The sequence below is a fragment of the Nicotiana tabacum genome, chromosome 19 (genome assembly GCF_000715075.1).
Source record: "Nicotiana tabacum cultivar K326 chromosome 19, ASM71507v2, whole genome shotgun sequence".
NCBI lineage: Eukaryota > Viridiplantae > Streptophyta > Magnoliopsida > Solanales > Solanaceae > Nicotiana > Nicotiana tabacum.
In genome coordinates, this window is record NC_134098.1 from 77,079,824 (window position 1) to 77,151,471 (window position 71,648).

General features: G+C 37.1%; 7 protein-coding genes across 10 annotated transcripts; all 7 read left to right on the forward strand.

Moving 5' to 3' along the window:
* The first annotated feature begins 15,672 nt into the window (after positions 1-15,672).
* LOC142173556 (uncharacterized) lies at positions 15,673-16,083 on the forward strand. The gene has a single exon (XM_075239169.1). The coding sequence runs from the start codon at positions 15,673-15,675 to the stop codon at positions 16,081-16,083; it is 411 nt and encodes a 136-aa protein (XP_075095270.1).
* A 561-nt stretch (positions 16,084-16,644) lies between these two features.
* Positions 16,645-20,258, forward strand: LOC107773341 (uncharacterized). The gene is made up of 6 exons (XM_075238028.1): positions 16,645-17,044; positions 17,501-17,736; positions 17,815-18,073; positions 19,367-19,546; positions 19,624-19,779; positions 19,874-20,258. The coding sequence occupies exons 1-6, from the start codon at positions 17,015-17,017 to the stop codon at positions 20,045-20,047; spliced, it is 1,035 nt and encodes a 344-aa protein (XP_075094129.1). The 5' UTR covers positions 16,645-17,014; the 3' UTR covers positions 20,048-20,258.
* Positions 20,259-23,837: 3,579 nt separating this feature from the next.
* On the forward strand, positions 23,838-29,383 carry LOC107786744 (polyadenylate-binding protein RBP47-like). The gene is given in 8 exon segments (NM_001325422.1): positions 23,838-24,018; positions 24,020-24,057; positions 24,060-24,209; positions 25,829-26,306; positions 26,930-27,012; positions 27,125-27,255; positions 28,587-28,683; positions 29,001-29,383. Coding segments are annotated over 8 exon segments (1,290 nt in total). The 5' UTR covers positions 23,838-23,876; the 3' UTR covers positions 29,172-29,383.
* Positions 29,384-31,023: 1,640 nt separating this feature from the next.
* On the forward strand, positions 31,024-41,772 carry LOC107786745 (serine carboxypeptidase 1). 4 transcript variants are annotated; one of them, XM_016608257.2, is made up of 11 exons: positions 31,024-31,149; positions 31,332-31,442; positions 31,940-32,047; positions 33,035-33,142; positions 39,006-39,101; positions 39,509-39,601; positions 39,936-40,024; positions 40,283-40,644; positions 41,073-41,159; positions 41,264-41,372; positions 41,495-41,772. In XM_016608257.2, the coding sequence occupies exons 2-11, from the start codon at positions 31,403-31,405 to the stop codon at positions 41,624-41,626; spliced, it is 1,224 nt and encodes a 407-aa protein (XP_016463743.2). In that variant the 5' UTR covers positions 31,024-31,149; positions 31,332-31,402; the 3' UTR covers positions 41,627-41,772. The 4 variants fall into 4 exon arrangements, with proteins under 4 accessions (XP_016463743.2, XP_016463744.2, XP_016463742.2 ...); XM_016608258.2 differs by lacking the exon at positions 31,024-31,149 and having other exon boundaries at positions 31,216-31,442; XM_016608256.2 differs by lacking the exons at positions 31,024-31,149; positions 31,332-31,442 and having other exon boundaries at positions 31,450-32,047.
* Positions 41,773-42,693: 921 nt separating this feature from the next.
* Positions 42,694-47,127, forward strand: LOC107786746 (serine carboxypeptidase 1-like). Its single transcript, XM_016608260.2, has 8 exons — positions 42,694-43,344; positions 43,534-43,641; positions 43,750-44,021; positions 44,127-44,372; positions 46,095-46,207; positions 46,298-46,393; positions 46,501-46,606; positions 46,706-47,127. Exons 1-8 carry the CDS (start codon positions 42,963-42,965, stop codon positions 46,850-46,852), a joined length of 1,470 nt encoding a protein of 489 aa, XP_016463746.1. The 5' UTR covers positions 42,694-42,962; the 3' UTR covers positions 46,853-47,127.
* A 10,984-nt stretch (positions 47,128-58,111) lies between these two features.
* On the forward strand, positions 58,112-59,080 carry LOC142173557 (uncharacterized). Its single transcript, XM_075239170.1, has 2 exons — positions 58,112-58,118; positions 58,707-59,080. The coding sequence occupies exons 1-2, from the start codon at positions 58,112-58,114 to the stop codon at positions 59,078-59,080; spliced, it is 381 nt and encodes a 126-aa protein (XP_075095271.1).
* Positions 59,081-63,915: 4,835 nt separating this feature from the next.
* LOC107786742 (serine carboxypeptidase 1-like) lies at positions 63,916-66,844 on the forward strand. The gene is made up of 8 exons (XM_016608254.2): positions 63,916-64,320; positions 64,800-64,907; positions 65,010-65,281; positions 65,371-65,613; positions 65,808-65,920; positions 66,028-66,123; positions 66,233-66,338; positions 66,532-66,844. The coding sequence occupies exons 1-8, from the start codon at positions 63,936-63,938 to the stop codon at positions 66,691-66,693; spliced, it is 1,485 nt and encodes a 494-aa protein (XP_016463740.2). The 5' UTR covers positions 63,916-63,935; the 3' UTR covers positions 66,694-66,844.
* Positions 66,845-71,648: the final 4,804 nt, after the last annotated feature.

Consider the following 71,648-nt stretch of genomic DNA (forward strand, 5'->3'; position numbering starts at 1 on the left):
GACGTTGACGATGTCGGGGTTGCCAAAGGTTGAATGGAGAGGTTCTCTAGATTATGTTCCTAGTAGGGTAATTTCTTATTTGAAGGTCCAAGGTATGGTTGGGAAGGGATGTTTGTCATACTTGGCCTTTGTGAGAGATGTTGATGTCAGTACTCCTCATATTGATTCAGTACCGGTAGCGTGAGACTTTCCGGATGTATTTCCTGCAGACCTGCTGTCACGACCCAAATCGCAGGGCCACGACGGGCACCCGGTGCCTTACACAATCGAGTACCAATGTAACATATCTTTCTTATCATATCATCATGGGTAAATGGGCCAGAAGGGCGGTCATGAGATAACGTGAATAAAACATAAGGGAATACTAGACATAGGACGACCCAACATGATATAAAAACTTATGCATGTGACATACGGGCCTATAAGGCCGACATGATCATTTGTATACTCAAAACATAGGCCGATAAGGCCATACAAGTATCCATATACATGTCATCTATCTACAAGCCTCTAAAAGTACATAAATGTCATAATGGTCGGGACAGGGCCCCGCTATACCAATCAATACATATTCAAATCATACTGACCAAATAGGTAACTCCAAAGCAAGTGGAGTGCACAAACACCTTCCACTGAACTGATAGCCTACTAGGAGAACTCTCAACCTATCTATCGGACCTTCGGGCATGAAACGCAACGTCCCCATGCAAAAAGGACGTCAGTACAAATAAGGTACCGAGTATGTAAGGCATGAAAGTAGTATATAAAAAACATGAACGGAAACATGGAGTAAAGAAATCAACCTGTAATTCTGAATAACTCTGTAAATCATAAAAAAAATTATAATGTCATGCATGTACGTATAAATGTCATACCATGCATAGGTATATGCATACACAACATCATCAAACCTCTGAGGGCATCCCATCATATCATCTCGGCCACTGTGGGTGAAATCATCAACGTATACCAACTTTATATTTTCTATCCAAATATCATATATAGTCACATTATGACTTTAAACCTATTTAAACCATGATTAACAAGTCTCATATGCGTTATACGTCACTTTGGGACGTACGGGGTGTAACAATCTCCCCCCTTAGAAACATTCGTCCTCAAATGTTAAACTCCTAGAGTTCTATAGAATTTTTGGCAGAGTCTCCTCTATAATGGTACTACTACCAACCTGTCAGACAGAAAACCCAACAACACAAAGCAACATAGGGCCACAATCATCAATAACACCAATGGCCTGACACGACCAATGACAATAACTAACATAAGAATCAAGTACCATATACGTACCTAAAGGTTGTGATGTCTCAGTCCGATCCTCCTCCGGAAGCGGAAACAAGTGAGGATACCTAGACTTCATGTCTTCTTCAGCTTCCCAAGTCATCTCCTCCACATTCTTGTTCCTTCAAAGTACTTTAACTGAAGCTACGTCCTTAGTTCTCAATCTCCGAACTTGTCTATCTGGTATAGAAATGGGAGTTGCCTCATATGATAACTGCTCTATGACCTGAACATCGTCAACTGGAATGACTCTAGAAGGATCTCCAATACACTTATGGAGCATAGACACGTGAAAAACTGGATGTACCGACTCCAATTTGGAAGGCAAGTTTAACTCATATGCTACCTGGCCTACTTTGCGTATGATCTCATAAGGTTCAATGTACCGAGGGCTAAGATTTCCTTTCTTACTGAATCTCATAATGCCTTTTATCGATGATACCTTTAGGAATACCAAGGAATCTACCTGAAACTCCAAGTCTCGTCGTTGATTATCTGCATAGGACTTCTGACGACTCTGAGCTGCTAATAGCCTTTCCCGTATAAGCTTAATCTTCTCAACTGCCTATTGTACCAACTCTGGTCCTACTAACTTAGTTTCCCCAACCTCGAACCATATGATAGGTGACCTACATTTTCGTCCGTAAAAAGTTTCATGTGGATACATTTGAATGCCTGAATGATAGCTATTATTATATGCGAACTCAATAAGTGGAAGATGATCATCCCAGCTACCCCTGAAGTCCATCACACAAGCCCGTAGCATATCTTCCAATGTCTGAATAGTACGCTCTGCCTGACTATCTCTCTGGGATGAAATGTTGTACTAAGACTTACTTGAGTCCCCAATCCTTTTTGGAAGGATCTCTAGAAATTAGCTGTAAACTAAGCACCTTTATCTGAGATAATAGATATAGGGACACCATGAAGTCGTATTATCTCCTTAATGTAAAGCCTTGCATAATCCTCTGCTAAATACGTAGTCCTGACAGGCAGAAAATAGGTTGATTTTGTAAGTCTATCAATACTAACCCATATAGAATCGAACTTACGCTGGGTACGAGGTAAGCCTATGATGAAATCTATATTAATCACTTCCCATTTCCAAGTCAGAATCTTTATAGCCTGCAATAATCCACCGGGTTTCTGATGCTCAATCTTAACCTGCTAACAATTAGGGCACTGAGCAACAAACTCTGCTATATCCTTCTTGATTCCGTCCCACCAGTATATTTCTCCGATATCATGATACATCTTTGTCGCTCCTGGATGAATAGAATAACGAGAATAGTGAGCTTCTCCCATAACATGCTAGCGCAACCCTACCACATTAGGAACACATAATCGACCTCAATATCTGAGGACTCCATCTCATATAATCTCAATTGGTGTATTCTCCTTTTGAGGGGATGTATCTCTGTAATGAGATAGCACAAAATCCTCATACTGACGTTCCTTCACTTCAGTTACTAAAGAGGATGTTGCCATGTCCTGAATAGTAACTCCGGTATCACCTGATCCAGTAATCAAACTCCAAGACTTGCTAGCTGATGAATCTCATGGGCTATCCCACTCTTCTCTAGATGTAAATATGACAGGCTACCCATAGATCTACGACTAAGGGTGTCGGCTACTACATTCGCCTTCCCCGGATTGTATAAAATATCAATGTCATAGTCTTTCAGTAGCTCCAATCATCTTCTTTGGCATAAATTCAATTCCTTTTGCTTGAAGATATATTGAAGGCGCTTATGATCCGTATAGATATCAACATGAATGCCATACAAATAGTTCCTTCACATCTTTAGTGCATGAATCATCGTGGCTAACTCTAAATCGTGGGTCGGGTAATTCTTCTTGTGCTTTCTTAGATTCCTTTAAACATAAGCAATTATTTTTCCTGGTCGTTCTGCCATTTGTTGCATGAATACATGACTTATCTCATTGCCCACGAATACTGGAACTTACTGTAACTCATATGATCTCAACTATCATCTTTTGATTTTTTTTCTTCCCGTTCATTAGCCACGATAGGTGCTACTTTCTTATGGATTGCATACAATGTTGTTGTGAGACTGTTGTTACAAGACCATTTCTTCTTTATATTACTATGTTTAAGTTGAAGCCTTCTTCCTTATTTCCTCAGCTAGTCTTTCTTTGTAGTACTTAAGAGAGACTCTTTGACTCATGTAAAGCTGCGAGCTTATTACATCGTATACCCGAAATAATTTTTGATGTTCTTACTCGCCTATAATTATCGTTACTTACTTACCTCTGCGCCCTTGTGCTCGTAGGGTTGCTTTTGAACTGAAATTTTTGACTGTTTTCCCAGTGGCACTTTCTTTTATTTCCATAATACTTATACGGTACCTATAATTACCCTAACTCCTATTTGAATATTTCTCAAGGGTTACGACATCATATCTGCAAGACTGAATTCACTATGTTGGGGTTCACTACGTTTATCTTGCACAATCTATTGATTTGTCTGTATCCTCTTGTCTAGCCATAACTAGGCTCTTCCTGAATCAACTACTAACTACTCGTTAGTCCATTCTCATATCTATATTCTGCGTAATCTCTCTTGGATTATATCCTTTGTCTTAACTTACCCCGCATACTGGCTCCTTATGTATCAAGTGTTCATTTGCACTTATATATCAATAACATCTAGTGATGGAACCCTTAATGCCTCTCCCCGTCGTCATACTTACATAATGTTCTGGAGTCGTATCATATCCGTAGGATCTGAATAAATGCAATCTCATTCCTTTTGCCTTTCTACCACATTCTTCCTTTACTATTCCATAGTTACCTGAACCATATAACTCCGACTTAATAACATATCACACCATCTTCCCCCTTTAGGGGAATACTAACATTTACTACTATAAATATTTACCTATAAATGTTTCACCTCTTCATATTTGGCGTCTTTTCACATCTTCACGGACTCTTACTTACCTTGCGGTAACCTTTCTATACCAGGGATAATTTAATTTCTTACGCACGAAGGCGACACTTGGTGTAATTGGCACACTTAGTCCCTTAAGCTTAACTCTGCTCACATCGCTTGTTTTAGGGAAGCGTCTTCCTGAATGACCTTTAAAAGTTATTCTTCTGTTGTCCATTTTATTATTGTCGGAACACGATCTCTAAAATTCTCACGATGCCGACTATTATCAAATCTTTCGATCCCTAATTCATGTTCAGTTTATCTTTCTCACTAGCCCATACTGATTTCTATTTCTCCGGGGGTCTAACTTTTCCTTCTAGTAATCACGTACGAGTCACCAACTCATTTCTCAAAATGGAGACATGACTTTATGGCTTATACTCTTTTATTGACTCAAGGCATGTCTCCTCTTGTCTTTTCCTTCACTTGACTATAGACTCTGTCATTTTGTCATATTTTGATTTACCGTTATCATCCATTTATCACATCTTACTATAATACTTCATTTACTCTCTTCCTATTCTCCCGCTAATATTTCTGTCTATCACTTTATTCTGAAAACTTCAACAAAATATTCTTTCACTGTTAGCCCCCTTGATTCACCTCACTGGCTCTTTGGGTCGCCAAATACTCTCTCTTTACTAGGGACGGGAGCCATACAAAGGTAAATATTTATCCCTTCTAGGATTCCAATGCCAATCTTCTGAAATTTCTGAACATTCTAGTATTCATATCTGACTGTAATATTCTAGAGTGCACCATCTAAGTGTCTCACAAGGAGAACTATTATCACGTTTGCAATATCCTTCGGAAATGTGAGCTAATGATAACAATCCATCCATAATTTTGGGTTACTCTAACCCCAGCTGGATGCTGATATCCCATATTTCTCTTAAATTATATTTGTTAGATTTCATAGGGCATAATTGAAATGGGTGTTGTCAAGTGAATATATCTATGTTACTGTTGAAAGTAACTCATAATGCTTATATTTCTCTGTCTGAATTGTAAATACAGATAATCTTCACTAACTGGGTACATCGTATCCTTCTTCACCTAGCTTCTTTTACTTGTTGAAACTTGTATCTACCTTCTGATTCTCTTGTTGATTTTTACCATAGGGGTAGATAGATATTCATGCCTTAGGGCTCCTTATCAAGAGGCTCACGCGTCGTAGTACACACATATCTATTGAAGGCCTTACATTTACTCATCATAAGAATGACACAAAATCGAGTTCCTCTGACTCAACTCTTCTACAGCCACATTCAATCTCTTACCAATTGTCTTTCTGGATGTAGGTATCATTGTATAATGAATAAAATAAAATTTAGGAGTTTGAATTCTTACAACTGAGCTCTACCACACGATCTAGAGTAAGAAGAAAGAGTGACAGTCCTAAATGCCCTGTAGCCTCATGCTTATAAGTGTGGCGCACAACACACCCATAAACAAGACTCTACTAGACACGGCTTGTAGACTCTTTAGGATAGAACTGCTCTGATACCACTTTTGTCACGGCCCAAACCGCAGGGTCGCGACGGGCACCCGATGCCTTACACAACCGAGTACCAACATAACATATCTTTCTTATCATACCGTCATGGGTAAGTGGGCCAGAAGGGCCGTCATGAGATAACGGGAATAAAACATAAGGGAATACTAGACATAGGACGACCCAACATGATACAGAAACTTATACATGTGACATACGGACCTATAAGGCTGACATGATCATTTGTATACTCAAAACATAGGCCAATAAGGCCATACAAGTATCCATATAGATGTCATATGTCTACAAGCCTCTAAGAGTACATAAATGTCATAAAAGACGGAACAGGGCCCCGCCATACCAATCAATACATATTCAAATCATACTGACCAAATAGGCAACTTCAGAGAAAGTGAAGTGCACAAACATCTTCTGCTGAGCTGATAGCCTACTAGGAGAACTCTCAACCTGTCTATCAGGACCTTCGGGCATGAAACGCAACGTCCCCATGCAAAAAGGACGTCAGTACAAATAAGGTACCGAGTATGTAAGGCATGAAAGTAGTATATAAAAGACGTGAACGGAACATGGAGTAAAGAAATCAACCTGTAATTCTGAATAGCTCTGTGAATCATAAGAAAATTATAATGTCATGCATGTACGTATAAATGTCATACCATGCATAGGTATATACGTACATAACATCATCAAGCCTCTAAGGGTATCCCATCATATTATCTCATCCACTGTGGGCGAAATCATCAACGTATATCAGCTGATCAGGTGGTAGTGCATATATAACGCCATAACCTTTTCACATACCTCATATACAATACTATGTGCGTATATAACGCCATCTGGTCATGGGTCAATATACATGTATAAATGGATGCAATGCATAATGAAGTAAGTCAATAATATCTCTCGGAATGTCATGATACCCATGAATAGACAATATGAAAGTAGGACATATGGAGAATCCAGAACATAGCCAACCCTAGTACTTCTAAGAATATAATCATTTATGAAAGTTGTGTGCTTACTCGTTTCATTTGTATCACATGGATCATGCCAAAAGGAAAGAAGGTATAGCCTTAACATACCCCAAGTCATCAATGCAACTCAACAACAAGCTTATGATAACTAGCGCGCCAACCCTATAACAAAGAAATATGTGTACAACTTAGATGTCGGTGGTATATCACGTATCTCAAATGATAATTCGATTCTAAAATAAAACGGATAGCATTTCCTCTGATTTCACTACTCCCTCAATCCTACTATAGGCAAGATACAAACATAATACAATCAGCAGCTCAAAACAACCCAACTACAATTCGGGACCTTCAATACAACAAAAGCCCCCAAATATACCATAACACACCCAATCAATAAGTTATCAATTAACCTGAAATTGCAATGACGCGCGACCAGCCTACTACCCTACCATATGTGGCATTTATCCACGCCCTTCATCCTTACAAACTCCATAAATATGCAGCAAAATAGGCCAACATGAGTGGACTACAAAACAGTCCACTAAAAGTGAAATAAATCAAACTCATGGCTTCCGATCACCGTCCCGTGAGTTCAAACTATTAGAAAATGAATTTATCAACCTTCTTTGATATATAAAGGTTTAAATACAGAAAGTATACATTTTCCTAACTATGAAGTACCTTCCAAAACTCAAACTACAAAGAAAAAGAGAGGCGATATAGCGACACTTACGCCGTAGGGATCGTTCTAATGTTATCACTTCTTGATTTCGTACTCGGGATGTTAATATTCTTTCAAACCCTAGAAGGGAGCTTAAGTATATGTTTGTGGATGTTATCAGGTCGTGTTATATGGAAAAATGCAGATAAACACGGCCTAAGACCTATATATATCAAGTTTGGAAAAGTCAAAGAGGTGCTAGCTTGGCACCCTCTCATTCGCCCATCTTCCGACGCTTATATCTTTTTATCCGGATGTCGTATGAATAAACGGTTAAGAGAATTGAAAAATACATTCCAATGTCTTCAATTTTGTATATAATATGTCCCAAAAGAGACCCCATGTAGCACACAAATTTATTGCTCAAAAAGCTCTGTTACAAGGCAAATCCTTAGTCGATTTTTCCGCAACTTAAATCCGACTTTTTCCAAACTTTATATTTTCTATCCAAATATCATGTATAGTCATATTATGACTTTAAACCTATTTAAATCATAATTAACAAGTCTCATATTTATTATACGTCACCTTGGGACGCACTATGCCACCCGATAGGGATATTGATTTCAATATTGACTTGGTGTCGGGCACTCAGCCCATTTTTATTTCTCCATATCGTATGGCACAAGCTAAGTTGAAAGAATTGAAAGAGAAACTTCAGGAACTCCTTGATAAGGGGTTTATTAGGCCTAGTGTGTCACCTTGGGGTGCAATAGTTCTGTTTGTGAAAAAGAAAGATGGTACTATACGGATGTGCATTGATTACAGACAACTGAACAAAAGTACAATCAAGAACAAATACCCTTTGCCATGTATTGATGATTTATTTGACCAACTTTAGGGAGCGAGGGTATTCTCTAAAATTGATTTGAGATCGGGGTATCACCAGTTAAAAATTCGGGATTTAGATATTCAAAAGACAGTATTCAGGACTCGTTATGGCCACTATGAATTTTTTGTGATGTCATTTGGGTTAACCAATGCCCCAGCAGCATTTATGCACTTGATGAATAGTGTATTCCAGCCATATCTTGATTTATTTGTCGAGGTATTTATTGATGATATCCTGGTGTACTCACGTAGCTAGGAGGAGCATGCACAACACTTGTGTATTGTATTGCAGAGGCTGAGAGAGGAGAAACTATATGCCAAATGCTCTAAGTGTGAATTATGGCTTAGTTCGGTGGCATTCTCGGGACACATAGTGTCCAGTGAAGAAATTAAGGTGGATCCGAAGAAAATAGAGGCAGTTCAGATTTGGCGTAGGCATTCTTCAGCTACTTAGATTCGGAGTTTTCTCGGCTTGGCCGGTTATTATCATCGCTTTGTGGAGGGTTTCTCATCTATTGCATCGTCTTTGACCAAATTGACCCAAGAAGGTGCTCCGTTCAGATGGTCAGATGAGTATGAAAAGAGCTTTCAGAAGCTCAAGATAGCTTTGACTACATCTCTAGTATTGGTGTTGCCTACAGGTTTAGGGTCTTATACTGTGTATTGTGACGCGTCGCGTATTGGTCTCGGTGTAGTGTTGATGCAAGACGGTAGGGTGATTGCCTATGCGTCCAGACAGTTGAAGGTACATGAGAAGAATTATCCGGTCCACGACCTTGAGTTAGCAACTATTGTTCATGCCTTGAAAATTTGGCGGCATTATTTGTACGGTGTTCATTGTAAGGTTTATACCGATCACCAGTCTATAGTATCTGTTTAAACAGAAGGATTTTAATTTTAGGCAGCGAAGGTGGTTGGAGTTACTTAAGGATTATGATATCACAATTCTCTATCATCCCGGAAAGGCCAATGTGGTGGCCGATGCCTTGAGTTGTAAGGCGGAGAGTTTAGGCAGCTTAGCATATTTACCGATAGCAGAGAGGCCTTTAGCCTTGGACGTTCAGCCCTTGGCCAACCGGTTTGTTAGATTGGATATTTCGGAACCGAACCGAGTTTTGGATTGTGTGGTTTCCCAGTCTTCTCTTTTTTATCGTATCAGAGAATGTCAGTATGATGACCCCCATCTGTTTGTCCTTAAGGACACAGTTCAACACAATGATGCCAAGGAAGTCACTATTGGGGATGACGGTGTATTGCGGATACAGGGCAGACTATGTGTGTCTAATGTAGATGGTTTGCATGAGTTGATTCTCCAGGAAGCTCACAGTTTGCGGTAGTCTATTTATCTAGGTGCCGCGAAGATGTATTAGGATTTGAGGCAGCACTATTAGTGGAGGCGAATGAGGAAAGATATAGTTGGATTTGTGACTTGATGTTTAAATTCTCAGCAGGTGAAGTACGAGCATCAGAGACCGCGAGGATTGCTTCAGAGACTTAAAATTCCGGAGTGGAAATGAGAGCGTATTACCATGGATTTCGTAGTTGGGCTCCCACGGACTTTGAGGAAGTTTGATATTGGTTGGGTGATTGTAGATCGATTGACCAAATCTATGCATTTCATTCCAGTTGGTACTAATTATTCTTCGTAGCGGTTGGCTGAGATTTATATTCGCGAGATTGTTCGCCTACACGATGTGCCAGTATCTATCATTTCAGATCGGGGCACACAGTTTACATCACAGTTTTGGAGAGCAGTGCAGCGGGAATTGGGCACACAAGTTCAGTTGAGTACAACATTTCACCCTTAGACGGACGGACAGTCCGAGCGCACTATTTAGATATTGGAAGATATGCTACGCGCTTGTGTCATTGATTTTGGGGGTTCTTGGGATCAGTTTCTGCCACTCGCGGAGTTTGCTTACAATAACAGCTGTCAGTCGAGCATTCAGATGGCTCCGTATGAGGCTTTATATGGGAGATGGTGTCGATCTCCGGTGGGTTGGTTTGAGCCGGGTGAGGCTAGGCTATTGGGTACTGACTTGGTTCAGGATGCTTTAGAGAAGGTTAAATTGATTCAGGAGCGGCTTCACGCGGCACAGTCTAGACAGAAGAGTTATACCGACAGGAAGGTCCGTGATGTTGCTTACATGGTTGGGGAGAAGGTTCTGCTCAAAATTTCACCCATGAAGGGCGTGTTGAGGTTCGGGAAGAAGGTCAAGTTGAGCCCTCGATATATTGGGCCTTTTGAGATACTTAAAAAGATTGGAGAAGTGGCTTATGAACTCGCTTTTCCACCTAGTCTATCAGGTGTTCATCCAGTGTTCCATGTATCCATGATCCAAAAGTTTATTGAGGATCCATCTCATATTTTGGATTTCAATACAGTGTAGTTGGACAGTAATTTGACTTATGATGTGAAGCCGGTGGCTATTTTAGACCGACAGGTTCGAAAGCTGAGGTCAAAGAACATAGAATCAAGGAAGGTACAGTGGAGAGGCCAGCCAATCGGAAAAGCTACTTGGGATATTGAGCAGGAGATGCGAGCAAATATCCACACCTATTTGAGACTCTAGGTATGATTCTAGACCCGTTCGAGGACGAACGTTTGTCTAAGAGGGAGAGAATGTAACGACCCGGCCGGTCATTTTGAGTAATATAACTCTGTCCCCCCATTTACTACTCAAGTTATGCTTTACAGTTGTTTTATGACTTGGTGGGTTAGTTGGTTCGGGTCCGGAAGGATTTCGGAGTGAAATGAAATACTTAGTCTAATTATTGAAAACTTAAGTTAAAAAAGTTGACCGGATGTTGACTTATGAGTAAACGACCTCGAATTTGAATTATGATGATTCTAATAGCTCCGTATGGTGATTTTGGACTTAAGAGCATGTCCAAAAAATTATTTGGAGGTCCGTAATGGAATTAGGCTTGAAATGGCGAAAGTTGAATTTTTGAGAAGTTTGACCGGGGGGTTGACTTGTTGATATCAAAGTCGGAATCTGATTCTGGAAATTTTAATATGTCTGTTATGTTATTTATGACTTGTGTGTAAAACATAAGGTCAATCGGGCGTGATTTGGTAGGTTCTGGCATCATTTGTAAAAATTGGAAATTTCAAAGTTCATTAGGCTTGAATTGGGGTATAATTCGTGGTTTTAGCGTTGTTGGATGTGATTTGAGGTTTCGACTAAGTTCGTATCATGTTTTAGGACTTGTTGGTATATTTGGTTGAGGTATCGAGGGTCTCGGGTGAGTTTCAGACGGCTAACAGATCAATTTTGGACTTGGTATTCCAGCTGAAGAATGCTGGTTTTCTGTCACTGGTTTCCTTCTATGACATCGCATGAGAATGTCCGTGATCGCGTAGGCTAAGTTGGAGCAGTGAGATTTTGTGCTATGCGATCGCGTGAAGGCACCCGCGATTGCGTAGGCTAAGTTGGAGCAGTGAGATTTTGTGTTATGCGATCGCGCAAAGGCATCCGTGATCACGTAGGTTTGGCCAGGTTGTGCTACGCGAACACGTGGGAAATGCCGCGTTCGCATAGGGGAAATTGGAGAGGAAGTTGGGCCACGCATTCGCTCTATGCGATCGCGTGTGGTTGTCCGTGATCGCATAGAGCTGAGGACTATGTGCTTCGCAGTCGAGTGAAGGAATCCGCGATCGCGTAGGGTTAAATCTGGGCAGTGGAAATTTGTGCTTCGCGATCGCGTGTGGTTGGTCGTGATCGCATAGAGCAAATGACTGGGCAGAGAGTTTAAGTTCTGAAAATGGGACTCCATTTTTACCAATTTGGAGCTCGGAGAGAGGATTTTCGGGAGATTTTCAAGAAAAATAACGGGGCAAGTATTTCTAACTTAATATTGGTTAAAATACCCGAAACCATGGTTGTTTTTCACATTTAATTAGTGAATTAAGTTGGAAGATTTAGAAACTCCTCTTGGTTTAATTTGAAGATTTGAGGGTCGAATTGATATCGGAATTTGGTAAAATTGGTATGGGTAGACTCGTAGTTGAATGAGTTTCCAAATTTTATAACTCTTGTCGGGTTCCGAGACGTGGGCCCCACGGGCGATTTTTGGGTAGAATTTCAGATTTTTATGAAAAATTTATATTTTCATATGGAATTAATTCCTATAATTTTTATTGATTGAATCGAATTATTTGTTGCTAGATTCGAGGTGTTTGGAGACCAATTCACGAGGCAAAGGCATAGCGGAATAAGAAATTACACGATTTGAGGTAAGTAACAGTTCTAAATTTGGTCTTGAGGGTACAAAACCCCGGATTATGTGTTATGCGATTGGTTTTGAGGTGACGCACATGCTAGGTGACGGGTGTGTGGGCGTGCACTGTAGAAATTGTGACTTGGTTAGTTCCATAGAACTGTGTAGTTGAATAATCTGTTGATATCCGTACATTTTTCACGTTTTAGAGAAATCGAACTATAAATCGTGTTTAAACCATGTGTTTACACTGTTGGGACCTAAAGAGGTCGTGTACTTGTAGAATTATTTGCTAAATTGCTTTTTTGCACTCAGTCACAGTTTTATTTGCACATTTCATCCCAGTCTCTATTGTTCATTATTGATGCATCATATCATTGATGTTTGGGCTGCTTATTATGATTTCTGAAAGCCCGGAAGACTGGAGAGGTTGATGACTGAGTGAGGCCGAGGGCCTAACTGTGAGAATATTTATGGGATCGGGCTGCACGCCGCAGCATGTTTCATTGATTTATACCATGATTGGCTTGTTATAGCGCTTGGGCTGAAGGAGCCCCTCCGGAGTCTGTACACATCCCCAGTGAGCGCAGGTACCTACTGAGTACGAGTGCCGAGTGTTGAGTAATTGTGAAGAAAGAGTGAACTGAGGAAATAGTGACTGTGAGGTTGGAGTGAATGGGAGGACTGGGTAATTATTACTCTGAGAGGATGCATTGATTTTATTATTGCTGCATTTCAGTTGTCATATATATGTCACCGGTTTGGAAATTTTCTAAAAGACATTATCTTCTGTTTCAGTTGAAGTTGATATGAAATTATTGTGGAATTTTAAATGTTGAACTTGAGAGCATGCCTACCCTTTTATGTTGAAAATTACTGTATTTGGACTTAGTTGTGAAGCTCGTCACTACCTTCAATTCTTATTTATTATTGTTACTTACTGAGTTGATTGTACTCATACTACACCCTGCACTTCATGTGAAGATCCAGGTAATCCCGGACACAGTGGGTGTTGATTCTTTCGCATAATTGATTTTTTTTCCGGAGATTCAGAGGTAGCTGTTGTGTTTTGCAGACCTTGTCTCTCCTTCCCTATCTCCTTGTTTACTGTATTTGGTCTCAAACTATTATAGACCGTGTTTTCAAGATTTATAATGTATAGATGCTCATGTATTCAGTGACACCAGGTTTTAGGAGTGTTTGTATCGGTATTTGCGAGATTTTTATATTGTATTTAAATATTATGTTTTCAAACTTAAAGGAAATCGTGGGTTATTGATGTTATCGGCTTGCCTAGTATTGAGAATAGGCGTCATCACGGCATGTGAGATTTTGGGTCATGACAAATATAGATATAGATAGATAAATAGATAGATAGATAGATATAGAAATATAAATATAAATAAATTATAATTTATATATTCAAATCTAATATATATACACCATATAAAAAAAATTATAAGTTCAGATGAACTTAAGGCAACTCCATCCGCCCATTGCTTCTGTCCAACATGCAGTTTTTTGGTGTTGTTATACCTTTCCTCTCAATTCGAAAAAAGCTTTTTGAACACACCGCACTAAAGCACGGGTCAAGCAGTGGACTAGAGGCCGAGAGCATCAGCGGAATGTGCATCCCAATACACAGAAATACTCGTTGAAATTCCAATGTCAGTACTCCCATTGCTTATCATAAAGAGTCTGGTCGAGAACTTATACTACATTTATTTTTATTTTTTTTGGGGTAAATTACTTGCACTACAAATTCCCCTTTCCTGAGGTGGAGACATTGAGGTTGTTATTCTCGTCCGAATCTTTTTGTTTTCACCTATGTTAGTTGCTTGTTTGTGAATATTAAACATATTTCTATCTCATGACAAAGACATAAGTTAATGGAAATTGTAAGAGCCACAATTTCTTTTCTTTTTCGTTAAAATCATCTTTGCTTGATTTTTCTTTTCTAAGTTCAATAAAAACAGTTCACACCTTCAAGATTTATAGTATACTAGTGATATCAATGAAAATGTCCCACAAAATAGGTCATATTTCCTTTAGCACTCACCTTTTAATAAAATTTTTTAGATGCATGCTAAAAATTGATATGCAGAAAGCTTATGACTCAGTTGAGTGGATTTTTCTGGAGCAAATTCTAGTTAGTCTAAATTTCCCTAATATTTTTGTAAAATGAATTATGGGGTGTGTTAGAACTGTTTCTTATTCTGTACTCATTAATGAAAAGCCTACTAAACCCTTTAAGGCTAGGAAGGGATTGAAGCAAGGAGACCCCCTTTTTCCTTTCTTATTTGTCCTGGCAATGGAATATCTTAGTAGGCTTCTCAAGCAATTAGGAAAACTTCCTGATTTCAATTTTCATCCTAAATGTGCTAAAATGAATCTGATCCAGTTGAGATTTATAGATGACTTACTCTTATTTTGTAGAGGGGATGTTATGTCTGTTCATATGCTATTTGATAGGTTTCAAAGTTTTTCTAAGGCCTCTGGTTTGGTTGCAAACTTGAGTAAAAGCTCTGTTTACTATGGAGGTGTTACACATGAGGTTCAAAATGATATTCAGAATCTCTTGGGATTCAGCAAGGGGAACTCTCTATTAGATACTTAGAGGTCCCTCTAAGCACCAAAAGAGTTTTTGTCGTTCAATGCCAGCCTCTTTTGGATAAAATGTTGGGAAGGATTAAATCTTGGACTACTAGATTCTTATCCTATGATGGCAGATCCCAATTGATAAAGTCAGTGTTGTTCTCTATACAAGTCTTCTGGGCTCAGATCTTCATCTTACCTAAGAAAGTTGTAAAGTTATTGAAGCTACTTGTAGGAATTTTCTTTGGTCTAGTGGTACTGAGTTGTCAAAAAAGTTTTGTTAGCTTGGGATAGGGTCTGTTATCCAAGGTCTGCAAGTGGTTTAAATATTCTAGACATTGCAGTTTGGAATAAAGCGGCAATTAGTAAAATGTTATGGAATATTTGTAGGAAAAAAGATAAACTTTGGGTGAGGTGGATTCAATGTTACTATGGGAGGAACAAGAATATGTTTGAAGATGTCCCGAAGCAAGCATCTTGGATTGTTCGGAAGATTTTGAAAGCCACAAAGTACTTTAATGAAGCAGGCTATATATTGAATGAGGTATAAAGTATGAAGAAGTTCTCTACAAAGCAATTTTACTTGAAGTTAAGGGATACATTCCAGAAAGTAGCATGGAGGAAACTTGTGTGTAACAACCAAAGTTTACCCAAATGGATTTTCATATTGAGATTGGCTGCACTTGAGAGATTGTATACAAAAGATAGATTATTCAAGTGGGGTGTGACTCAAGATCAATTTTGTCTCTTATGCGGGCAAGACCATGAAAGCTTGGCCCATTTGTTCTTTACCTGTGAGACCACTGCACAACTCTGGAAGAAGCTGCTCAACTGGATAGGTGTCACTAGAAATCTAATGGTCTGGGAAGATGAACTACAGTGGGGGATGCAACATGCTAGTAGGAGCAGTTCAAGAGTTGAGGTATACAGAATGCTACTAGCGGTTGCTGTTTACCATGTGTGAATGGAAAGGAATTATAGAGTGTTTCAAGGCAAGCAACAGAGTATTGAGGTAGTAACAAGATCTATAGTTCAAGAAATCCATTTTAGAGGTTCAATGAAGGTGAAGATTGCAAAGTGGCTTGAGAGCTTAAACTACTACCCAGCCTAAATACTTTTGGTATTGAGACGATCTTTTTGCTATTTTAGTTTCTAAGATTAGACCGGAGGTTGGGACTTGATGTCCAACATTCAGGGTTTGTATGTTGTACTCCAATTTTGATAATAAAAATCTAACTAATTACCAAAAAATTAATAAATTGAAATTTCAAATAGTTTATACTAGAAGAATGTCAGAAAGTTTTAGAAAGAAGTAGAAATTAGGATTAGACGAAATCCGGAGTATGTTAATCCTTTTTCAAGTGGATACATGAGCTGAGGTAGATAAACTAAACGGTAAAACGTGTAAATTTTTTAAGGATGAATAGCGGTGAAATTGCAAGTAATGATTAAATTTCCTTGACTAAATCAAAGCCCGATTAAAACGACGCCGTTATCATATCATTTTCTGTTTTTCCTGTCATTCGGATTCGGATCGTACCAGACCTGGGATTCCACATAATTTGCAAAGAGGAAGTCAGGAAGAAGAGGTGTAAATCAGAAGGAAAGCTCAAAAATACAAAAAAGAGAAAAAGAAAGCAAAAAGGAGGAGCGTGAAAATTGAACAAAAGGCTCACTAAAGAACACTCTCATTATAGTGTTCTTCACGAGAAAAAGCTTACCCCAGCTCTCTTTTTCTACATATATATACTGTTTACATAAATAAATGTTTCTGCATGTATTGAGAAGGAGTGGAGGAATAAGATGAATAAAGCTAGAAGGAAAAAGGGGATTTTTTTTTGAATCTGGGTATCCCCAAATGCCTTTTCATTATCTTCCTTTTTGAGCACTAAACTATGGCTGACGATTTCTGTTTCTTCACCAAGGTAATGTCTTGTTTTGTTTGTTTAACATTCTTGCTTCTTTCTATATATATCATTTCGTTTTTATATTTTATCTGAAATGATATACACAACAGTGGAAAGTTTCTTCATTTGCCTTTTATCGACAACTGTATGTAATGTTATGACAACTCTAGCTGTGTTGATCTGGGTTTCTTCTCAATCTCAAGTGTTTCCTCAAATTTGAGCTTTCATTTCTTATGTCATAGCATTTGTTTCTATTTCTTGTATCTTTTCTCATCTGTAGAGTGTGACAATAATTTTTGATTATTTTGTATCTTGAATTCTAATTTGATGAAAGCCCACCTAGATTCCCTTGCCTTTTGTTTTGCTTGTTTAATTTAGGACACAAATTTATTTTGTTGAAACCCTGAAGGAAAATTTGATGTAGCAACACGAAATTTAAAATCTCAAGCATTTTAACTTTTGATTTAATTCCAGGATACTTTCATAATAAAGCCACCAAAGAAATCTCCATTGCTGCTGAGAATGGTGGTCTTATTTTTTGCAATGATATGTGGAATTTATATATGTTCAATTTGTCTGAAACAAATTGGTTCGCGTTCCAGTGGACCGGTCACCAGTATTCATGTGGTTGAAAGGCCATGTGAGGCGACAAATATTGAACCTTCAGAAAAACCTTATCTGCACTTCCCCAAGCCAAAAACTTTTAGCCGGTGAGATATTGACAATCTGTTAGTATGTTTTAGTATCTCATTGTGGATAAAATTACTGACTAAATCCTGCTGTATCAGGGCTGAGTGTGCTTGTAATCCTGTAAGGTTTTTCGCAATTTTGTCCACTCAGAGATCTGGTAGTGGATGGTTTGAAACATTGTTGAACAGCCATATGAATATAAGCTCTAATGGGGAGATTTTTTCTGTTAAAGCCCGGAAAAGTAATGCATCAACGATTTTGGAAACATTGGACAAACTCTATAACCTAGACTTTTTGACCAGCGCTTCCAAGAATGAATGCACAGCTGCAGTTGGTCTGAAGTGGATGCTTAATCAGGTGGGTGCCATTTTTAAAATTCTATTTGTCATGTCTGTTCCTAAATATGTGATCACGAGAACATAACTACGTAGAGAACGTAGCTGTGATTTATAGAAAACCTTCTGTAAACTCGATTCATTTTATCAACATTGTGTGCTAGTCGTCAGTGATTTATATAGTGGATATATGAGGTTGCTTCTTGAGTTTTCAAACGTGAAGTTGGCATGTTTGTCTATCATCTGAATTTGCTCTTTTCATTAAGCTGTCATTTCGGTTGTATAAACACATAATTTTGATTAAGGAATTTAAAAAGGGGAAGATTGTTGGTGGAATTTCACAATGGAGTATTCAGTACCTAGCTGTGTTAGCTCGTCTTGAAACGTTTCTTTTCTTCTTCTTCATATGTTGGTTCATATGTGAAACATGCTAGCTTTGTTTTCAGAATTTGGGCCGATGTCTTTTACTTATACTCACTAAACTGTATGTATGTGTTTGAATATGTGGTTATCACGTCTCAATTCTGGACTTGCATAATTAGTTAAGTTATGATGGTTTCTTATCACTTGTCTGCCGCTTTAATATGGTAAATAGTAGATGGAACAACAGTAGTACCGGAATAATGAGTAAGATAGGGACTCGGAGTCCTTTGCTCGAACGAAACTAGATCATGTGGAAAATCATATGGAATATTTAATGTTGATATTTTGTACCATGCTAAAATACCAATCCTTGAAGTACTACAAGCATTGTGATTTCAGGAAAAAAAAGTATGTGATGTGTATTTTAGTAGAAAAATACGAAGTTCCCCTTTACCTCCCTTGGCTCCCCCCCCCCCCCCAAAAAAAAAAGAAGAAAAAAAACCAACCTGTTTCGTTTGAAAAGTAAGATGTATTAAAATTCAAAATTAATTGGCTAGAAAGGGACTCAATCCTATGGATATGTAAGATACAGATTTCCAATCCTAGCAAGAAAGGGAAATAGATACTCAATTTAAAGTGATAAACATAATTTCATACTCGATCTCGTGGATACATATAGGAGTAGTTTTTTGCGGAAAGCCATATCCGATGTCACCACTGATCTACCCATGTACAATGGAAACTAGGTAGAAAAAAATTGTGAAAATTGGTCTCCGTGATACATCGCCTTATGAATAACTACATCATGTAAAAATTGGTCTACACGATACATCACCTTGTGAAGAACTAGATCATGTAAACACTGAAATTACCTTACGCTTTGGTGGCTTGGTTCCTCATGTCATGGTTATGGATCATGATGGACTGCATGGGCATTTCTATGTTATTACAGGGTCTATTACAGCATCATGAGGAAATTGTTGAGTACTTCAAAAGGAGAGGAGTTTCTGCAATTTTTCTCTTCAGAAGAAATCTTTTGCGCAGAATGGTTTCGATACTAGCAAATTCCTATGATCAGAATGCTAAGATGTTAAACGGAACCCATAAGTCTCATGTGCATTCTCCTGTGGAGGTCAGTCTAATAAATCCCTATGATGTAGAGATACATGCTTATGTCTTCATGCTGTCCTATGCAATCATGTTTTGCAGGCTGAGATACTCGCAAGTTACAAGCCTACGATAAACACAACCACGTTGATCACTAACCTAAAACAAGTACAGGATATGGCTGCTAACGCTTTGGAGTACTTTAAGAGCACGCGGCATATAATCTTGTTCTATGAGGACATAATAAAAAATCGGACTGTAAGATATTGCATATTCTACTGTATCCCTGATGTTTTGGTTCTCTTGTGAGGAAGTTCGTTTTATATGCCTACTTCCTATCGTTTTGTCACAGATACTGAATGATGTGCAAGATTTCCTGAAAGTTCCAAGAATGGACCTCCATAGTCGTCAAGTGAAGATACACAAGGGGCCATTGTCTTCACAAGTTGAAAATTGGAGCGATGTTGAAAAGACGCTCGAGGGAACATCTTATCAAAGCTTCCTACATGCAGATTACAAAATATAAATGTGCAGTCCTTGTGTATATGTAGCTTGTGTTGTTTGACTTTATTCTTTCATTATTTATGTGTAAGCAGAAGCTAAAAGGGGAACTTCTGGTTAAGATTTTGGTTGCAGCAGGCTGTCTTCGAGTTCCCAATTTTGGGTATGTATTTGACTCTTCATGTTAAATAGGTTTTCTAAGCTGACTGAATGAAATTAGCAATTTTGATCTCGAACCTTTTCTTCTCCCATCATTTTGGAATTATGATATTAATTCAATGTGGCATTGCATTTTCCACTGTAGGTAAATCACACATGTGACATAGTCCATTACGATTTCAATACCATTTACTCCTAGTTCTCATAGCCGAATTAGAGAACTGTGAGACTTAATTGGTCACCACGAGAATGAGTAAAGTTGGTGAAAATATACCTGGAAAAAACAATAGACCAAAACAACCAAATGTTTAGCATTCATTGCCTTCATTTGATGCTAGTACCTAGAGCTTTGATCATACAAGCTTAATCATTAAATTGTTTGTATCCAGTATCCACCAACCAAGTATGGCGTAAAATGGAAGAAGAGAAGTCAAACGATTTAAGGTTTTTTAAATCTGTTTGTAAACAAGAAAGTTAATGGTTTGTTACGTTAAATAATGTCCGGTTACAGTTATTATGCTAATGTGCATTTGAACCAAAATATAAAGTCAATGGCAAGCATATGCGCTTGTACATTAGCATCTCGTTTTATGTACTTGGTATGGACATAGTGGTCACTCTTCTGTACTTGAGTACTTAGTTGATGAAATTGACTGCTCTTTGGTTGGCCCAAAATCATCAGTGGTCTAGTTTGTAATGTGGCTTTATTACTCCACGTACCAATTAGGTTAAGTCTCCAAAAGAAGAAAAAAAAATCACCTCATATTAAAAGTGGAGACGCAATTCAGAATTTTGAGTACGTGAATTTTAAGTGATTGTAATTTACTTTGCACATATTATTCTCTTACTTTTTTCAAGTATATACAGCTTGAGCTAGAAGAAATGTATATATATTATTACAAATGCAGTGTTGTTAACTCTACTCATGATTATAAAATGGGTTAAACTAGGGTTGTCTAAGGGGAGGGTATTACCCGTACCCGTATCGGTCCGTACTGGTACCGATACCGCACTATCGGTCTGAATTGGGGATAAAGGTGAGGGATTTGGGTAAAGAGTAAGGGTAATGGGAGAGTACCGAAAAAAATACCCTTAGTACCGGTCTGGTTGGTACCCTTAAGGTACCATAGCGGTACCGGATCGGTACCCTTACGTTTTTTTAAAAAAAATGTAATTGTTTTTGTACCGTTAGCCAATGGCCAATAACGACTATTTTTGCCCCTCTAGCCCCTCACACCCCATACCCCCTAATTTATGTTTTTAACCCCCTAAATTTGTTCAAATACACTTCGATCTTATTCTAAAACTATAAATACCCTATTTCATTCTTTCAATTTTCACACAAAACTCTCTCTCTCTCTCTCTCTCTCTCTCTCTCTCTCTCTCTCTCTCTCTCTCTCTCTCTCTCTCTCTCTCTCTCTCTCTCTCTCTCTCTATATATATATATATATATATATATATATATATATAAATTGCATTCATTCCAACTCATATTAATTTTTTCATTTATTTTTGTTATAATTATGTTGCTATTTATTGTAATTTTAATTATTTATTATTAAAAATAGCTCCTAAACTGGTAAAATTTTTTTTGTAATAGATCTATTAAGGGTAGTGCTAAGAAAGGGGGTCCTCGTTTTGAAACAATTCCTAATCAGTCCGGGTTTAGGCGTTACATACAAGAAAAATATAATCTTGGCCTTCCATAAATAATTCAAGAAGACGATGATGCCTATAGTGAAATACGATATGCCGGAGACAATGGGGACGCAGAAGAGCAAGTGCTATCAATTTCAAGTGAAGAACCAATAGAAATTATTAAAAAATTCTGTAAATTGTAAAAAATATGTAATTTTATTTTTATAAGTATTAAAATAAAAGTATTGAATTTTTTTCATCCATTAAAGTTTGTTTGTATTTAAATATAATTTTTAAAAGTTTTTAATTTAAAATTACCCCTAAGTGTTGGTACCTCACCCTTATGACCGGTAAGGGTACTGGTAGGATACCAGTAAAATTACCCTTACCCCGTACCTTCAAATCCCCTTAACAAAAGTACCTTTAAGGAACCCTCCCTTTACCAGTATCCTCCGCGTACCCTTAACCCTTAAGAACTCATTACCTTCCCCTTAGACAATCCTAGGTTAAACATGAATTATTTTGAAAAGGTGTTTATTAGAAGTCTCAAGCTTAATTTAATTGGGTTGTTACATTTTTCCCCTCTTATTAAACAAGATAATTAAATGAATCATCTCCTTTGGTTTCCTAAGGTTTATTTATCTTCATAAATGAAATATACGAGTCTCATAAGCTTTAAACTGGTAATAAGGAACCAACGATCTTGTAATTATTCTTTGTACCAACCATAAAGGAATTAATGATTTTAGAAAGATAATTTTCTTACTACATACAATCAGAATACTAATAAGTTGCTAAAATATTACCTTATCTTATGACGAATATATATACTATTATTTTTGAGAAGAAAATGTAAACCCCCATTAGATCCAATATACAACAATGAGATGATGTCTTTGACTGTGCAGTTCTTTTCGAGGACAAAATCGACAGAGTTTATATTTCCAAGTTGCAATAATAATTCAGAAGATCTAGTACTATAATTGATAGAAATATTTCAACAATAGACTTAATTATTCTGAACTAGGTTTTGAGCACAAAAGCCACACCGTGAAAACAACGGAACGGAGTTGTAAAATCTAGCGACATCTTCACACGTCAACATGGACAGATGACCAGCATGTGCCTTACGCGGGACGACATGCTGGCCATGAACACATACAAACAACCACCCAACGGTAAAAACTTTCTCGATCCATGTTTTCGCCGAATAGTATCACTTCCTCCTATCATTTTACCTTTGGCACACACATTAAAAAAATATGAACTCCTAAAAAAAAAATTAATATATTAACTAAATTAACCTTAATTAATTGTTATCTTGATACATTATAATATATAAATAAGGACAAATTTTTTTAAAAAATAAAATTAATTTCTTCTTAATTATATAAATAAATACGTATTTTGGATTAAAATAAAAAGATAAAATAGTCACTTATTATGGATTTAATAAATTAAACTGAAAATAAGTGTTAACTAACTGTAGTTAAGTAATAACAGCGCTTTCGAGAACAAATTTAATGTATTGATTGAATTACGTAGCTAACAGTAAACAATAAGTATGATTAAATTTCTCCTGTCAACAGTTTAACGTTAGCTCAAAATATCATGTACGAAATGGACGGTTGCCGTCACGAACCGCCGATAAATGTTTGACTTCAAAGAAAAGCTACGATGAGGAAAGGGACCCACGTTTGCCACCGCGTATCAGTTGGTCCTACAACCAACTTGTCTCTAAACTTGTTCATCAACGGCCACCCTCAAACCCTCGCTTCTCAATTGGACGGTCAAAATTGAACGTCGTTACGCACGAGAGAGAGACCCTAGATCTCTATTAGTATCTTTCTTCGTTATATAGTAAGCCGACTCTCTTTTAGTCTCCCTCTTTTCTTCTTCCTCTCTCTCGTGACCCAGATACCCATTGCTCATTCTCTCTCTCTCTAAAACTTCCTTATAAAAAGCGTGAAGTAACTAGAGAGAGAGACAGAGAGAGAGAGACAGAGAGAGAGAGAGAGGAAGAGGTGGTAAAATTGATAAGTGAAATTGGTGGGAAAATGAACGGAGGAGATATGAATCAGCAACAGCAACAGCAGCAGCAACAACAACAGCAGCAACAACAACAACAGTGGATGGCGATGCAGCAGTATCAACAGCAATGGATGGCGATGCAGTATCCAGCAGCAGCAATGGCGATGCAGCAACAGATGATGTATGGTCAGCAATACATGCCTTACTATCAGCAACATCAACAACAGCAGCAGAAGATGCAGCAGTCCCCTACTCAGATTCAGAGCTCATCTGAAGATAATAAAACGATCTGGATTGGTGATCTTCAGCAGTGGATGGATGAAAGTTATCTTCATTCTTGCTTTTCTCAAGCTGGCGAGGTTCGCCTTTTTCTCCCATTTATCTCTATCATTCAAGTTTCCTAGCATTCCCTGCTTGTATATTCGTTAAATATCTGTTCAGCTGGTTTTGAGTACTGATTGTCGTGATTTCATTGCTTTATAAATTTTAGTCAATTATAAGTAATGTGAAGTGCCAAATCCTGTATTGTAGTTAAGAAGAACTCACTCACCCTATTTAACTTGCAATTTGTTGCGAACATGATTTCACCTTACGGAGATCTCAGTCATTTCAGAGGTCTGAGATTCAAAGGAGAATTCTTGGGATCTTGTATCGCCTCTATTTTTATTAGGGGTTTCCTCTGTTGGTCATCTAAAAGGGAAGATTCCAGGTCAAATATCGAATTCTAGTTCGTTAGCTGTATGGAGTATTTGATTTTCATGATTAATTTCTTTATTGACTTTAGTCAGTTAAAAGTAATGTGAAGTGTTAAATCTTGTATCATGGTTAAGGTGAAGAAACTAACCCTATTTAACTTGCTGTTATTTGCGAACAAGATTTGACCTTTACTGAGATCCGAGTCAATGCAGCGGTCTGAGATTCAAAGAAGAATCCTCCGGATCCTGTCACCTCTATTTTCCTTAGGGTATTTTTCCTTTTGGAAAGTGTGGACTGTGGAGAACTTCGAGTCAAATATTGTATTCTAGTTTGTGAAGCTAGAAATATCTCCCCACACAAAAATGTTGGGGATAAGAAGAATTCTAAATGCATTTGAATATACAGAAAAGGGCAGTTTTCGTGCCTTAATTTCTCACTGTTACATTCTAAAAGGACATCATCAAGTAGTTAACTCGGCATCCAGTTTGTCGTAGAAATTCACCTTGGGTTCGAATTTGGGGATTTGAGTCAGTAAAAAGATAAATTTAACTAGATTGAGACATAAGTATTGTTAGCTTTGTGAGAATTCTTATTACCAGGAAACGGCTAAGAAGCCCAAAATGGCAAGTCTCTAGGAGAAGCAAGAAGGCGAAGAATGAAACAGAAAGAAAGAGGAAGCTGTTTCAGGTAGTATTATGTATAGTATATTGTTAGAGGGAACTTAGAAGAATAAGAAGGCCAGAATGTTTTAAAGAAGAAGTCAAGGAGGTACATGATGGCGAGGAAGGATGAAGCCCTGGGAAAATAGAAAAAAAGGAGAAGAAGAGAAGGAAAGAAGAAAGAGAATGAGAAGCGGTGAAGAGAGAATATCTTAGTTTTTGAATTTTCGGGAATATCTCCGCTGATGTATTAGTTTTAGTTGTTCTTGTTTTAAGATTATTTGTGACAGAGGTTGGTGATATTGTTATAGCTACTAAACTTGAAGCAAGAAGCTTTGATCTTAGCTTGTTCAATGGTAAAACACTAGAGAATGGAGTAAATGCGGATGCCAAAAAGCTTTTCCTTTCTCAAAACAGAGATTAGAGATGGACGTGAAATTGGACCAGCTGCATTTAAATCTTGTGGGAACCTTTTATTTTGTGGTTGAAATAAAATTATCTCAAGCATATCTTGTTCAAGCTTATACATCACTACTCATATAGAGTGCAATAGTTGATTATTAGTTTGCAATTTAAGCGTGCACTCTGTAATAGTACCTGACTATGGGTCATATATCATGCAGGTTATTTCTGTGAAAATTATTCGAAACAAGCAGACTGGTCAATCAGAGCGTTATGGATTTGTTGAGTTCAATACTCACGCAGCAGCGGAGAAAGTGCTACAGAGCTACAATGGCACTATGATGCCAAACGCAGAGCAACCCTTCCGTTTAAACTGGGCAGGCTTTAGTACTGGTGAAAAGCGTGCAGAAACTGGTTCTGATTTCTCGATTTTTGTAGGAGATTTGGCTTCTGATGTTACTGATACAATGTTGCGTGACACATTTGCTAGTAGATATCCATCTCTTAAAGGTGCAAAAGTAGTAGTAGATGCAAACACAGGCCACTCAAAAGGCTATGGCTTTGTAAGGTTTGGTGATGAAAGCGAGAGGTCTCGGGCCATGACTGAGATGAATGGTGTATATTGTTCCAGCAGGGCCATGCGTATTGGTGTTGCTACCCCAAAGAAACCATCAGCACAGCAACAATATTCTTCACAAGGTACGTGATATTGTTCCCTGGCAAGCCATTTAGCAAACTAAATATACCGGGCCTCAGATGACCATCAATGTATGCTGTTTCTAATCTTGTCATCCATATTAAATGACTTCTGCTTTCAAGATTCAAATGGACAGATTTTTCACCAAAGCGTTTTAAAGATTCTTTAGCATTGTTGCATCTTGTGGAATCTTTTTTTTAACTTCTTAAATGTTCGAATTTTATTGTTTCTAAAAAATTGAAAAAACTACTAATAATAAAAAATCTGAATCAGATCATTTTCCATTTCAATCCAGAAGTTAGTCCAATTGATGCTTGAAAAACATAATGTGATATGTTGTTTAGAGCAAGGCAGTAAATTTTTTTTAACCTGGCTGCACAAGTATTTTTTTGATAGGTAACCTGGCTGAACAAGTTATTGGTAGCAAAACATGCATACATTGATGGTCGAAACATTGAGAAAGCCTGGATGCACCAAGTTTTGCTAGATTTATTGAGCTTGATTTTCTTCTTGTAGTTTATTGTGACCAGTTATTTCTTACCTACGTGCTAGCAGTTTCATCATATGTTAAATGTCATGTTCAACTTTTATATTGAGGCTGGAACTTCTTATTCTAATTATTCAGCTGTGATATTATCTGGTGGATATGCATCAAATGGTGCTGCAACCCATGGATCCCAGTCTGATGGTGATGCATCAAACACTACAGTAAGTGCTTCTTTTTCTTGTGGAAGTTGGTCATATGTTATTTGCTCGACTCTTTAATCAACTAATACTTATAGAAAAATAGTTGGTTTCTTCTAACTTCTATTTATGGTAGATTTTTGTTGGAGGACTTGATTCTGATGTCACTGACGAGGAACTTAGGCAATCCTTTAATCAGTTTGGAGAAGTGGTCTCTGTGAAAATACCTGCTGGAAAGGGATGTGGTTTTGTACAATTTTCTGACAGGTAATTAGCTATATTGCTTGACATGAAATTCAAGGTGGTTAAGTAGCCTGTGAACTTTTTATTAGTGTATCATTGTCTGAAACATTGAGAGTGACAGAACTGATGTTACGAGTATTGAGGCACGGAGATTGATTGGTAGATATATTCAGTATCTTTCAGCATTTAATCTCATTTGATCGTGTACCATTTAAATAAATGGATTAATCCTAGATATTGAGTTAAAAAGATGAGTGGTTTGGTTTTTGATTCTTGAAAAGTTGCCTAGGACTGAACACAAATACGTTGTGAGGATAAAATGTTGTGTAAATTGTGTGCAATTGCTGTTTATTGGCGAAATATGAGTCTCATTTTTTTATATTTGATAAGATTGTGAAGTTTAAACTCTGTTTCCTATTGGTCCATCATTTTAACCTTACATTCTGCCAACTTATTATTTGTAAAGCTGGTTGCTTTATCTACCCTTTTTTTGTTTATTTTTTCCTGAACCATCCAATATTGTGTTGGTTCTCCTTGCTTTTGACAGTTATCAACTCAGCTTCATTTTTGTTCTTTATATCTTATGTTTGCACATATATTTCTTTCCTTTCTTCTATCTCACTAAGCTCCTTCTGCAAGATTCTATTATGTTCTTTCTTTCAAAGTAACTTTAACACAGCAAATCTCATCACCACCATCTTCTGCTGCTAACATTAGTGTGCGAGCAACAATAGACTATTAGCAACTGGCCTTTGAATTTCTTATCAAATATGAAAATTATTGGGGCTCTCACTTTATCTGTCCAGCCACAAGGTTCGCTGCTAGATGGTAAACTTCCTTTTGGATTCTGAGTGAAAGTAGAAATTTGTATGTAAGTAGAAGAAAAACTTTTCTGAATATGAGATCTCTTTCCTTTTTTGGTTAGGACATGAATTTTGAGCTGCCCTAAGTGTCGTGTGTAACTTGCTTGAAAGGGAATACAACTGGTGGTAAAAACCAAATCTTATGAACAAATAAAACTGAACATACTGCCAGAGTACCATAGTAAACCTAGGCAGTTAAACGGGGAAAAGACACGAAGTTTTTAGGTTATTGCTAATTTATAAAATAGAGTAGTCTTATGCTGAAGCCTTTAAATGCAGAATATGATATTTTCTTTGTGCAATTTGCAGTACAATCAAGATGTAAATATTTTTTGTTGACTTTTCCAATTCCTACATGTTTAACTGATTAAAAGATCTTTTTGCTGTACATACCTGTACCTTGTTGGTGCAATTAGTGAAATTGATCTTTCTTGTAATAATTTAAAAAAAGGAAGCATGCTTGACTACCTTCTGGGTTTTTATGTTCCGTAGGAGCTCTGCGCAGGAAGCGATACAGAAATTAAGTGGAGCAATAATTGGCAAGCAGGCAGTTCGTCTTTCCTGGGGACGAAGTCCAGCAAACAAGCAGGTAACTCCCACAGGAATATTCTTAATGTAAAATATCAACTCTTGATCAAAAAAGAAATTTTTAAAACAGGGAAAAGAGAAATCAGCCTGCTTTCCCAATAGAACAGTTAAATGACAAGGCCGGTGATCTGATCAGTCTGTGACCTTTTTAAAGTCTGACTCTTTTCCAAAATGGTCAAATGTCCTACAATGCATTCTTCCTAAAATCAACCTCGTTCACGGAATGATCTCTAATGTTCTACAAAAGCTTTCACCTTTTATTTGTTCTTGTGGTACAATGTCTTCTACAACCCGTCTTTTTGTTCTCTAATTTTGCAGATGAGAGCTGATTCTGGTAGTCAATGGAATGGGGGTTATAATGGAAGGCAAAATTATGGAGGATATGGATATGGCGCATCGCAAAATCAGGATTCTGGCATGTATGCTACTGGAGCAGCTTATGGAGCATCCTCTAATGGCTACGGGAATCACCAGCAGCCTGTTAGCTGATCTCTAGTGAACTCTGCCGCTAAATGAGAGATTGCCAAAGCTCTCTCTTCTTCCACTTTGGGGGATCAGATTTATATATGACTTATAAGCTTAAAGCATAGTGTTTGATGAGAATTTTGTAGCTGGATTTATTTTATGCTTAGTGAGTCCAAGAAATGTTAAACCTAAACTTAGAATGATTGGTGAACTTCGATTTTTCTACTGCTTTTTTCCATCTGTCTCTGTGTCTGCATCTATTTTTTGTTTTTTTGATAGACTTCACAAAACCAACTGGCTAGGTTCAAGAAATGAGGAAACATTCATGCTGAACCACATACGCCATAAGTTCTCCATTTTATCAATCCTGTTTGATCTGCCTGTCTTACTAGTTAATCCCCGTTCTAATTTATGTGAACCTATTTCCTTTTTGGTTCGTTCCAAAAAGAATGACCCCTTTCTAAATTTGAAAACAATTTAGTTTAAACTTACAATTCTACCCTTAATGAGAAACTTTTATAACCACGCAAATACTTTGGGCTCCTTTTTGATTTGTTTAGGATTACAAATTTCAAAAGTCATCATTTTTTTTTAAACTCCGTGCCCAGTCAAATAGGTTCACATAAATTGGAACGGAGATAATACTAGAAATGGCTTCGTAATCGATTTCTCTTTATGTCATTGTTCAGCATCTTCTTAGAAGCAAAAGATTCTTGTATCCAGAGCGAAAATATGCAAAGGTAGAAGCGTCAAAAAGATGACTGTATATTCATCAAATTATTTTCTGATCTTTAGTCTTTGGGGGTTAATTGGAAAAATGAGACTATAACTATGACTACGTAATATTCATCAAGCATATCGTTTTTCCATTTGTTCTTTTGTTTGTCGATAGAGACTAATTGGAAAAATGAGAAACGAGAGTAGGGAATTAAGTTCTTTCTCTGATCTGCCTTTTCCATTCTTTCGCCGAAATCAATGTGTTCAAATTTTTATCCTTGCATCGACCTTCTTTCCTTGTTATTTAAAGCGCAAAATTGCCGAAGTGACTTCTAAGGTCCATGGCACTTGCTTAAATTAATATTGAAATATGAAATATTACGTAATTATCGTTGGAATACTCGAAAAATATTTGGATTCTGTGTGATATCTTGCCTTTGATAAGTAGAGTAGAGAGAGACAGCATCTGTGCATGAAAAAGCTTGCTCGGGTATTGCGTTTCAAGAGATTTTTTTTTTTGCTTGTGTTTCGAGAGAGTTAAAAAGTAGAATGCCACAGTAACTTATTTGATAAAAGTCTTTATTCTGGTGTTTACGTCAAATCATATTATATTTAGGTGTTTTAATAGAATAAAAATACATATTAATTAATTCATGTTTAATAGTTAAAAGTTTGTATGCACATAACATTCTGTGCAGATGCAAGAGTTCCGCTATTCATTTGGTTGAGGGGTAGAGCAATAATTGCTAAAATGTCCATCATTAGCCAAGTACGGCTGACTAGTCCACTATCTTCTGTCATGGGTCAAAATTGGATTAATAGACGCATCATTATAAATAATTACAAATTCGTGAAACATTGGGCTATTCTTTTAAATATATCGGAAAAGCTAAAAAGTTGATGTAGAAAATCACACTCGTATGTCGCATTTAATCACATAGAAAACATGCATTTAGACAACTGATCGACTTTTATTTTTTACTTTTTTACCCGCCATCATGCTTTTTTCTTTTCAATATTCGAACCACAGTGTGCAAAAAGATATGGGGTTTTTTTCATCGATTATTTCTCATATAGACAGAAACAAATGAACAATTTCTGAAGAAATAGTTATTTTATTTATTATTTTACGACTTTCATCGTTAGCGATGTAACTCTATAATATATCTCCACGGCACTCAGTAATCAGTCTCTCTCCAAGATCAAAATTTCCACAACATCCTGGAATTTTAATTAGTCACGCCGCCCCAAGAAAAAAGGGACAAAACAAGGAAAGACCAAAATGGTATTGATATTTCTCACATTTCAGCAATATAAAAGGAGGAGGTTTGATTGAATTTCTTTTGTTTGTAACTGTGTCTAGAAAAACTTCTAGATATAGTAAAAAAGGAGATTATTTTATTTTTTATGAACGAATACGTGTAATTATCTTTTAGATAATTTAATTTTACACTGCAATGACCGCAGGGACGGCAATATGCCTCATCATGAGATGGAGCTGTAAGTTTGATGATACTAACGTAGGATGCTGAGTTGGCATGATGATGAAGCAGCTGAGTCGTTTTCTGAATTGCAACAGTAAGTGTTTATAATCGTATAGATCTAGTATGAGGTTGCAAAAAAGAGAATCTTGAATAATTGAGTTAAAGATAAGGTATGATTATTATATACCTCAAAAAAGACAATTCAAATTAGTCATACCTGTCTGAAAACTTTCTATATATAACATCCCCCAGCCAACAAAACCCAAAGTGCGCACTCCATAACATCAACTCAAATAATGGAGAAGGAACACAAATACTCTTTGTTTCTCACAAAGTTGAAGTTGTTTTTTCTTGTTACATTAAGTACTTTCCATGGCCTTAGCCATGGCTTCCAAATGGATCAGGCACGTACATTAATGTCTTGGCGTCGTTCTAAAATGCATGCTCAGACAACTACTTATGCTACTAATGAGGATGAGACAGAAAACTTAGTATTTTCCGATGAAAAACATGTCGGAAATATGGAGGATGATCTTATTAAAGATGGTCTTCCAGCGCAGCCTTCAAATGTGATGTTTAAGCAATATGCAGGATATGTTAATGTTGATGTAAAGAATGGAAGAAGCCTTTTCTATTACTTTGCTGAAGCTTCTTCTGGAAATGCTTCTTCAAAACCTCTTGTTCTTTGGCTAAATGGAGGTAAATTATATGTGTTGATGATTCTTTCTCAACTTAATTTTGTCTTACTAATTACTCATCTTCTCTTAATTCTTTTGTCATGCACCTAATTTGATTAAGTACTCATTTGTTTTGTTTCGATTTAATCTAACTTACCCTTTATGCACATATATTCTGCATCAAATTAAGTTGAATATTACTCCACGTGTTCCACATTATATACTTAACATTTTTTTTTTCCAATCTATTTTACACATTTTATATATTTGAATACTTTTTTAACTTTAGACATTTCAATTTACCCTTAATAGTATATTCTTGTAGCCGATCAAATATCTATGAGATATTTTTGAAGTCTTTTTTCTTCCTAAATCAAGTCAAATGTTAATGTATAAAATAAAGCAGAGGGAGCAATAACTTTCGTTTTATGTTTGTAATTTTTCTTAATAGTGATACTCATTACTCTCCCCGGTCCACAATAAGTGACTATTTTACTTTTTTATTTTGGTCAAAAATAAGTATCCATTTACCTAATCAATAAGGAATTAATTTTATTTTTCTAAAATTTACCCTTATTTACATATTCCAACGTGTCAAGGAAATAATTAATTAAGGTTAATTTAGTGAATATATTTTTTTTCTCTAAGAGTTCGTATTTCTTTAATGGATGTGCCAACTATAAAATGGTCACTTATTAGGGACCAGAAGAGTAACTCTTTATTATTTGAAATTTTGATTTCCCAAAAGGTATAAATGGTCCGAGGAACATCTAATTTTCGCTCATTTGCAAGAAAGTGGTTCATAGACAAATGGAGTTATTAAGTGGGGACGCGCAACAGAGAATTATTGGTCACTTTATTCGTTTTGTTCGCTCTTTTTCTTTCTTTACTTCTTTACTAAAGTAGAAGAGAAAAAAAGGAAGTTTAAAAAATTGTTAGTGTATATGAAGATAAGAGCTGTCATTTTCTTCGGCTATTGAATGACGAATAAAAGCACAATTGGGTACAGGTCCAGGATGTTCATCATTAGGATTCGGGGCCATGCTAGAGCTTGGGCCTTTTGGTGTAAACCCTGATGGTAAAACCCTTTATTCCAGAAGATTTGCATGGAACAAAGGTACATTTCATTTGCTAAACTAATATAGACCTACTTATAATTAATGAAACTAATTTCTCAAGAAATAAGACAACTATTTTTTGTAATAACGTATACTCTATCTTTTTCAATTTATGTGACAACATTATGTTAAAGGTGTCACGTGAGTAGGAAGCCAGCTGACACTTAGTAGGCAAAGAGTCTGTTAGATTAGTTGTTAATTATACAATTAGAAATTAGTTAGAATCAGTTGGATTACATTGTATATGTATGTGTATAGACGGTTATTCAATACAACAGTAATTTTCTCATCTTCTCTTTTCCTCTCTAAGCTGCGATCTCTCTTAGCTCAATCTAGAAGCATCCACGACAGATGTTTGGCATGGTATCAGAGCTTTGTGCGATCATTGCTCTCGTCTAATTCTCCTCTGAGTTCATGTGAACGAAACTTCAACTCGTTCGTCTTCATCTCCTTCCCTCGAGAACATCGAATCGACGATGACGACGGAAAAAATTGACCACATTCATCCTCTGTTTGTGCATCCCTCAGATACTCCAAGTTTCATGTTGATTCCAGTCCAACTCACTGGATCTGAGAATTACGAATTATGGCGGAGATCGATGAAAATTGCACTTAGGCAAAACGAAAGTTAGGGTTCGTCAATGGCACACCCACTAAGGATCAGTTTAGGTCAGAGCTACATGAAGACTGGGAGACATGTAATGCGATTGTGCTCTCGTGGATTATGAACACAGTATCTCCAAATTTACGTACTTAGTGGAATTGTGTATGCTTTTAATGCTCACCTAGTATGAGAAGATCTAAAGGAGATGTTTGATAAGGTGAATACGATGAGGATCTTTCAATTTCATAGAGAAATTGCTACAATTTTCCAACGAACAGATTCAGTGTCCATGTATTTTATAAAATTGAAGGAGCTCTGGCTGAGTATGATGCAATGGTACCCTCAACAAATTCGAAGTAGTATGCTGATCATCTTCAGCGGCAGAGGCTATTACAATTTCTAAGTGGACTGAATGATTCCTATGCTCAAGCTAGAAGACAGATTCTAATGAAATCAGTAGAACCTACTTTGAATCGGCCTTATGCTCCAATTGTTGAAGACGGAAGTCAAATGAGTACATCGGGAACTTTATCACACATTGGGCTGAACTCAATAGCCGAGGAAAATGACATTACAACATTGTGGAGCTCAGCAGTAAAATGAGGTTCAATCAAGAAGAACAAAAGGAATTACAGTATATTTTGTGAACATTGCAAGATGAAAGGACATAGTAAAGAAAATTAGTACCAGCTCATTGGTTATCCGACAGACTTTAAAGATAGAAGAAAACAAGGAGCACCTACTGGTTACCAATGAGCACCTATTGGTCACCAAGGAACAATTGAGGAAGATGCAATGCAAGGGAAACAGGTATGACTGTAGATTTTGGGAATCTTTATGCAGGCATATCATATGGGGACAACAACATATGCAGGTGCAAAGGCAAGGGACTCATAATCCTGTACACATGGAAGATGCTCAATCTCAGGGACAATCTTAGGGATATACAGGTGGTGTCACTGTTATATTTACTCCGGAACAGTATAGTCAAATCTTACAAATGCTCAACAAAGATTATGTTCCAGAAACATCAGCTAATATGGCAGGTACTATTTGTTCTTTTCTGGCTAGTAAAACCGGGCACAATTGGATAATGGACATAGGAGCAACAGATCATATGGTATCTACTCCTTAAATGTTATTTGATTTGAATGACTATGCTAAGCAAGGCTCACTGTTGCATTTACCTGATGGAAAAAGTTGCCTATTAGTTATGTTGGTAAATGTAGATTGGCACAAGGGGACATCAGGGATGTGTTGTGTGTACCAGACTTCAAGTTTAACTTGTTGTCAGTGGCTAAACTAACTAGAGAATGCAGTGTTTCATGTCTTTCTATCTTGATTTTTTTCTGATGCAGGACCTTCACATTGGGAAGGTGAAAGGGACTGATAGAATGCACAATGACTTGTACTATTGGAGAAATAATATAGAGAATAAGATACCACAATCATTGGCTACTACTTTGACTCAATCTGCAGCATTGTGGCATAAGAGGTTGGGGCATGTTCATCATAGAATACTACAACAAATGAACTTTTTTAAAGATATCAAGACAAATACTGGCAGAACTTGTTCTATATGTCCTTTAGCTAAGCAAACTAGGCTTTCTTTTCCTCAAAGTACTAGTGGAACTACTACACTGTTTGAGCTAGTTCATGGTGATGTATGGGGTCCATACAATGTACCTACATATGGTGGTCATAGATTCTTTCTTACACTTGTAGACGATTGTAGCAGGATGGTCTGGGTTTTCTTGTTAAGGTTGAAGAGTGATGTCTCATTTGTATTAAAAGATTTTATGTCATTAATAAAGACACAGTTTTATAGTTCAATCAAGGTTTTCAGAAGTGATAATGGTACAGAGTTATTTAACTCACATTGTATAGATTTGTTCAGTGGTGCATGAATTGTACATCAAAACTCATGTGTTCATACTCCACAGCAGAATGAAGTTGTTGAACGAAAGCACATATAATTTTTTGAGGTAGGAAGAGGTTTCAGGGTTGCATTCCTCTAACTTTCTGGGGATTATGTGTTCAGAATGCTGCGTATCTGATTAACAGGATTCCATCCACTACTGTGGCAAGAAAGTCACCATTTGAGGCATTCTATAGGAGGAGTCCTAACCTACAACACCTAAGGGGTGCTTATGTTATGCCATAAGTGTGGGTGCCAAAAGTGACAAATTTGGAGCAAAAGCAATCCCAACAGTGCATATGGGATACTCTACCACTCAGAAAGGCTATAGGTTGTATAACACAGCCAATAAACTGATCTTTGTCAGCAGGGATGTTTCATTTAGAGAAGATATATTTCCCTTCAAGTCCTCCTACTATCAACTTAGACCACCTAATCTTGTGGAGTATTGGAATGGTCGCCATGATCCCTTTGTTCTTGAAACTACTATTGATGCAGCTCCATTGGAGACTTCATCTATAGTTGAGCCAGTCTTTGTCCCCTCTAGTCCTTCTATTCCTACTTCTTTGAATTTAGGAGACTCTACAGCTGGTGTCTCTGAGAATGCTACTACTGTATCAGTCCCTGCTGCTAGTACTGATTCTCTCATTCTTAGTAAGGCTCCTTATGATAATGTAGCAGATATTACTGTTGCTCCAGATTCTTGAGAGCTTACAGTCACAAGAAAGTCATGCAGAACCTCCAAGACTCCTAGTTGGCTTAGTGACTATGTTCATAAGGGGTCCAAGCCTCTATCACATGCTGTAATGGGCACAAGTTATCCTTTATCAGTATATATGTCATATCCTTCACTTTCAGACCCCTATTACAAGGTCATTTATAGCATCTCATCTGTGAGGGAGCCTGATACTCATGAAGAAGCTCTTTATGATCCACAGTGGGTAGTAGCTATGCAACAAGAACTGCAAGCCTTTCAAGACAATCACACTTGACAGCTGGTTAATATACCTCCTGAAAAGAGAGTCATTGGTTGTAAATGAGTATTCAAAGTCAAATACAATGCTAAAGGTGAGGTGGATAGATACAAAGTTCGTTTGGTAGCCAAGGGATATACTCAGCAGGAGGGGTTGGATTACTAAGAGACTTTTTCTCCTGTGGATAAGATGGTCACTGTGAGGACTATCTTATCCTTGGCTGCAATGCATGGTTGAAGGTTGCATCAAATGGATATATTCAATGCATTCCTCCAGGGTGATCTTGTAGAGGATGTTTACATGGTTCTACCTCCTGGTCTTCTAGGACGGGGGGGAGGGGGGGATGTAGGAGAGTATGCAAGCTACATAAGTCTATGTGTGGCTTGAAACAAGCCTCTCGACAGTGAAATCTTAAGCTTTGTGAGGCACTTCTCTCCTCAGGCTTTATTCTAAGTCATCATGACTAGTCCCTCTTCACTCAAAGATCAGGGAATGAGCTGTTCCTCATCCTAGTTTATGTGGATAACCTCCTCATCACATGTTCTTCTCCTTCTCTCATTCATGCAGCTAACTCATGCTCCATCAGCATTTCAAGATCAAGGATCTGGGGGAGATGAGATACTTTCTTGGTCTTGAAATTGCAAAGAGCATAGATGGAATACTAGAATGTTAAAGAAAGTTTGCACTGGACCTTATTGCAGACTTAGGACTGGCTGGTTCTAAGCCTGCTGGCATACCTACGGAGGTCAATCAAAGGTTCACTAGTGAATAATTTGATCACAACTATAAGACTGAGGGCAATACTGATGAGTTGTTGTCCGATCCTACTGGCTATCAGAAACTAGTAGGGAAGCTGCTATACCTAACAATGACTCGACCAGATATAAGATACACAGTGCAGAACCTGAGTCAATTTATGCATAAACCAAAGAGATCACACGTGGAAGGGGCTCTAAGGGTGGTGAAGTACTTAAAGAATGCACCTGGTTTGGGCATCTTGTTACCTTCTAAGCCATCCTCACAACTTACAGTCTACCGTGATGCAGACTAGGCCAATTGTCCCATGACAAGAAGGTTAGTTAGTGGCTTCATAGTCAAGCTGGGAGACTCCTTGATTTCTTGAAAATCAAAGAAGCAAAGTACAGTGTCAAGAAGTTCAGCAGAGGCATAATACAGAAGTATGGCCAATGCAATTGCAGAAATAGTTTGGCTCATTAGACTGTGTGAGGAACTGAAGGTGAAGCTGGAGTTGCCTGTTAAACTATATTGTGATAGCAAGGGAGCACTTCAAATTGCTGCTAATCCTATCTATCATGAACGAACGAAGCACATAGAAATCGACCGTCACTTCATTAGGGAAAAGATACATGAGGGCATTATACACACAGAACATGTGTCCACAAGTTTGCAGCTGGCAGATATTCTAACTAAAGGTTTAGGAAAGGCGCAATATGACTTCCTATTATCCAAGCTAGGAATGTTCAATTTGTTCATATTACATAGCTTGAGGGGGAGTGTTAAAGGTGTCACATGAGTAGGAAGCCAGATGACACTTAGCTGGTAAAGAGTGTTAGATTAGTTGCTAATTATACAATTAGAAGTTAGTTAGAGTCAGTTGGATTACACTTTATATGTATGTGTATAGACGGTTATTCAATACAATAGTGAAAATAATTTTCTCATCTTCTCTTTTCCTCTCTAAGTTGCGATCTCTCTTAGCTTAATCTAGAAGCATCCATGACAGATGTTTGACACATTACTATTTGGGGAGCCAAAGAGGTTCTTCTTTATCATGTGTTTTCTTAAATGTTTTATAAATATTTTGAATTATAATTTTTTTTATGAATTATAGTACTTTTTATGTAAAAAAAATGAATTTGTATCTAAATTTACGGTGTAAAGTAAGCTAGCGTTTGGCCATAGATTCCCAAATTTGTTCTGAAAAATCTGATTTGGGTGAAGTTTGGTTTGGAGATGAAAATGCGTTTGGACATCAGTTTTCAAAACATATTTCCCAAATTTATTTTGGAAAAACATGAAATATGATTTATACCCACAAGTTCTAAAAACTATCACAAATACCCAACAGTACCATTATCAATAACATTCATTAAAAAACTTTGATTCTCGTAAAAACTTTGATTATCAATCACAAATATCCAAATTTATTTTGGCAAAATCTATGGTCAAACGGGTATTAAGAACTTTGATTCTCGTGCTATGTACCTTGCCCGGAATGGAATTGTACGGGTATTAGAAAAATACATTGTGCTGCCAAATGCATTGTACAATAACTATAACTACTTATAGTTATTGTATGTTTTTTCTTTCTTTTATTTATTTACATATGTAATGATGGTATACAGTTGCGAATGTGATGTTTCTGGAGTCGCCGGCAGGGGTTGGGTTCTCTTATTCCAACACTACCTCGGACTATTCAAAGTCAGGCGATAAGAGGACTGGTACACACCGAAAAATCTCGTTAATACAATAGTAATAATTGTCAGTTTCATTATTATTTTTTTAAAACAATTTTAACAGTCAAAATGATGAAATTTTACTCTTTCATTTAACTCCTCAACTTCAATTTCAACTTCACATGCTCTATTCGTCAACACTCAACTCCAATCAAACATTGTGCAAACAGTTATATTATTATCGTTTGTAGTCTGTAACTATTTTTTAATTTTTTTTAAAGACTACACTTGAGTATCGTTAAAAACATGGTCAAATCTTTTGGTCACTTAAAGTGAGGCAGAGGTGGTGTCTTTTCTTATCAAACGAGATTTTTCATTTTTTTATTTATCATTAATTCAGTTATATATTTATTTCTTTTCCTTAAACTATATTCTTTTTTATTGGGTGACAGCTGAAGATGCATATAGGTTTCTAGTGAATTGGTTCAAGAGGTTTCCACATTACAAAGGCAGGGATTTCTACATCATGGGAGAAAGCTATGCAGGTATCTAGTACAGTATCAGTAATTAACAAACGAAAAAATACAAAACAAAAACTTTTGATATTCTTGACTTATCCTTCTAGTAGTGAGAGCCCTCATTATTGAGTTCTGTCCAATAAAATTTGTAAGAATTAAGGACCACTGTATCAGAGACAGCTTGTGCATATTTCAGACCATTCACAGAAATGTCCTCCTGTACAGTCTCAGCTCAAAGCCGAAATGAGCATTCTGATTGAAAATTTTGGCTATATTTGTAATACAATCTTATATAAGTAGTCTATATCTAAAGTCTAATAGTCAACATGACAGCTAATATTGCTGTGACTGCTCATCACAGGATTCTACGTACCAGAGTTAGCAGACATCATTGTCAAGAGGAACATGTTGCCCACCGCAAACTTCAACATCCAATTTAAAGGAATCATGGTAATATGCTCCTATCATTTAATTTGTTGACCTTTTGTTGTTATTAAATCTTGTTATCAAATCTTACTTGTATACCTAGTGATGAGGGGCGGATTTAGGGGTGCAAGGGTGTTCACCCGAATCCCTTCGCCGAAAAATTACACGGTATATATAAGAAAAAGTCTGATATTTACCTTTATATATTATGTTTTGAATTTCCTTTACACAGCCCAAAAGTCTACTCTATGTCATGACATAAATTATTTCTTTATATTGCAGATAGGGAATGGTATAATGAATGATGAAACAGACGAGAAAGGGACATTGGATTATTTATGGAGTCATGCACTAATCTCAGACGAGACTCATCGAGGTCTCCTACAACACTGCAAAACGGAGACCGAAACATGCCAACATTTTCAGAACATAGCAGAGGCTGAGTTGGGAAACGTCGATCCTTACAACATCTATGGTCCCCAATGTTCCATTAATTCAAAGAGCAGATCTTCTTCTCCGAAACTGAAGAATGGATATGATCCTTGCGAACAACAATACGTTCAGAATTATCTCAATCTTCCTCATGTGCAGAAGGCCTTGCATGCTAACCTCACTAACCTTCCTTATCTTTGGAACCCATGCAGGTAATCCAACTAAGTAAATATTATGTATAGCATATCGATTTAACTTATATATACCGATAGTATAAACAATTTTTACACTGTCGTTGTATATGTATTGATTTATATATATACACTGTTAGTGTAAAATGTGTTGTAACAAATAATCTATGTTATTTTTCTATTTATAAATTAAATTCTACTTTTTATAAATAATAACTTGTACTTATCTTTTTGGTCACCTGATAGAAACTCTTTTATATCATCCAATGTGTATTTAAATCTGTTGCGGCAATGATATTTCTTATTTTCAAGATTACAAAATCTCACTCTTTATGTTTAGTTTATGTCACTTTTAATATGTAGAAGGTAATTGAACTCATATAAAAAATAGTGTATATGATATGATATGATGATTTTTTTTCTTTTTTTTTTTTCATTTGGTATGGTAGCAATTTGGATTGGAAGGATACTCCAGCAACCATGTTTCCGATATACAAGAGACTTATTGCATCTGGTCTACGTATACTTCTTTACAGGTAACTTTATTATGGGCTTATCTTAGACTTTGGTTTATGTTCATGATACAATATTTTTAATTGTTCGAATAAAGAACAAGTGGATTTGTATTGTTTGGAAACAGTGGAGATGTTGATGCAGTAGTTTCAGTTACTTCAACTCGCTATAGCCTTAGTGCTATGAACCTTAAGGTGATCAAACCTTGGCGTCCTTGGCTTGATGACACACAAGAAGTACGTTCTTCGAATATATTTTTTAATGATAATTTTATATATTTGTGGTGAGAAATAAATCTTATTGTTTCGTTCTTTGTTTTTTTTTTATAATTTAAAGGTAGTTTGTATAATTTCTGCAGGTAGCTGGATATATGGTGGTTTATGATGGATTAGCTTTCGCAACAGTTAGGGGAGCAGGGCACCAAGTTCCACAATTTCAACCACGTCGAGCTTTTGCTTTGTTGAATATGTTCTTTGCCAATCATTCTTAGCATTTGGGATTGATCACGTTGGAAGTTCATTTCCCACTCATCCGAATAATTGGACATATTTTATTAATCAAATTCTTATTCTCATTAAGAAATATGTCTCTTCTTTTCCGTGACTCTGAGAGGAAATAAAACACAAATTCTAGCAATCTATAACCTCTCTTGATTATACTTGAAAAGCCTTAACAATAAATTTTCTTCTTAATTAAGTACTATTAAATATGTTTCTATCTTCTTTGCCGAACAATGGAAGAGGCAATTCTAGCCTTACTTTTTAGGTGCAATAGCCGGCCGATATTATTGCTTTTGATGTTCAACTCTTTGACTTACGAACATGAATATTTCCAATTGTACGTGGAGACGAATGTTGTCTAGCATTAATGTTGTATAATAATAAGTTTTTGGTTTCTCTTATAGTTCATTGGGTATATAAGACATAGTAAAGTATTATGTTTGAACGTCATAACTTTTTAAAAGACGCATTCTTAAAGTTAATCAGACTAAAACAGATGGAGTAATACTGTTTCTCACAAAGGTTAAATGGTGTGTTGTTAAGTGTGTAAACTAGTATAAATGAAACAAAACAAAGTAATCTTTGATAAATCTTCATTTTATTTTATACAACCACACTGATTTTTATTAAATAGAAAAGCAAAATACGAAGAGCATAGGACTAGATCAAACCCCCTAGGGATCAAGCTTGAGAGAAAAGAGTAAACATCATTTCTCTATTATTTTGAAATACTAGATCCGAGCTACTTAAATACATAAAAAGAATATCTAAGGATCTAATATTGATTCGTTTTTTTCTTGTGAGACCAATTTGATATTTCTTTTTATTCAAGGAGGAACCATTTAAATCTTTGCACACCTTCTTTTTTTTTCTTTTTTTTTTCTTTCTAATTTCTCTGTCCTCAGAATCGTCTCGCCAAATAACCTAATTCATCATCACTGAATTTTCTTCTGAGAAAGACTCAAAAATCTATTTTATTAAATAAATCTTCACTTTATCTCATTTCTCTCTCAGCCGTCCTGTCTGATCGAACAACGATGTAAAAATATGGAAGCCGACAAACTCCTTAATATATATCCTTCGTTTTCTCCCCTTTGAAACAACTTAAGAAACAATTCAAAGCTGTTAAGTGTCGTGCGACGTTTTAACCAATGAGCACAAAGTACAAACATATCACTACAACAGCGTCAATCTCATACCAAGTACCAAAAAAATAAAGATAGGACGACATTCTCAACTTTTTGCATACTCTTTATATATAATGAAGAACATTTATCGTTGAGCTATCATTCACCATTTCTTGTTTCTTGCACGGGAAGGAAGAAAATGAAAGTTCATTCTGTTTTAAATCTTTCTCTAATTATTTTGTGCTACTTAAGTGCCCAACAATGTAATGCAGGAGAAGCTGATGTTCTAAGCAAATTTCTTAAGGCTCGACGAGCAAATCGCTTGCACACAACAAGAATTACCAATAGCCTAGCGGCTGATGAGAAACAGAGATCAGTGTCAGGATTCATAGTGCCACAGGTAGGATCAAAGGAAGATGACAAGATCTCGGCATTGCCAGGGCAACCAAGTGGGGTTAATTTCGATCAGTATTCAGGATATGTGACTGTTGACGCTGATGCTGGTAGAGACTTGTTCTATTACTTCACTGAATCAACTCAAGATCCTTCTACCAAGCCCCTTGTTTTATGGCTAAATGGAGGTAAGTACACACACACCATTCCCCCGTTACCCCAATTGCCAAGAGGAAGATTGTTTTTCTAACACTAATTTCATGCATATTATCATTTTCTTCCCTTTACTTGTGCCATTCATTTTGGTGTTGCTTTAAGAAAAATATTAACGCACTCACCATGTTTCCTTTGTTGTTTTGTATGTACTTGATATATAGGACCTGGTTGTTCGTCGCTGGGGGCTGGAGCAATGATGGAACTTGGACCATTCCGCGTCAATAAAGATGGAAAAACCTTGTGGCTCAACCCATTTGCTTGGAATAACGGTAGTACTTAATTACCTTTTCTGCAAAATCTGTCATCACAATTGATTGATAGTAATTAATCAGAAACACGTAAATAACAATGACAATAATTTTGCGACTTTAATGCAGTGGCAAACATCCTCTTTTTAGAATCTCCTGCCGGTGTTGGATTCTCTTACTCTAACACATCATCAGATTATATAACTGGAGATGAAAATACTAGACAAGACAGTTTCACTTTTCTCATCAATTGGATGGAAAGATTCCCAGAATATAAACACCGAGATTTCTACATTACTGGAGAGAGTTATGCTGGGCACTATGTGCCTCAACTTGCTCAGCTGGTCTTATCCCGCAAGAAAACAGAACCCAACCTTGTCATTAACTTGCAAGGAGTAGCTGTAAGTTAAGCTTCAAAAGATCACCAAATTCTTTTTCTCCTGATAAAGTCACTAAATTATATAGTGTCTACATACTAATTACTCGCACATGACATGGGTTTTCAGACTGGAAATGGCATTATCGATGATGAAACAGCGACTAGTGGTTCCTATGACTTCTATTGGACACATGCACTAATATCAGATGAAATCCATGAAGGAATTGTCTCGAATTGCAACTTCTCGGCAGAAACCTCTACCACAGAAGCTTGTACTGAGTACACAGGCCAAGCAGATTCATCTCAAGGCAACATATACACTTATAACATATATTCCCAACTGTGCAACTCCTCTGCCTATTTTTCCCTTCCTGTAAGTTCCACTCGCTAATTAACTGCTCGTTCATTCTTGAGATTTTTTTTATTTGCACCCAGTATTTATACCGATTCAAATAATTTAATTTTACTGTCGCAAATTAAGGTGAGACTGTGTGCCAATACTACTGTTATGAACGCTCTAGACTACCTACTTTACTACCCTAACCCTCGACCTCCATACCTTCCTATCAAGGGTCATGTCCTCGGTTAGCTGAAGCTGCGCCATGTCTTTCCTAATCACCTCTCCTCACCTTTTCTTTGGCCTACCTCTACCTCTCCGTAACCCTCCAATGTCAACCTGTCACGCCTCCTCACCGGGGCATCTGTGCTCCTCCTCACATGATCAAACCACCTAAGTCGCGCTTCCCGCATCTTGTCCTCAATAGGAGCTACATCCACCTTGTCGTTAATGACCTCATTTCCGATCCTATCTAACCTGGTGTGCCCACACATCCATCTCAACATCCTCATCTCTGCTACCTTTATCTTCTGGACATGGGCGATCTTGACTGGCCAACACTCAGCCCCATACAACAACGTTGGTCTTACCACCACTCTGTAGAACTTACCCTTAAGTTTCGGTGGCACCTTCTTGTCACATATAACACCGGAAGCGAGTTTCCATTTCATCCATCCGGCCCCAATACGATGTGTGACATCTTCATCAATCTCCCCATCCCCTGAATAATAGACCCAAGGTACTTAAAATTCCCTCTCCTAGGGATGACCTGCGAGTCCAGCCTCACCTCCCCTTCCCCCTCTGTAGTCTCGCCACTGAACTTACACTCCAGGTATTATGTCTTGGTCCTGCTTAACTTAAAACCTTTAGATTCCAGGGTCTGCCTCCATACTTCTAATTGCGCGTTCACACCGTCTCGCGTCTCGTCAATCAATACAATATCATCTGCAAAAAGCATGTACCACGGCACCTCCCCCTGGATGTGGCGCGTCAGTACGTCCATCACGAGAGCAAACAAAAAAGGACTAAGTGCCGACCCCTGATGCAACCCCATCATAACCGGAAAGAAGATATTTGCACCCAGTACCCAGTACTTATACCAATTTTAATAAGTAACAACAACAACAACAACAACAACAACAACAACAACAACAACCCAGTAGGATCCCACAAGTGGGGTATGGGGAGGGTAGAGTGTATGCAGACCTTACCCCTGCCACGGAGGGATAGAGAGGCTGTTTTCGGGAGACCCTCGGCTCAAAGATAGTAGATCTGTAACAACAACATAAACCTGAAAAATAAAATCAGCATCGTAAAAGACAGTAAACAAATAGAAAGGCCAAGATGTGAAAGACATCAAAAATGTGAAACACAACAAAACCGCTAGCACTCCTAGACAAAACACTATCAGCCTAGCCTGCCCAACGAGGATACACGCTCGCTACCCCTAACCTACAACCCTAATGCTTGACCTCCACACCTTCCTATCAAGAGTCATGTCCTCGAAAATCTGAAGCCGCGCCATGTCTTGCCTGATCACCTCGCCCCAATACTTCTTAGGCCGCCCTCTACCTCTTCTCGTACATGCCAGAGCCAACTGCTCACACCTCCTAACCAGAGCATGGTGAGAAAGAAGGGGGAAAAAGACCATGCGTAACAGCACATTCTGCACCCCAATGATAAGCAGTGCTCTTCCCAGTAGATTTTACATACCTTTATTACATTTATACCATAACTATTTCTTTTTGTTTATAACAGATAGATGGATTTGATCCATGCTCAGCTGATTACATAGACAATTACCTAAACACTGTCGAAGTACAAAAGGCGCTTAATGTCAGAGATATACCCCATTCCTGGGATTCTTGCAAGTAATACATAATGTGATTTTTCAAAACATTTTCCTTCTTCATATCAAGAAGGCTGATTTTCTTAGTTTTGGTTTAATTTCACTTGTGCAGTGGTTACATACAAGGATCTTGGCAGGACTCCCCGCATACTATGCTACCAATCTTTCAAGAGCTCATGCAAAATGGCATTAGGGTTTGGATTTATAGGTAAGTAAATCAAGCAATGGAGCAGTCACCACAAAAGCAATTCTGAAATTTTAGCTATTTCGAAACAATAACATTTTCTCAAGCCTTTTTTTTTGTTACAATTTCAGTGGAGATGTAGATCATATTTTGCCTGTGACGACAAGTAGATATGCTATAGACAAAATCAAAACACCAGTCAAAACACCATGGTATCCTTGGTTCTTCCAGGGCGAGGTAACGAAGTAGTCATTATTCTTTATCCCTACAATCTCTTTCTAGAATCTCATATATGCATATGAATTAATTATTTCATATAATCCTTTTTCTTTCAAGGTTGGTGGTTATGCAGTAGAATACCAGAACTTGACATTCGTGACTGTAAGAGGAGCAGGACATTTTGTTCCAAGCTATCAACCTGGCCGTGCATTGACCATGTTCTCATCCTTCATCAATGGAACACTCCCTCCTCATCTCCACTAAGCAGAAAACAAATGAATATTGTGATATTCCCTTAACAAAGAGACGTATAAATTATGGCCTCTCTGACTATGTGTGTTTCTGATTAGTAAGAAAAAGTCTCACTTCACTAGATGTCATTCCAAATGTCTAGTTGCATCTTGGAGAGCTTTATCAGAAATGGTTAAATTTCCAGCCGGAGCTCCTCTTTCCTTTCCGAGTTTCTTCCTATTCTGCCCTGTACCTCTCGTCACTTGTACTCTGAAAACAAAAACACAAAGAATGCATGAGTTTGTCAATTTTCTCTTGTCGCATAGTTAACGTTGTGCAACTCACGATCTCTTGCCACATAGTTGATTTTTCTTCCTCTAGCTTTTGATGCATCCTCTCTTCTAGTTTTTGCATGAGATCATCAGAACACTAAAAGAGGGTTCAAATTGTATTCCGCTAAAAAAAGTTATTCCATAACCCCTGTTAGGATCGGGAACTCGGGTAGTGCGGAATTTAGCCAAACAACGGTATAATGACAATAACAAAGACAATGAAAGTTGATAATAACGGCAATTAAAGAATATAAAGAAGACACAAATTTAACGTGGTTCGGTCAAGGTGACCTACGTCCACAAGCGGAGAGGAGCAATTTCACTATACCAACAAGAGTACAAAAGAGAGTACAAAATTAGAGTAAATACTCTAATTAATCCCAAATACCCCAAGAGAATAACCTCACAAGATCACTCCAAAGAAAGGGTTTACACAAGTGTTTCCCAACACTCACTCTCTTATAAAATACTCTATAATGAAATAAAGGAGGAGAAAGAAACACAAGAGTGAAAAGCTCTTGAATTGGTGTGTTTGCAAATGAGAAGAAACTCCTCTATTTATAGCAAGAAATCCTTGGCCTAATAATGGATATTATGTCATGGCAAATGTCATGATCCACAAATTTGTTATAAAGGATATTATGTCATGGCAAATGTCATGAACCACAAATTTGTTATAATGGATATTATGTCATGGCAAATGTCATAAAAATTTGGCTATATTACAAATCTCCACCTTGGTCTAATTTCGGCTTATAGTAAATTTGCTCCACCTTCTCCGCAAAAACCCCAATGGGCAAAATTATTCTTCATAAATGCCAATCAAGTTCAGGCAAAGCTTGAACTTGGATACTGGAAGAGGTTTTGTGAACATGTCAGCAGGATTGTCTCTAGTGTTGATCTTCTGAACAGAGACTTTTCTTTCAGCAATGGTTTCTCGGATGAAATGATACTTTATATCAATGTGCTTCGTCCTCTCATGATACATTTGATCTTTAGTCAAGTGAATGGCACTTTGACTATCACACAAAATGATAATACCACCTTGTTGTAAACTGAGTTCCGCAAATAGACCCTTCAACCATAAAGCTTCTTTGATCGCCTCGGTCACTGCCATAAATTCTGCTTCGGTAGTAGATAAAGCTACTACATGTTGTAATGTAGCTTTCCAACTAATAGCGTAACCCCCGATGCAAAATACATAGTCTGTCAGTGATCTTCTTTTGTCAAGATCACCTGCATAATCTGAGTCTATAAAACCAACCAAAGTGTTAGTATTTCTCCCAAACTCCAAACATATGTTTGAAGTACCTCGCAAGTATCTGAGAATCCATTTCACAGCATGCCAATGTGCTTTACCAGGGCAAGCCATATACCGGCTTACCACGCTCACTGCTTGTGAAATGTCTGGACGTGTACAAACCATTGCATACATAATACTGCCGACCGCACTGGAATAAGGAACCTGTGCCATGTACCTCTCTTCTTCCTCTGACTGCGGGAACTGAGCAGCTGATAACTTAAAATGAGCAGCAAGAGGGGTACTAACTGGTTTAGCATCTTTCATGCCAAACCTCTCCAAGACTTTCTCCAAGTACTTCTTCTGGGTCAGAAATAGCCTGTTGGCTTTTCGATCTCTTTTGATCTCCATGCCAAGGATTTTCTTAGCTGCTCCCAAATCTTTCATCTCAAATTCACTTTTCAGCTAACTTTTCAAATTGTGAATTTCTGTTAAATCCTTAGCAGCAATGAGCATGTCATCAACATATAATAATAGGTACACAAATGAACCATCATTTAACTTCCGGAAGTAAACACAACTATCATACATGCTCCTCGAATAACCATGACCCAACATAAAGGAATCAAACCTTTTATACCATTGCCTTGGAAACTGCTTTAATCCGTACAAGAATTTCTTCGACAAGCAAACATGATCTTCTTTTCCTTCAATTTCAAATCCTTCGGGTTGATGCGTGTATATTTGTTCCTCAAGTTCGCCATGTAAGAAAGATGTCTTAACATCAAGTTGTTCTAATTCCAAATCATACATGGCAACGAAGGCAAGCAAGACACGAATAGAGCTATATTTAACAACAGGTGAGAAAATATCATTAAAATAAACTCCTTATACCTGACTATAGCCCTTTGCAACTAATCGTGCCTTATACCTCGCATCTTCAACCCCTGGAATGCCATCCTTTTTCTTGAAGACCCATTTGCAACCAACAATTCTTTTTCCTGATGGCAGCTTCACCAAGAGACCAAGTACCATTCTTGTGGAGAGACTCAATTTCTTCATTCATTGCAATCAGCCACTTGGCTGAATCAGCACCAGAAACTGCTTCTAAATATTTTGATGGTTCTCCAATTTCTTCAGTTTCCTGTGCAACTGAAAAAGCAAATGCAACATAATCTCCAAACCTTAATAGTTGTTTACCTTCTCTTCTTGGTCTATGTTTGGCTACAGAATACTCCTCTTCTTCTGGTTCAACTTCAGGAGTCTCAACTTTAGGAATTTCAGCTTCTGTCTCAACTTCAGGAGTTTCAACTGTATTTTGCTCCAAAGTTGATGAGCTTGGCTCAGAAGGAATGCCAATCTCAATCTCCACCTGGTTCTGTGTACTCTTTCCTTTATCTGTATTACAAGAACTAGAAGACTCTTTTCTAGAATGTAACATAGAGGATTCATCAAAGGTTACATCTCTGCTAATTATAAATTTTGGTGCCGTGGGATCAGGATATCATAGTCGGTATCCTTTCACCCCAGATGCATACTCAAGGAAAATGCACTTTTTAGCCCTTGGCTCTAATTTTCCATCATTTACATGCATGTATGCAGGGCAACCAAATATCTTTAAATCAGAATAATTAGCAGGAGTACCTGACCATATTTTCTCTGGAGTCTTAAAGTTCAAAGGTGCAGAAGGAGCTCGGTTGACAATATAACAAGCTGTAGAGATAGCTTCTGCCCAAAAGGCGTTTGTCAACCCAGCATTTGAAATCATGCAACGAGCCCTTTCCAAAAGAGTTCTATTCATCCTTTCTGCCACACCATTTTGCTGAGGTGTCATTCTCACAGTACGATGTCGAGCAATTCCTTCATTCTTGCAAAATTCGTTGAATTCATCATTACAAAATTCCAAGCCATTATCTGTTCTAAGCCGCTTAACCTGTTTTCCTGTTTGCTTCTCAATCAAAACTTTCCATTGTTTGAAATTTAAGAAAACATCACTTTTATTTTTCAGGAAATAAACCCAAACTTTCCTTGAATAATCATCAATGAAAGTTAACATATACCCGGCACCACCTTTTGATGGGGTACGTGAAGGACCCCAAAGATCTGAATGAATGTAATCCAAAGTACCTTTTGTTCTATGAATCGCTGGAGATTTGAAGCTGACTCTTTTCTGCTTCCCGAACACAAAATGTTCACAGAACTCCATATTTCTGGTACTTTGGCCACATAAGAGACCTCTTTTACTAAGGATGGAAAGACCTTTTTCACTCATATGCCCCAATCGCATATGCCACAATTTGGTGATGTCAGAATCTGATTTATCTGATATTGAAACTGCAGCAGCACCTGTAACAGTAGATCCCAAAAGAGTATACAACGTACCAGATCTGCGTGCTTTCATGATCACAAGAGCACCATGAGAAATTTTCAGAACTCCACCTTCACCTGTGTACTTGCACCCAAGAGATTCTAGAGTGCCCAAAGAGATGAGATTTTTCTTCAAGTCAGGAACATGTCTAACATCGGTGAGAGTTCTCACCACACCATCGTGCATTTTGATTCGGACTGTACCTTTTCCAATAACTTTGCAGGCAGCATTGTTGCCCATCAAGACAACTCTACCTCCAATAGATTCATATGTGGTAAATAAATCCCGACTTGGACACATATGATAAGAACAACCCGAATCTAAAATCCACTCATTGTTAGATTTGAAACTATTATTAGTTGCTAAAAAAATAGTTCCCTCAGTCTCATCAGCAACTACACTTGCTTCGGCAGTGTCAGTATTTTTGTGCTCATTTTTCTTTTCTGTATGCTTTTCTTTGTTTTTCAATTTAAAGCATTCAGAAATAATGTGACATTTCTTATGACAATATTTGCACATGACATTTCTGTATCTGGATTTTGACCTTGATTTAGGTTTCTCACTACTTGAATCTTTCTTATTGGATCTACCTCTTATGAATAAGCCTTCCCCTTGGTTCCCACTAGTTTCCCCAGTAATATCTCTATCTATTTGTTCTTTTGATTTCAAAATAGATTTGATATCTTTATAAGAGATATTATCCTTTCCATAAAGCATAGTATCTCTTATATGTTTAAACGACTAGGGTAAGGAAACAAGTAATAACACAGCTTGATCCTCATCTTTGATTTCAGCAACTATGTTACTTAAATCCATAAGAAGAGAATCAAAAGTGTCAAGATGAGTAAGTATAGAGGTACCTTCAGCCATACAAAAAGTGTAGAGTTTTTGCTTTAGGTAAAGTCTGTTTTCTACTGTTCTTTTCATATATAGGGTTTTAAGCTTTTCCCATATGCCTTTGGCTGAGCTTTCTGCTGCAACTTCAAGCAAAACCTCATTTGAAAGATTTAAAATAATACCTGCTTTTGCCTTTTTGTCTATGACGGCAAACTCCTCGTCCGTCATTTTATCCGGCATCTTCTCCTTTCCTTGCAGTGCCAAATCTAAGCCATCCTGAATTAGGATAGCTTCCATCTTTAATTGCCACATTCTAAAGTTTGCACTTCGGTCAAATTTCTCAACATAAGACTTTGTTAGAGTCATTTTGGCCGGTTAGATCTGGCTCTGATACCAATTTGTTTGGATCGTGAATCAGGGTAGTGCGGAGTTTAGCCAAACAACGGTATAATGACAATAACAAAGACAATGGGAGTTGATAATAACGGCAATTAAAGAATATAAAGAAGACACAAATTTAACGTGGTTCGGTCAAGGTGACCTACGTCCACAAGCGGAGATGAGCAATTTCACTATACCAACAAGAGTACAAAAGAGAGTACAAAATTAGAGTAAATACTCTAATTAATCCCAAATACCCCAAGAGAATAACCTCACAAGATCACTCCAAAGAAAAGGTTCACACAAGTGTTTCCCAACACTCACTCTCTTCTAAAATACTCTATAATGAAATAAAGGAGGAGAAAGAAAGACAAGAGTGAAAAGCTCTTGAATTGGTGTGTTTGCAAATGAGGAGAAACTCCTCTATTTATAACAAGAAATCATTGGCCTAATAATGGATATTATGTCATGGCAAATGTCATGATCCACAAATTTATTATAATGGATATTATGTCATGACAAATGTCATGAAAAATTGGCCATATTACAACCTCGTCCAACAATCTCAGCCATCCTGGATGTTCAGGTCCCATTATAGATGCAAATGCATCTACAGATTCAATGTCATCTCCACTTGTTGTGATTCAATTTTTCTCCATTTCATCGTGGAAAGAAACTTAAAAATAGAATACAAATAAAAACAGAACAACACCCTAGCAACAAAAGAAATCCAAGTGGGCATTGCAAAAAAAGGATTAGAGTCATAACCAGGCTTGTATTCGTTCTACATAAAATGCAAACATCCTGTCTAAACTACATAAAATAGTCATAGCAATATCAATAAAGTGTCAATGATTAGAATCATAACCAGCCTTATATGGAGCAAAACCATATTATCATTTATGCTGTCAGAAAATAGTACTATTCCATTTTCTTAGAACAGAAACTTCTTCTCTTCATAAGCTGAACTTTCGGGATTAGGAAAATGCGAGAAATTTATATCCCATACAAAAGGACAATATAAGTTGGTTAGATAAAGGAGAGGGGAACACCAAGTTGTTTCACAGATTTATAAAGGTGAATAGGAACAATTAGGCATTTTAAAGATTCAGAATAAACAGGGTGACCAAATAGAAGACAATCAGATTGCAACAGCAGCAGAACAAGTTTTTAGAGGATCTGTTCAATGGAGTATTAACTCAACTAACTCTGCCATCAGAATTTTCCAACTGAAGGTTTAAATGACTCACCAAATCATTACGGACTATAGCAAAACTTGTTATGTCGGTAGTGTGTGGATGCTTCCATTGTCTTCGATTCTCAGTATAAAAGATAACCCCCCCCCCCCCCCAAAACCCAAACACACATCAGTAACAAAGAACAAGAAAAGACTAGAAGTAGAAACCCTGAATAGATATCACATACTAGAAGAAATACAACAGAATATGACCATCACATCCGAAAAGTTGTTCCCTCTGCTTTTACCCCTTCGAATGAAATGATCTTCAGCTCAAGCAGTGATCCAGAAATTTGAAACCTGAAGGAGACTTAGAAAATCCTTGAGTTAGGTTGTAAAGAATTGAGAACTTGTGAAATATTCTTGAGACCTCTGGAAGCGATGCCCAAGGCAGGTGATTGAATGAATGCGGGAACAGCTAGAGAAATGTTCAAGGATTCAACTTTATTGTACTATGAAAACTATCTTATGTAAAAAACAATGATGAAAAGACTACTGTGCTTGATTTTGTATCGAACAAGTCATCTGGTCTGAGGTTAACATTGTCTCATCAATAGAGAACAAATATTTGGTATTGGTAATGATAAAGGTTTCAATCAAAGATTTGAAGATTTTGACAGTAAGAACGAGAAACAAGCACAAGATAAAGAGAACCTAATTCCATATTTACCAGCATTGCAAGGACTATGTTCTAAATCTTATAATGTAAAGAAAGCAGCCACTAGAAACACTAAGCAATGAATTTGATGATGAGTTCATCCTGGCGATGTAGAAACTTGCATTAAACAGTAACACTAGTCACTAGATAGTTGAAGGAAACTACATTCTTCGTTTTGAATTATTGCATTAGCATACTGACCTACCCCTGAAGAAACATAATTTCATAAATTTTATAAAACCGTAACCTAAAAAACATTCGCAAACCCTAACCCTTGCCTCAACAAAAATGGATCAAAATTAAACACAACTTTCTCAATCCAAAAAGAAAGAAAAAAACACACAATTTTGTTTCCGCTGGCTTCATCATCCCGCACATACGAAGAAATTGGAAAATAAAGCGGAAAAGGTACTACGGCTGAAAATGAGACCTTAAACCTCGTAACTAAAGAAGCTGAGGGTTGACCCGACTGAAACTCAGATACATATCTAGTACTAACATAAACCTGAATTTCATAGAAGCCATAAAATAAAAATAAAAAAAGAGAAGATTTTGGAGGCTGAATTTCATAAGTGCCAACAGAAATGATAATTTCTAAATCACGAGGAAGTATTTAAGCAATCGGCTGATAAATTGGTTATCCTTTTGTAACCTAGCAATTTACAACCACAAAATAGGAAAATTATAGAAACTTGAATAGGAAAAGAGACTGACCAGAAGATTAATCCCTCGTAGCCAAATCCGAGCAAAACATTTCAGAGGGATTGATTGTATATGGTGGAGTAAATTCTATTCCCGCAAAAGATGTAGAGTCGCGCGTTTTATTTTGGGGAAAAGCTGAAAGAAATTATAATGGAAAGGGGGAACTTAGGAAAATTCAAAACTAATGAAACGTTACTATAAAATATCTTACTGAAATAACTTTTGCAATACAAGAACTTATTCAATGGCTGTGATAATTTCGTGCATTATATACATCGAAATTCTAATGTAGGAGTACTTTCAAAGTTTCAATACTGCCGAGATCGTTGCAAGAGGTCAAAATTCTATATGCAGCGGACAAAACCATTGCAACAAAATTATCTACTGCAACGGTTACATAAAGGTTTACATCCTACCTGTTGCGATAGGCCCAATTTCTTGTACTGTAATTTGAAACCGGATATAGCAAAACATAAAACCATGATCAGGTAGAATTTGATACGTAGTCTGTTCCAACGCAATATCTGTCATAAGGAAACATGATGAAAAGAGACACGTGGCTTTAATCTGAAAAATTATCAAATAAGCACAATTTTATAAAACTTGAAAAAAAAAAAAGGTTAGTCAAAAACTTCTTCACCCATTTTATCGACCAGACGGGCAAAATTGCCCCATTATATGCATATACTTAAGTGTTCCTTTCACTTATATGTAGTTGTGTGTTTGGTTTATAGATTAATTAATTATGCAAAAATTACAATGCATAAATTGTTTATGCATTGAATGATAACATATGAATTGTTATGTTGAGATTGCTTATTTTAAGAGCTTTTTTGTTTTTAAAGGATATTGAAGAGTTAACTAAAATAGCAGTCTGTCCAACTGTTTAAATTATAAATAACTGGCGAATGTATAATAAATATTTAATCCACATATAATATGTGTTTAACTATATATAATCAATGTATAATCTACGTATCCGAAGTAAACCGTGAATCCGGTCAACTATTTTTGTAAAGATCTCTTTAATATAGACTGTTACTCCTTCTTTTTCTTCATAAAATAACACACAGATTCTCGCATAATTTTAATTTAACAAGTATTAGCCAATTCGTTAATAAGACCGATCAAAAGCTATATTAAGTTATGGAGGGATTAATATCTTTGCTTATAAAATCTGTTAGGGATATAGTAGATATGTCCTAGATCCATTATCATATTTGATGATTTGAACATATTTTTGTGAACGTTATTTCATATAAAATATATATGGCATTTGACGATATTCTTTTATCATAGTTATTATTAATTACTTGATTAATTTAATAAGGTCCTTGATTAAATTTTGAGACTTGTTATCGTGATAGAAATCATGATAATGAGAGTTAAGCCTCTTACAATTTAATCTAAATTTGTTCTTGATCGTAGAATTATTAATTTGGACATTTGTAATCCAGTTAGATCAATATTTATGTGATCTTCTTTATGGGATAAAGATTAGTTGATCTCATTAACTAAATCACATAGATAGATGATGCATATGGAGATATGATCATGAACCGACTCATTGGATAATTCCTAATGGTTAGAATTACCATAAACTGTCAATAGGATATTCTTTTGAAGATTGTGATTTAAGAGTTTCATTTGACCGGAGATTATCAGAGTAATTGACAAGTTATTTATTGTGCTTTGATACTAGACACATATAGCCCTAGGGCGATAGTTGAAAGAATATTGGGTACGATTAAATACTTGTAGAAGTAATGATTGATCAAGATGGAATCTGTCGACTCTTGGTAATGAGTTTAAGCTCCATGTTGTCATGAATTATAAACGACCAAACTAAGATCTTGGCCAGGGCGATTGAATGAAAGAAGAAAAGAGTTTCTTAGGTCATTCAATGATCGATTATATATGACATGAACATATAGTTGGTCACCTATTAGGATTTGATAGTTGAACCATGTCCTAGGGTGACTCAGAGCTATAAGGACAAGAGGAAATATTACTTTATTCTTCTACTAGTTCTTGAGAGTAAATTGTATACTTCATCTATCCGGTCGTTAAGGAGTGTTGCTAGACGCCACCCTTGATTAGTATATTAATATGATTAATTTACTATCGATTTAGTATTGAACCTATGGGGTCGCACACTAACGAGTGTTCTGATCTTTGCTAAAGGATTAACTAACTTATTATTTGACAATTGAATTAAAAAATTTAATTAGTCAAATAAATAAAGTTACTAGTCCAAATGAAATATTATTAAATCTTTTATAGAGTTTAAAACTTCTAACCATGTTTGAAAAATACCATTTGTCTTACCATGTATTACTACATAATATTTAAATTTTCTTTCTTGGCTATTGTTTGTAAAATATTAGCATAGAGCATTTAGAACTGCTATAAAATATTTTGTGTTTTTTTTATTATATGCTATCCACAAATTATCTATCAGGCATCTCTGTGGTCTATATATTATACATTCTGCTAAAACTCTAAATGACATATTTGACGGTGGAAAGAATATTAAATTATATTTTCCAAAATATATTCTATCCATACTAGTCTGTTCTACTAATATTTTTGGCTTAAATAAAAGATTACCTAACATTGTCTGGGAATACGTGTCTGAGGGTGAGGCTTTGGGTTCACGTATTAGTCCAAAAAGGACTCGTCGGCCACAAAGTCCCATTGTGAATGGGATCTGTATTTAGAAGGAATTAACCTAAATAACCGTCTATCCAATTGTTTAAACTAAAAATGGAAAAAGTAAACAATAAATATGACATTCTATTTGTATAAAGATCCCTTGTATTTATAGTAAGTTATGGAAAAGTTCAATTTAGAACTAGACTTTTCCTTAGTTTTCCTTTATTGACTTGGGAAAGAATTGATGATTGGCTATATATATCATCCATATAACGTGGCCAAGGGATCAATTCATGAGGTGTGCCGCACAGTCGAGAAAAAATGTTTTCTTGTCTTATTACTATTGCTTCGAGTTTTTGAGAAAATTTCAGCAAAGTATTGTTCATATCAGTCTCGGTGTGGATACGCATAGAATCTTTGTACTATCGAATTTTTTTTGAAACGAAACTTTCTTCACCAGGTACGTCTTAGATCCGATTTTTGACATGTGAATAAAATTTTAAACACGAAAAGATCTTTTTAGGATTGTTATTGTCTTCCGCTGTGTGTTACAAACATCTATATACAATCCTACAAAATCAACCAAATATTTTAAGTATTAATTAGGGACCTCTTATAATTTATGTAGAATTCTAAGTAATTATTTTTTATCTTGCGATAAACCAAATTACTTCAAAGTGTATCATCAAAGATAGAAAATTCTTACTTTGAAAGTCGCCTATAAGAAATGGAGTAGTACTCTTCCTCTCAAGGTAATTAAACGCTACGTGTGTGAACTAAGGGTATTAAAAATATTAAAAACCAATAAAATCCAAAATAAATCTTCATTTTATCTCCTTCTCGATCAGCCTTTTCTGTCTGCTCGAGAACGACGACTTGAAAATGAAAGGTAACTATCTCCTTAATATATACTCCGTACTACAGGATGATGAGAAGAAGAAGCCCCATGATAATTTAGCATAAGAAGATTTGTTTGTTGATGAAGAATTGAAGAAGGGGAAGAAATGTTTCAGACAAAAGCCCTAGGTTCTTCGGATTATACGACGTCAATGTCTTCACATGTATGTTTTAATCTTACCATTTAGCATTGACACGTGTGAGCATCACAACCATCAGAAAAGTTGATCAAGAGTCGTTGATTTGAATATATAGGAAATAAGTAGGAACCTTCCTACACGTGAATTGCACATGTTTATACATAGTAGGGAATAAAAGAATCTAAGTTAGTTACACATAGGGATTGATAATTGTACGGATGACTAGAGTAGATTTATTTCTGCATTTTCTCTTTACATCAATTTTACATATATAAATAGGTTGTACACAATGAATAAAATATACGGAGAAAAGTTTCTGCATCATCTATCTCTCAATCTTTCATAGTACCAGAGCAATTCTCTGCTCGATCCTTGAATTTCATCATCTAATCTTTCTCTTTTCTCTTGCTCAGTTTAATCTACAATCATTACTGGAACAGATTCCTCACCTACTCTTTTTCTTTCTGGTTCAACCAGTCAAGTTGTGAATCATGATGTCAACCATCCTTACTTTCTTCACTCTTCAGATGCACCTGGGATGACTCTTGTCACCTCACCCTTTGATGGAAGAGGATTTCCAGGATGGAGAAGATCCATTCTGATTGTGCTGTCAGCTAAAAACAAACTGGGATTCATCAATGGGGTTTGTGATGAGCCTACTTTGGGTTCAAAGGATCATGCACAATGGAGTAGGTGCAATGACATGGTCACCTTGTGGCTGCTAAACTCTCTAACTAAGGAGATAGGAGACAATGTCATTTATTCCAAGTCTGCAAGAGAGATTTGGAATAGTCTTGAGCATAAGTTTGGATAGTCCAATGGAGCCAAACTCTATCATCTGCAAAAGAAAATAGCCAAAACAGTTCAGGAAAATAGCAGTATTGCAGGATATTTTACAACTTTGAAGAGGTTGTGGGATGAGTTAGATTCTTTGAACTCACATCTGGGGAGCACCTGTACTTGTGCGTGTGAAGCGAAGAAAAAGATGGACAAGTTTCTAGAGGATCAGAGAGTCATTCAATTCCTTATGGGATTGAATGATGTGTATGCACATGCAAGAGAAAACATCCTCATGATGAGCCCACTTCCAAACATGGATCATGCCTACTCTTTTCTTCTGCAAGATGAAAGTCAAAGGAAAATATATGTTAGCCCACAATATCCATCAGATGGGGAATCTTTTATGGTTGGAACTCCAGGGAAGTTCAATCAAAGAAACAACAATCAGAAGACCTGGGGAACTCCTCAGAAATAGGGAACAATCAGAATATGCAACAAAAATTTAAGAAGAAGACAAAGTACAATCCCAATGTGAGTTGTACTCATTGTATGAGAACATGGCATGTCAGGGCAGATTGCTACAGACTAATAGGTTTTCCTGATAATTTTCAATCTACAAGATTAACAAATTATCAATCTCCAATAAAAGGGAATGCAGTGGTGGCAGGACAGGAAAACGAAGAGAAACCCAATGCTTGCATTGAAGGAAACATAAGCAATCATAACAAATTTTTCAGTAAGGAACAAATGTCTAAATTGGTGAACATCATCAAGCAAGTACATATTGGAAATGCAGGAAACACAACATCAGAAATCAATGCAAATATTGTGGCTGGTACCAGTCTCAAATACACATGAACTTGTCTTGCTGTTTTTAACACTAAAACATGGATTATTGACTCATTAGCTTCTAAACATATGTGTTTTGATGCTAGTTCCTTCATAAATTTGACCCCTCTGCCTGTACCTCTAAATATTAGTTTACCTAATTTATTTCAATTATGTGTTACACACATAGGTAGTGTGTCTATTCAGCCTGATATGATTCTTCATAGAGTACTTATTGTCCCTTCTTTTAAGTATAATTTATTATATGTTCATAAGTTATGTGTTCAATTCAGTTGTACTTTAAACCTAACCTCTAGTGGATGTCTATTGCAGGTCCCTTTAATGAGGAAGGGATAAGTTTTTGGTGAAGTTAGAGATGGATTGTACCTGTTCCAGCCACCTAGAATAGAGTATGTTTCTTCATTTAGATAAAATGTAGTTTCTATTCCAAAAGGGAGAAATCCCAGTGTTGTTTCTACTTTTGTTTCTTTTCCGGTACCTTTAGTTGCTAATGCTACATCTAATGTAATCCAATGGCATGCCAGGCTAGGGAATTTGCCCTTTTCAGTAATGAAAAATTTGAGTTTCATTAATTTTCCTTCTAGTTTTGATCACGTGTGTAACATTTGTCCTCAAGCTAGGCATACCAGACTGCCTTTTTCTTTAAGTCAAACTACGAGTTCTGCTATCTTTGATTTAATTCACATTGACACTTGAGGGCCCTTCAAGACTATCACTTACAATGGATACAAATATTTCTTAACTATTGTAGATGATTATAGTAGGGCAACTTGAACTTTTCTTTTGATTACTAAGAGCAATGCCTTTTCAGTCTTGAAATCATTTCTATGTATGGTAGACAGACAATTTAACTTGAAAGTGAAGAAAATCATATCTGATAATGCCATAGAACTAGGAACAAGATCACAAGAGGCAAGTTTTCTTGACTCTCAAGGGATAATACATGAGACATCTTGTGTTACAACTCCTCAATAGAATGGAGTAGTTGAGAGAAAACATAGACATCTCTTAGAAGCGGCAAGAGAATTATTCTTTCACTCTAAAGTGCCTCTTCCATATTGGGGAGAATGTGTGTTGACAATAACCTATTTAATCAACATAATCCCTTCTAAGGTTCTGAAGGGTCTAACTTCATATGAGATTCTGCTTGGTAAATAACCCAACTATGGTTCACTCAAGAGTTTTGGATGCCTGTATTATATATCAACTTTGTCTCACAACAGGGATAAGTTTGAGCCTTGAGCAAAGGGTTGTGTGTTCCTAGGGTATGCCTAGAATCAGAAAGGATACAAAGTTCTAGACCTTGACACTAAGAGGGTGTTTGTTTCTAGAGATGTCAGGTTTCGTGAACATCACTTCCCTTTTGCTCACACGCCTTTGACATCTAATTTTCCCTTATTTCCACCAACTACAATTCCATCAGACACTTTCCCTCATGCCCCAGCAGAATCCTCTTCTAGACCTATCTCACCATTATCATTTTCCTATATTATCTCCAACTCACCCTTCCTCTTCATCACCCAGCAGCACATCTAAGTGTCCTACTTCCCCTACTCCAATCAATATCACTCTTACACCCTTTAAATCCACTCTTGTTTCATATCCTTCTTACTCACCCACCAAGATATTTTCTCCCTCATCAATCACTACCAGAACACCTAATCCAGTTCCTCCTCCCCCAGTCAGAAAGTCTGACAGGGTAACTCAGAAACCACCTTACTTAGATGACTACATCTGCAACAACATTTTCCTATCTGACCTCAGTTCTTGTTTATCTAAGCCTCTCAAGCCTACTGCATTCTCCTTTGGAGCACTTTCTATGAATAATCAACACCTTCTCACTTTTATTTCTTCTATTTCTGAACCAACCAGTTATCTACCAGCTTCTACACATCCTGGGTGGAAGAAGACCATGGATGTTGAAATTTCAGCACTTGAACTAAACCACACTTGAGATGTTGTACCCCTACCACAAGGAAAGAGAGTTTTACCCTGTAAGTGGGTGTATAAGGTTAAACACAATTTAGATGGTACAATTGAAAGGCTCAAGGCTAGATTGGTAGTGAGGGAGGGACATACAAAGGGAAGGGATAGATTATTCAGAAACCTTTTCACCTATGGTGAAAATGACAACCATCAAGTGTCTCTTGGTTGTAGCTGTTAAGAAGGACCGGAGAATATCATAATTGGATGTAAATAATGCCTTCTTGCATGGAGATTTGCAGGAAGAAGTCTATATGAAGTTCCCTGCAGGTATATCTCCTCCTAAACCTAATCTTGTCTGTCGACTAAGGAAGTCACTCTATGGTTTAAAGCAAGCGTCGAGGCAATGGTATGCTAGGTTAGCTGGGGCTCTAAGCTACAAAGGTTACTCCAGCTCTCTAAATGACTATTCATTCTTTTTCAAGCAATCAGGTGATTTAATCTCCATATTAGTTGTATATGTGGACGATATACTACTCACAGGTAATGACACCACAGAAATTGCACAACTTGCAGCTTTTCTAAACACAGAATTCAAAGTTAAACATCTTGGAGATATTCATTATTTTTTAGGAATGGAAATCCGTAGAGAAAAGCAAGGATTTGTCATAGGACAAAGGCAATTTACCTTGGATCTTTTGACAGAATTTGATTGCACAGGTCCAGCAGTGTCTTAACCACTCGATTCATACTCCAAATTACAAGTTGATGTAGGAGAACCTTTGTGCGATCCTACCGTTTATCGTCATCTAGTTAGAAAGCTCAATTATTTGACTAATACCAGGCCGGATCTCTGCTTTGCAGTCCTTTGTTTAAATCAGTACATGCAACACCTTTGCATTTCTCATTACTCAGCAGCTCTGCGTGTCTACGTATTGATCCTTCTCAAGGAATTTTCCACTCCGCAGCTCCCTCTTTTGATTTACTCGCCTTTTGTGACGCTGACTGGGCGGCTTGTAGAGATTCTCGTCATTCTGTGAGTAGTTTTTTCATCACGCTTGGTGGAGCTCCAATCTCATGAAAATCCAAGAAGCAGATTTCCATTTCCATCTCCTCTGCTGAAGCAGAGTACAAGTCGATGCGGCGAGTAACTGCTGAAGTTACTTGGTTAGTTCGCCTTCTCTCTGACCTCTCTGCCACTCCGACTTTGCCAGTTCCCATTCACTCCGACAGTCAGGCAATAATTCACATCGCCCGGAATCCTGTCTTCCATGAGCGTACCAAGCACGTGGAGCTTGATTGTCATTTTGTCAGGCAACAATTCCTCTGCGGCTTAATTACACTCTCTTTTGTTCCATCGGAGCAGCAACTCGCCGATCTCTTCACCAAGCCTAGCCTCTTTCTAGGGCTTCTCACAAAACTATTTTGAACAAGTTGGGGTCCTTTCCCTCCCCTCCAACTTGAGGGGGGATGATGAGAAGAAGAAGCCCCATGATAATTTAGCAGAAGAAGATTTATTTGTTGATGAAGAATTGAAGAAGGGGAAGAAAGGTTTCAGACAAAAGCCCTAGGTTCTTCGGATTATACGATGTCAATGTCCTCACTTGTATGTTTTAATCTTACCATTTGGCATTGACACGTGTGAACATCACAACCATCAGAAAAGTTGATCAAGAGTCGTTGATTTGAATATATAGGAAATAAGTAGAAAGCTTCCTACACGTGAATTGCACATGTTTATACATAGTAGGGAATAAAAGAATCTAAGTTAGTTGCACATATGGATTGGTAATTGTAAGTAGATTTATTTCTGCATTTGCTCTTTACATCAATTTTACATGTATAAATAGGCTGTACACAGTGAATAAAATATACAGAGAAAAGTTTCTGCATCATCTATCTCTCAATCTTTCACAGGAAAAACTTATTCCGAACAAGTCATCTATAGCTGTTAAATTCGTATGACGTTTTAACCAAAGAGCACAAAGGACAAAGATATGTCAGTCCGATTTTGAGTACAAGAAAAAAGATCTGACGACATTCTCAACGTTTTGCATACTCTATAAAATAAAGAAGAGTTATCGCTGACTTATCAATCACCATTTCTTGTTTCTTGCATGAGAAGGAAGAAAATGAAAGTTTCCTCTGTTTTAAGTCTTTTTCTAATTCTATGCTACCTAAGTGTCCAACAATGTTACGCAGGGGAAGCAGATGTTCTACGGCAATTTCTCAAGGCTCGACGGGCAACGACTAGTATTAACCACGGCAACGCGGCTGCCGAGAAACAAAGACGATCATCGTCAAAATTCAGAGTGCCACAGGTAGGATCAAAGGAAAATGACAAGATTTTAGCACTGCCAGGGCAACCAAGTGGGGTGAATTTTGATCAATATTCAGGATATGTTACAGTTGATGCTAATGCTGGTAGAGCCTTGTTCTATCACTTCACTGAATCAACTCAAGACCCTTCTTCCAAGCCTCTTGTCTTGTGGCTAAATGGAGGTAAATACACATGCACCACACACACGTTTATGGGCAAAGTTAGTGTGTGTTTATATATGTGTGAAGGGGCGGAGCTAGCATATGGCTTGCATGTTCGGCCGAACCCAGTAACTTTGGTCTAAACTATGTATTTATCTTAATAATTCATTGAATATGCATAAATTGTTAATTTAGAACCCAATAACATAAACGAAGTAGAATACCGAATTCACAAGCTTTAAATCCTAGTTCCGCCTCTGTATGTGTGTATAAGCTTTGAAAGTACAATCAGCTTATATTTTAACATGTTGTAGCACATTCATTACCTGTCTTAATTATTTTCATTTTCCGTACTGATCTCACTTTTTATCGACAGTTTATTATTAATTAGGTGACCTCATAATATTAAAATTCTTCTACAATGTCATTTACTTCCCTTTATTGTTTGAGTATCATGTTTCCAGCTTAATTAATTTGTTGTTTTTGTATGAACTTGATAGGACCTGGTTGCTCTTCGTTTGGGAATGGAGGAATGACGGAACTTGGACCATTCCGCGTCAATAAAGATGGAAAAACCTTGTGGCTTAACCCATTTGCCTGGAACAATGGTACTTAATTATCTCTCTAGATCTTCTGCAAAATTTGTCATCACAATTGAGAGTAATCAGTAAACCGTAATAACAATGAACAATTTTGTGACTTTGATGCAGTGGCAAACGTGCTCTTTTTAGAATCACCTGCTGGTGTTGGATTCTCTTATTCTAATACTTCATCAGATTATGTTACTGGAGACGAAAAGACTAGACAAGACAGTTTCACCTTTCTCATAAATTGGATGGAAAGATTCCCAGAATTTAAACACCGCGACTTCTACATTATTGGAGAGAGTTATGCTGGGCACTATGTACCTCAACTTGCTCAGCTGATCTTATCCCACAAGAAATCAGAACCCAACCTCGTAATTAACTTGCAAGGAATAGCCGTAAGCTAATTATAAGCTTCAAATGATCATCAAAATCCTTCTCTAGATTATTAAGTCACTAATTTATCTATATATGACATGGTTTTTAGACAGGAAATGCCTTCATTGACGATGAAACAATGAGTAGTGGTTCATACGACTTTTATTGGACACATGCACTAATATCAGATGAAATCCATGAAGGAATTGTCTCTAATTGCAACTTCTCAGCAGAATTTACCACACAAGCTTGTGATGAGTACACAGACCAAGCAGATTCATCTCAAGGCAATATATACACTTATAACATATATTCCCAACTGTGCAACTCCTCTGCCTATTTTTCCCTTCCTGTAAGTTCCACTAGCTAATTAACTGCTCATTTCATTCTTGAGAATTTTTTTTTATTTGCACCCAGTATTTAAACCGATTTAAATAATTTAATTTCACTGTCGCAAATTAAGGTGAGAAATTTTTTTAAAAACTGTACATTTTAGATCCCTTTATTAAATTTATAACCTAACCTTTTTTCTATTGGCTATAACAGATATCTGGATTTGATCCATGCTCAGCTGATTATGTAGACAATTACCTAAACACTGTTGAAGTACAAAAGGCACTTAATGTCAGAGACATACCCCAGTCCTGGGGTTCTTGCAAGTAATACATATATACTGTGATTATTTTTAAAATAATTCGTTAATCAAGTCGAATAGGTTCTTTTTTTTTTTTTTTAATTTCACTTGTTTCAATTCCCTCTTTTGCAGTGATTACATACACGGCTCTTGGCAAGATTCCCCAGATACTGTTCTACCAATCTTTCAAGAGCTCATGCAAAGTGGCATTAGGGTTTGGATTTATAGGTTAGCAAATCAAGCAAGGAACTAAGCAGTCCTCATAAAAATAATTCAAAATTTCGAAACAATAACATTTTCTGATCAAGCCTTTTCTTTCCTGACTTAACAATTTCAGCGGAGACGTAGATCATATTGTGTCTGTAACGACAAGCAGATACGCTATAAACAAAATCAAAACACCAGTCAAAACGCCATGGTATCCTTGGTTCTTCCAAGGCGAGGTAAAAAATGTTTCATTACTAATTACTAATCTTCAAATCTACAATCTCTCTTAATTTCCGGATTATCATATATGTATATAGGATTACCTACATCACACCCCCTTGGGGTGCGCCCCTTCGAATACATAATATTTCGTGCACTGAGCTGTCTTTTCTGTATGAATTAATTATTTCATGCACCTTTTTTTTGAAGGTTGGTGGTTATGCAGTAGAATACCAGAACTTGACATTTGTGACGGTAAGAGGAGCAGGACATTTTGTTCCAAGCTATCAACCCGGTCGTGCATTGACCATGTTCTCATCTTTTATCAATGGCACACTCCCTCCTGATCTAGACTTTCCTGGTCTCCACTAATTAAACAGAAGATAAACGATTATTGAGAAGGGGAAAAAAAAAGAAGGAAAGTTGGTTTCACATGGAATAATTTTGTAGAAATCTACTACCCAATTATATTCTTGATCTGATATTCCAAATTCAAAATAAGACATACACAATCTAGTATTGACGATGTGTTGTTTCTCATTGGTTAGAAAAATCTCACTTAATTAAATGTCGTTTCAGATGTCTAGTTTCATCTCTAAAAGCTTTAAAATCTTGAATTGATGCGTAGAGAACTAAATGAAGGAAAATTGGCATTTGGGTCAGAGGTTTCCTCGTGGTCACTTGTACTGTGAATGAGAAGAACGAAAATAAGGTAAGAATATGTCGATTTCCCTCGAACGATATGGATTCCAATATTAGGTGATAACGCCCAACTATACCTTCTAAAAAGGACTAAGCGGTCGTTGCAAATATATTCCGGCTAATAAGTCCGGAGTCGAATCCCACAAGGAATTAACCTATCAAACACAGCTACTAAACTCGTACAAATTCACACAATCAATCTTAAGAAATATTTAAGTAACATATTGGGTTTTATTAACTAAATATTACGTTATAAAAATGTAATAATTAACAACTAACTACGAATAGGTTGTAAACAAGAATTGGAATGATCTAAGGTTGTGATTTTCCTATTGTCGGAATTCTTTCCGCTACGTTTCCTATAAATTTGCCTAAGTCTTCTCTACCGATCATGAGCACTCTAATTGTCGTAACTCTCTCCCGAGTAATCACCACAATTTACTAGACATATTCTCCCGAATTATGCTAGCTGGCATTAAGTACAGCTCACTCAGATCGCACCAAGGTTTCGTTATCCCTAATCCCACCTTTAAACCTCCGTATTGATCCATCATATACGTTTAGGAGTGATGTTGTTCAACAACTACCTAAATATGCACTCTCTCCCGAGTAATATATACTAAATAGGCACAGCTGATTGAAGGGCCCTTCAATCAACCACAAGAATAATATAGTTGAACAAATAGAGAAAATACTACGGCAAATCTATATTAACGTAACAAGAAAATCATCCTTCAATAGGTTCCATCAAAACCCTAGATTAGGAAGTTAGCTACTCATACTCATAGTAACAATATCCCAAATATTTTGCATAATTAAAATAGAGAGTAAAGATGAAAAGATGTAGAAATAATGATTCTAACTCCAAGGGGTGATTCCACCAGCTCTTCTTGCCTCTAGCTGCCCAAAAACGTGGCTGCTGAAAGAACCCCACTCCAAGTGATGTTTTTAGGTCTATTTATATGTGTAGAAGAAACCCTAAACGTGTGGGCCGAGTCTTACTCAAACCCGAAATGAATTAAGTCTTCAAAATTCGGATTGGACTTGGCCTCAGGCCTGGCGTCGCCAGCCTAAGGCCTGGAATTTGGCTGGCCTCGCCAGGCTAAAGCCTGGTTCAGCCTGGCCTTAGGCTGGCCTCGCCAGGCTAAAGCCTGGTCTAGCCTGGCCTTAGGTTGGCCTCGCCAGGCTAAAGCCTGGTCTAGCCTAGCCTTTGGCTGGCCTCGCCAGGTCTCTCCTTTTCACTGTTCTCGAGCACACTTTCAGCTTTTAAGTATCCATTTTGCTCTACTTTCATCTCCAATTCACCTACACATAAAATAGACTCCATTATGCATAAATAAAGTGTAATTTATTATTAAAGCATTTAAAATGCAAGGCACATAATGTACGAAACTATGGAATTATAGCCACACATCAATACCCCACACTTAAACATTGCTCGTCCTCGAGCAATCAAACTACACTTATAAATACGACCTTTTAAAGCAATTCTCCTAACTCATTACAGTAAGAATTTTTAAAATAGTTTAAGCACACAAGTGTGACATCCTCGCCTCAAGATTCGACTCACAAATGCCATGCCTTATTCACAATTCACTTACTTACTCTAACATGGATGTCAACAACATTACCTTTCCTTTATGAATCACGTGTCCTCACACAACAAAAGAGATTAGTTCCACACACAATAAATTTTAAGACCGTAGGAACTCAAGATAGGAAGAATTCACTCGCTCTCAGAAATAACATTCATATGCTACAAAGGATGCACCATAGGCTTGCCCGTAGTGTAATACTCTACTAATCGAGTTCATTCAGACTAAGATCAAGTAGGACTTTCATTGGTTGTAATGTAGGCTGCGAGTCGGGTAGGATATATTTGGATATGAGTGACTACACCTCCCTTAAGCACTTTAATACATATACTTTAACACACATCCCATACTTATGTCAAACCATAACTTTCTACCTTCACTTCAATTTATATTCCCCATATTTCTTTAAGCATAATTACATTAAGAGTCGCCACTTTTCAAAGAATATTCTTTTTCCCAGCAATGCAACTATATTTTTTTTTTTCCGATTCAAGCGGCTCTTACTTTTTAAAAATAGTTTACCTTTCTCCTTATGTCATTAGTTCCACTCAAAAACCAAATCAATCACCCCACACTTTAACTTTTACAAAGTTCATAACAATTCGAGTGCTCATTAGAGGTGAAAAGGTTCAAATCTTGTAGTGTGGTTGCCAAAAAAACAGGATTACAGGCTCAAAGGGGTTAACTACGTTACATAACTTTTAGGTGGGTAAACTATATATATCTGCCTTAACAAAGAAACGCCTATATCACTTCTCAGACTGAACAAGACTACTATTTCGCTTTGCACACACACAGGGCAAGTTCTAGACATCAAATGCAATGCACAGAATACATACAAAACTCACACATGCATGGCACATAACTCACTCAGGATTGGTTTCATTGTGACACTCCAGTCAAAGCAGTTAAGCAAAATTAGGAATCTACAATTTAAGATACTTATGCGAGAGTCAAAAATCGAGCCTAAGCGTTACAACCATAATACTAACTATTCTCAAGGCATAACAAAGCTAAGAGATATTGCTACAATTAAATGCATAGCTTCGTGGTTCCTACTCCTAAAAATTAAAAATAACTACGCCCGGTTCAACTAAAAGCCCCTGGAAAAGAACCGTGGCCCAAAGAAAAACCAAGGGGGAATTACTACACTACATGCACACATAAAAAAAAATCTTTTTGGTATTTTCTTTTGACTTACTTCCCTCAAGAAAACTGTGTGGGAGATCCATCGTCGGGATGAGTCCAATTTTTATTTTTTTTTTAATAACCAAATCAATTACTAAAGTACTAAAACACATACTAAAACATTTAACACTAAATAACTAAATGACTAAAATTAACCATGTACAAGTCCCCACCCCACATTTAGATCATGCATTGTTCTCAGTGCATGCACAAAATGACAAAACACGAAAAATGAGTAGGGTGTGAAGAAACTCCCTGATCAAGCAACGTCTTCATCCTCTGACGCTCTCCACTCCTCATCATGTTCGTCCTCCTCCTCATCATCATCATCTCTCTCACCATCTGACTGCTCTGGCTCAGCTTCAGACTGCTCCAGTGTGTTGACATCTTCATCATTGGGGAGTCTTTATCCATCTCCTAACCCAGCCAGCTGTTGGGCAAGAGCATTGAGCGGGTACCTGTGCTCCAATTTAGTCCTCTCCTCAGATGTGGCCTGTCGACCTCCTATCCTTAGCTGCAAATCCATCATCCCATAGAGATGGGCCATAAAACTATCATCCCGAGCGTTGCGCTCGGTACTTGTCAACGATGTCATGGCAGTCTCTTCTTTCATTCGGTGGCTAGTGATGTCCGTTTGTCGTAGGGGCTGATCAATGGTGTGGTCAAACTCTGTCTCCTCTTCAACCTCCTCGTGTCTTAAGTACTGAGTTAGAAAATTGGCAAATGGCATTCGATCAATCTTTTTACTCGTTCTGACTACAGACATCTAGTAGCGGATCAGATGACCCACATTTACCCTTTGACCCGTCATGAGGAAGTAGAGTACACAAGTCCTCTCACGGCTAATTAGTGTGTCATGATTACACGGTAGGAGCTGTGCATTTATCAATTTAAGCCACACTTGAGCCTCCGCCCTCATCTTCTTCTTGGGAAACCTCTTGTGCCGATTAGTTATCTTATTCCGGACCCATGCTGCCATAGAATTGGCACCACAAAGCATGTGTCTCAACTCTCTGTATGTAGGCCGGCGAATGAAGTGGTCCAATGGCTCCACAGGAACAGCCGGAGCACCTAAGAAGTTACATATGGCCGTAGGTGAAAAATCTATCAATCGTCCACGAATCGGCACCAATTGTTCAGTACTCTGCGGATCAAACCCTGCATAGAATTCTCGTACTAAGTTGAGATTAATGTTCCCTGTGTTCTTAAATACATAGCTCAACCCCATATCCTGAATGCCCCTCCAAATTGCCGGATACTTCGCTTTCAAGATGCGTTCATTGATAGCTGCTTCTGGGTGTACATGTTTAGGCCTACAATGCCTGTACCAATCCTTAGTGTGTGGTGGTATACTGTTGATGCCAAACTCCCGTTGGCCTTGTGGTTGTTGACGCATAGCTGTTATAGCTGCCACAGCTTGTACTCTACTTAGATTGGAGGTAGTTTCCCCCCTTTTCTCTTCTTTGGGGGAGGTGCTGAGGTCGCCTTTAATTTAGCCGGCGCAGTGAAAGTAGCCTTGGCTTGGCCAGTGTCTTTTCTGGGAGGCATCGTTGTTCCTACACAAATAAGCAGTAGTTAGATAAAACTGCATTACACATTACACACAAAAATTTTCCCGACTTTTCGAGGTTACTCAGACTTCACCTCATCTTTTCTTAATATAAGAATCAAAGAAGAATACATGGGCTGCCCGCGAGCCACCCCACACTTGAGATTTTATCGTGGTGTATGACTTCATAACACTAGTCTATTAATCCCGGAGACTCGGGCTCCAATGGGGACAAGGAATGCCATTGAGGCATTATATCAAACACTTAACATGCATTAGTGCCATGGGATTTC

What these genes read in the sequence shown, in the direction of transcription:
- LOC142173556 (XM_075239169.1), top strand. Translation starts at nt 15,673, where the DNA reads ATGAAGAAGTTCTCTACAAAGCAATTTTACTTGAAGTTAAGGGATACA.
- LOC107773341 (XM_075238028.1), top strand. Translation starts at nt 17,015, where the DNA reads ATGGCTGACGATTTCTGTTTCTTCACCAAG. An exon ending in ATTTCTGTTTCTTCACCAAG is followed by an intron (nt 17,045 to 17,500) that starts GTAATGTCTTGT and finishes ATTTAATTCCAG; the next exon opens with GATACTTTCATAATAAAGCC. An exon ending in ACATAATAAAAAATCGGACT is followed by an intron (nt 19,780 to 19,873) that starts GTAAGATATTGC and finishes GTTTTGTCACAG; the next exon opens with ATACTGAATGATGTGCAAGA.
- LOC107786745 (XM_016608256.2), top strand. Translation starts at nt 31,645, where the DNA reads ATGGAGAAGGAACACAAATACTCTTTGTTTCTCACAAAGTTGAAGTTG. An exon ending in GTCAGGCGATAAGAGGACTG is followed by an intron (nt 39,102 to 39,508) that starts GTACACACCGAA and finishes ATTGGGTGACAG; the next exon opens with CTGAAGATGCATATAGGTTT. An exon ending in TCCAATTTAAAGGAATCATG is followed by an intron (nt 40,025 to 40,282) that starts GTAATATGCTCC and finishes TTTATATTGCAG; the next exon opens with ATAGGGAATGGTATAATGAA.
- LOC107786746 (XM_016608260.2), top strand. Translation starts at nt 42,963, where the DNA reads ATGAAAGTTCATTCTGTTTTAAATCTTTCTCTAATTATTTTGTGCTAC. An exon ending in TGTTTTATGGCTAAATGGAG is followed by an intron (nt 43,345 to 43,533) that starts GTAAGTACACAC and finishes CTTGATATATAG; the next exon opens with GACCTGGTTGTTCGTCGCTG. An exon ending in TTAACTTGCAAGGAGTAGCT is followed by an intron (nt 44,022 to 44,126) that starts GTAAGTTAAGCT and finishes ATGGGTTTTCAG; the next exon opens with ACTGGAAATGGCATTATCGA.
- LOC107786742 (XM_016608254.2), top strand. Translation starts at nt 63,936, where the DNA reads ATGAGAAGGAAGAAAATGAAAGTTTCCTCTGTTTTAAGTCTTTTTCTA. An exon ending in TTAACTTGCAAGGAATAGCC is followed by an intron (nt 65,282 to 65,370) that starts GTAAGCTAATTA and finishes CATGGTTTTTAG; the next exon opens with ACAGGAAATGCCTTCATTGA. An exon ending in ATTAGGGTTTGGATTTATAG is followed by an intron (nt 66,124 to 66,232) that starts GTTAGCAAATCA and finishes TAACAATTTCAG; the next exon opens with CGGAGACGTAGATCATATTG.